Source organism: Microtus oregoni, unplaced genomic scaffold, assembly GCF_018167655.1.
Source record: "Microtus oregoni isolate MIOR12 unplaced genomic scaffold, Mior012 000019F_ref0000042, whole genome shotgun sequence".
In the NCBI taxonomy this organism is placed as follows: domain Eukaryota; kingdom Metazoa; phylum Chordata; class Mammalia; order Rodentia; family Cricetidae; genus Microtus; species Microtus oregoni.
This window is the reverse complement of record NW_024543078.1, coordinates 11,372,519-11,436,441: the sequence shown is the minus strand read 5'-3', so window position 1 is coordinate 11,436,441 and position 63,923 is coordinate 11,372,519. Positions and strand designations below refer to the sequence as shown.

Sequence of the window (63,923 nt, the reverse complement as noted above, 5' to 3'; positions counted from 1 at the left end):
AGGCTGAAGACTCAGGGACAAAGTCATGGGATCTGAAATCTACCCCCAGCCCCGTCCCTGAGAGGGACACACACGGGCACACTCATGATGCTGAGGTACATATACGCACGTACTGATGGAAGATTGTCAGAAACCAGCCTCGACAAAAACACTTCTTGCCAGGGCAGGGGTGTGGGGATTCAGAAATATTAGTAAAGAATGCGAAGACACATGTGAAATAATAAAAAAGAAAAACATAGAATAGTATCAGGAGGGAGTTCCAGTGAATACTGAAATTGTTGCTTTTAACTTCCAATTGTTTAAAATACCCTGACCCCAAGAGGTAGGAGTAAGATCAAAAAAAAAAAAAAACCCTGCATTAACACGATACCAGGAAATGAACAGACCGGTTGAAGGTCGCAGGATACCTCCACAGTTAAACATTCTGTTGCTAGGACAAAACAAGTCACGCTCATACCCTAGACCAAAGCATTCTGTAGGCAAACCACTCCTGGGTGGAATCCAATCTTATCTCCTTAAGGGAACTGGACCCTTAGTAGGATCCTTAGACTTCTGTTTGAAGTAGAAGCACGTCTGCTTCTCTATTCCTGAAATACAAGGTCTGGCTATTAGCCACTCCGGTTATTGTCTGCCGATCACCTTGAGAGAGCAGAGCTCTCAGCTTTGCATCTAGGTGGGACCTTCATTTGAGGTAGAAGCACAATAACCTTGAAGGAATAGCTTAAGGTGGAAATAGGCTCACGTTTTTAGGCCTACAGAGATGATGCACACTGTAGCCCGTGTGTCTACATATGGGCCTGCAGACACATCAGGAAATGCATGTGTTCAATGACCTGCATGCATACAGGCATAGATCAGAACATCTACACCCACATGCACACATGCACAAACCTGCGCCTTGCATGCCCACAGCCATGCATCTGCACATGCATTTGCACCCACATGCATGGGCTGAAGCATAGACACAAAGGTGTGTGATTGCATGTGTGTCTACATATGCACGTGTTGGAAGCTTGCATGGAACCCACAGAAGCGCGTCTGAGGGGAACAGAGCTACCACACTGGGCGAGCGGGGGCTGTCCCGTCCATCTCCACCTGAGTCACTTTCTGGAAAGTGTGAGCTATGGCGTGAGTGAGAGTGAGCTGGGGGCCGGGCCTTCTGGGGGCACAGGAAGAAGAGGAGGGTGCGTGGGGAAAGCGGAGGCACCAAACCTCAGCTTTAAAGTGAGCCGCAGGGCGGCAGGAGCCTTTTGCAGCTTGCAAAGCCCCAGCGTTGGGCAATCGTGGTTTCCTCCGGAGGGGAGGAACTCAGACTCGCCTGCCCCATCCCTGGGCTTCTGGGCCTCAGCTGCTCTGGCATGGAGAGTGTGGTACAGCCTTCAGTGTTTGTGGTGGATGGACAAACGGACATCCCGTTCAGGCGTCTGGGACAGAACCACAGGAGACAGCGCTGCGGCATTGCCCAAGTCAACCTGGCCCTGATACTGCTGCTGGGCGCCGGGCTGGCTACTCAGGGCTGGTTTCTGCTGAGACTGCATCAGCAACTTGGGGACACAGTGACTCACTTACCGGTACGTGGGGCTCGGGGGTCCAGGGTAGCCTCTCCAGCGTCTATCTCTTTACTGCTGTGTATGCGTGCCAAGCAGAGATTAGACCCTAGGGCTTCTGACCCTGTCTTCTCATCTGTATGTGGGGATATGAGTGTGTGAGGCCCGGCAACTTCCCTGGGACTTACGTACATGACTGTTTTTACTAGCTGGACCCTTGTGCCCATCCCTGGCTTCATGGCCATCCTGGTTCACTCTCTGTCCCTTTCAAATAAGCCACGGGTGTATCTGTCTGTGTACCACACCTGGTCACTTGTGTAAACAATACACTTCTGCAATCTTCGCCTTTGTTTTCTTGTTAAGTTTTTTTTTATTACCTTTACTTATTAGTGTGTGGATATGAGCAGGCGTGCACTTGCTGGAGCATGTATGTGGGACACCTTTGTGGAGTCAGCCCTTTGTCCCCCTTTATGTAGGTTCTGGGGCTTGAACTCGGATAGCCAGGCTCGGCCGTAAGCACTTTTACCCCCTGAGCCCTCTACTGGCCCTCAAATGATTTTTTTAAGACATGTGAATATTCCAAAAACCTTAAAAACAGTTCTGAAACATTTCTAGTCTCAAGCATTTCAGACACTGAGCTTTCCTCAGATCTTGACTGAATTCCATGGCACACTCCTATCATCCTGGTTCTTGGGCTGGAGAGGCAGAAGGCCCAAGGATTTCAAGGTCATCAGAGGCTAGTTAGGAAGTCTATGGCCAGCCTGGGCTACATGAGAGTCAATCTCAGAAAACACCCTGAGTGTGTGTGTGTGTATGTGTGTGTGTGCGTGTGTGTGTGTGTGTGTGCGTGTGTGTACGTGTGTGTGTGTGTATGTGTGTGTGTGTGCGTGTGTGTGTGTGTGCGTGTGTGTACGTGTGTGTGTGTGTGTATGTGTGTGTCTCTCTGTGTGTGGGTGTGCACACACGCATGTTGGGACTGTTGTGTGCACATGTGGCCCCGTGCATGTGTCCGTGGGTGGTGTCTACGGCCATAGCCAAACAGTCTCATGGCCATGTGCCTGGGTGTGGTCTGTCCTCACCAAGAGCCCTGTTTGCATTTCAGGACGGAGACACGGGCTCCTGGGAGAAGCTGACAGAAGGTAAGTTGGGCCCCAGCTCCTAAGAAGGAGATGGAATGGTTCCCACTCTGACCCTCCCACACCCTAGGATCACCCAATGTGATTTTGAGGAGCCCCACAAGTACCCCTCCCCCAGAAGCAGAAGTCTGGGTCACTTCGGAAGGGGCAGAACTTGACACTGACAGGTGGCCCCAACAAACCCCCACCCCTGCTTCTTTCTGTGTCTCTAACCTCGGACTCTCTTCCCCAGAGCGGCGGCGGTCTCAACAGGCCCACCCAGCAGCACACCTCACAGGTAAGGGGACCCTGGGTCTTCACATGGGCTGGAGCTTGGGGTGTCCTGGGAGAGCCAGGTCTTGAGAAGTTTAAGCAACCATTTAGGTATTCATTCAGTGTGTTTTGAATTTTTGTTTATATTTACTTCTTTTTGTTTCTTATTGTTGATACACGTGTACATCCCACAGCGTGGAGGCCAGAGGACAGCTCTTGGAACGATTGTTTCTTTCCACCTTGTGGCCTCCAGGGATTGAACTCAGGTTGTCAGTCTTGGCTCCGAGTTCCTTTACTCTCAGAGCAATCTTGCCGGCCTCGTTCGTACAATGCTTATTGGCAGGTGACCCAGAAAGCACAGCCCCTGAGGACTAAATAAAGTCCCCCCTTTGCCCTGCTAGTCATATGGACACCTCCCAAGGTCCTCAGAGGCCTCAGAGGATGCTGGGACACAGGCCTATCACACCCTGTATTTTGTTAGTAGACAGGGTCTGTCTACGTAGCCTGGGCTGTACTGGAACTAGCTCTGTAGACCAGGCTGGCTTCAGACTCACAGAGGTCCTCCTGCCTCTGCCTCCCGGGTGCTGGGAGTAAAGGTGTGCACCACCACCATCCAGCTGCCACCGGGCCCAGTCATGTGTACCGTATTTTTTCTTGTGCTTCCATACCACAGTCAGTTTGATTTCTAGTCTAACACAGTATAAAGTGAATCAGAACAGGGATAAAATATACTATAATCAAAAACTATTTACAACATAAAAGGTGGAGCTGGAGGTGGGGGATGGCTCCATGCATAAAGCGCTGGCCACACAGGCATGAGTCTAAATCCCAGCATCCCAGTCAAAAGCCAGGCACACACCTCTGTGACCCCGGCGGAGGCAGAGACAGGAAGATCCCTGGGATGCGTTGGCCAGCAGCCTCAACAAACAGGGGACTTCCAGATTCAGTGAGAGATAAGGTGGCTGGAAGCTGAAATTGAGAAAGTTGCCTGGTGTTAACCTCTGGCCACACACACACAGACACACACACTCTCTCTTTTTGAGCCAGGATCTCAAGTAACCTGAACTGGCCTTGAACTGCCTGTTCAGAGGATGACCTTGAACGCCTGGTCCTTCTGTCTACCAGGGAAGACAGGCGTGTGCCACTACGTCTAGTTTATTCTGTGCAATGTTTGGAGCACAGGGCCTCCTGGGCAGGTGTCCTGCCTCTTCAGCCCCAACCTCATTTCTAAGTATTGACACTTCACTAGGAAACTTAGGCACCCCTTCAGTTTCCTCTTTGGTATCCAAGTGGCTTTGCTTCTCTCTGCCTCAGTTTCTCCCCCTGCAGAAGGAGATGGGGATGAAATGAGTCAGGATACATCATAAGCAGATCACTTTGCTCCCCTGCTCCTCAGAGTCCCCCACCTACAGGATGGGAGAGGACTGAGTCAACCCAAACAGCCTAATACAACAGTGGAGCAACAGACAGGGCTAACAACTAGCATAGGTCACACAGAAGGATGGGCAGGCACTACCTGTGCTGACCGGTTCTCTCTCTCTCTCCTTCCCAGGGGCCAACGCCAGTTTGATAGGCAAGGGTGGACCTCTGCTATGGGAGACTCGCCTTGGCCTGGCCTTCTTGAGGGGCCTGAGATATCACAACGGGGCCCTAGTGACCACGGAAGCCGGCTACTACTATGTGTACTCGAAAGTACAGTTGAGCGGCGTGGGCTGCCCCCAGGGCCTGGCCAAAGTCCCTATCACACACGGCCTGTATAAACGTACATCCCGCTACCCCAAGGAGCTAGAACTGCTGGTCAGTCGGCGGTCACCCTGTGGCCGGACCAACACCTCCCGCGTCTGGTGGGACAGCAGCTTCCTGGGCGGCGTGGTGCACCTGGAAGCGGGGGAGGAGGTTGTGGTTCGTGTACCTGGGGACCGCTTGGTCAGACCACGGGATGGCACCAGGTCCTATTTCGGAGCATTCATGATCTGAAGGCCGTGGTGACGACGGATTGATGGCAAGGGGGCACCTCTCCAAGACAGACCTCAAACCCAGCAAGCAGAGATCTTGGAGGTTCCCCGTAAGGATCCCCAAATTCTGCAGGTGGAGCTCAGGGACCATGTAGAATGCTAACCTGCCTTGGTAAATCTTCAAATTGAAGACTTGGGGTGTGGACCCCAGGAATGTAGGGTCAGCCCATTTGCCTGATATTCAGGAAGAAAGAATAAAGCTGGGGTATTTATGTGTCTGATGACCACTGTGGACTTGAAGTTTCTGGGCTTATAAATTGGAGACAAGAAACCTCCTCAGGGTGTCAGGGGAGTTATATCACTGGGACCCTGGCCACTCCCACAGATCGTCTGCATTTGGTTTCCAGCCACCAGGGCAGCATTGGCTAGCTGGCTGTGACTGGCCTGGGACCAGCTCTTGAGCACACGAATCCTTCAGGGATACTCTGATGGGACCTCAGCACTCAGCCCAATGCATGGCTACGACAGACTCTCCAGAAATGGTGGGGAAAGGAAGGGAGAGAAGGAGGGAATGCCGAAGAGAAGGAAAGACGAAAGGTAGAAAGAGAGGAGAGAGGTGACCCCCTCCAGAGCACTTTATTGAACGCACTTAGAACAGTGTGTGTGTCAGACCTGCAGGATGCCTGGAGCTGATGGGAGTGGGAGATGGCTCAGAGGATAGAGAGCTCGCGACTCTGCCATGAGGATCCAAGTTCAAGTCCCCAGAATCAGTACAGAGACAGATGTGGTGGTGGGCACTGCAACCCCATCAGTGGGGAAGGGAGGATGAGCTTGCTGGCCAAGCAGTCTAGCTGAATCCGTGAGCTCCAGGTTCAGTGAGAGACCTCCTCAAAGAAAGCAGACATCTGAGGCTGTCCTCTGGACCCCACGTGCAGGATACACACAGAATAAATAAAATAAAATAAAATAAAAAAGATTTTAAATAATAGTATTTGAGAAGCTCTTTATTGTGAATGAAATTTCTGTCCCACCAGGTCCCACAGCTGTTCAGTCCCAAATGAACACACAGAGGCTTATATTAATTATCTTAAACTGCTTGGCCTGCTGCTTGGGCTTATTGCTAACTAGCTCTTACAATTTAAATTAACCCATAATTCTTGTCTGTGTTTAGCCACAAGGCTTGGTACCTTTTCTCAGTAAGGCATTCTCATCTCCTCTGCATCTGGGTGGTGACTGTGTCTCTGCCTTTCCTCTTCCCAGAATTCTCTTAGCCTGGTCACCCAGCCTATACTTCCTGCCTGGCTACTGGCCAATCAGCATTCTATTAAGCCAATACGAGTGACAAATCTTTACGGTGTACAAGAGCATTATCCCACAGTACTTTGTATCTTTAATCATTTGTCTTCTTCTGTTTGTTCATTTTGTTTCAAAACCAGGTCTCAAGTAGCCCAGGCTGGCCTTGAGCTCTTGACCCTCCTGCCTCCATCTCCTGAGTGCTGGGCTGACAGCTGTGTTCCACCACGCCTGGATAAGCACCTTGCATAGATTATATCTTCTTTAGTTTTTTTTTTTATATTCTTGAGGCAGAGTCTTGAGCAACCCTTCTGCCTCAGTTTCCCCAGCATCTAGAACTGCAGCTGTGTGTTACCCTCGCTGAATATCTGTACAGAGAAACCTAAGGCCCGAGCAGAATATGTTGCCCCACACCTTCTAGATGGAGAGGCCACACCCAAGAGGGACAGGACAGCCTCCCTCTGCCCAGGAACCACAGCCAGTCTGAGCTTACTTTCCGCCCCCTGTCCTTGCAACGCCACCAGTGGGAGGAGGAAACACCTCCAATACCCAGCCTCACCCCACACTGGAGTTTCCTGTATGCTCATCATGGTCTGTTTCCGTGGCTTTGATGAGACCAAGGTGTGGGGACAGTGTATTTATAAAAAGCTGCCCGCAGCCAGCAGTTTCCGTCTAAAGAAGAAGAAGAAAAAAATCATTCTTGAAGATTTTTCTCAGTTTGAGGAGAATAGAGGGAGAGGTTGTGGGTGAGGGTGGAAGGTGGGAAGAAACAAGGAGAGAAGGTAAAGGTGAGGAGAAGGATGAGAAAAGAGACGGGGGACCCCCTAGGAGGCATTGGTGACTTCAGGTAAGGCCTAGAGGCAGGAAGTCCTTAGCCCAGTCATTGACCTATTTCTGATTATCTTCCACCCCTGGGGCTCTACTACCCTGCTTCCTGGAACTCCATCCTCCCCCTAGGCAGTCACCCACCCCTCTTCCCTTCACCTTTTACCCAGACCCAAAAATAATGACGGTATAGCAATGTCTTAGGATGGCCAACTGACACCACTGTGTTCAAATGGGAGACATGACATCATTGTAGAGAAATCAGATGGTTCTTACGCTCTGGAGTTGATGCTCCAAGTTCAAATCCCTGCTCTGCCACTTCCCAGCTGGATGTCTTTGAGATCCATCCTTGGCATCTTTGGGCATCAGTTTAGCTTGGGCTGCAGTGAGCTCTCTTATCTTTGGTAGCACTATTCTTCCTCTAAGTGTGGTTGTCACTGTGCTCGACATGTGTCTCCCCAAAGGTGGTACTTTGGTGCCAGGTATAGGGTACCTCCTGACAAATTGTTGGTCTCCAAGAGACCACCAAAACAATGCAAACTATTGCTGTTGCTCTTTGTTGCCCACCAGAACGTGATAAGACCTTATCAATTTGTCTTGTGCAGCAAGCCCCAGTTAAATGCTTCCTTCATAAGAGTTGCCTTGGTCATGGTGTCTCCTCACAGCGGCAGAACAGTGGCTGAGACTCTCAAACAGGCCGTTCTCTCTGGACTCAGGGGTTATAGAGGACAAGGGCATGAAAGTTGGAGTATGGGGGTCCTGGAGGAGTTGGAGGGGGAGTGGCATGAATATGATAAAAATGAACCATATACTGGAATCCTCAAACACTAAAAACCATGTGGGGCTTGTCGGGAGCCCACCGGACAGTTGGGAGCAGGCCCTCTAAGAAGAGAATGAAATGTGCTCCCTTCTTTCTTCCTCTCCCACTTCCCCACCACGAAGCAATTGCTCCCTCTTAAGGTATTCCCACCATGCCATGAACCAGGAAACCTTTCCCTCTTTATACTTTGTCTCTGCCGTTTGTTGTCGAAACAGAAAACTGGCCTGGCTGTGATTGTACACACTTTTAAATTTCTGATTGTCTCAACTATTATGTCAGAGGTGCCAACATTTGTGTGTGTGTGTGTGTGTGTGTCTGTGTGTGTGTGTGTCTGTGTGTCTGTGTGCATGTGGCCCATGTGCACTTATGGAGATGCAGAAGCCAGCAGCCAACCTTGGAGTCATTCTTCAGGCACTATCCTCCCTTGCGGACTGAGTAGGTGTCTGTTCATATATCCTCAGTAACTCAACAACCAGGATGCTGGGAGTGGACATCAGCTGGGAACCATCCCTTTAATCAAATGCTCCTTTCCCTGGACTATTGAAGTTCCAGACAGCTTAGGAAGCCCTGAGCTATAAAGAGTGGAAGAAAAAACTGACTGGTTCACAGATGCAGGTGTCCAGGTGCAGGTGTCTAAACACAGGTGTCCAGGTGCAGGTGTTTAAACACAGGTGTCCAAGTGCAGGTGTCTAAGCACAGGTGTCCAGCTGTAGATATCTAGGCACAGGTGTCCAAGTGCAGGTATCTAAGCATGGGTGTCCAGGTGCAAGTGTTCAAGCACAGGTGTCCAGGTACGGGTGTCCAAGCACAGGTGTCCAGGTGCAGGTGTCTCATCAGATGTCCAGGTGTATGTATTCAGGCATGTGTGTCCAGGTTCAGGTGTGCAGGCATGTGAATTCAGGTGCAGGAGTCCAGGCACAGGCATCCAGATACATGTGTCCAGATACACTGTCCACACATGTTCCAGCTGTCAATCATCTCCACTCTGGCACCTGTCACCTATTGCCAGCTGAGCAATCCCATCAATACTGAGCAGAATCTTGCTGGGTAGATTCTCTTTTGTTGTTGTCATTGAGCTGGGAAGTTCTTTGAGGCTGCCCAGAGACGCCCCTGAGTCACTTCCTGTGGGGAAGCTCCACAGATGCCTTATGGGGAGCAAGAGTCAAGACACTTCCATCTTCGAGTTCCCCCAAACCCTTCTGAGAGGATTTTAATGTTTCCACGGCTCTTTCCAAAAAACAAAATGTGAATTATTTGCCCTGTTACAGACTAAATTGTGTGTGGCACCCCCAAAAACACGTGATGAAGGCCTGACAAGCACTCCCACACCTGTTTTTGCTCTGATTTGCTGTCTGTTGCTATATCAAATGCTGTCCATGAGTAGCATGGGGAGGAAAGGGCTGATTTGGCTTACACTCCCAGGTCACAGTTCATCGCTGAGGTATGAACCATGGAGGAAGGTTGCTGCCCCACTCCTGCTCATGGCCAGTGAGCTTCATTACACATCCCAGGCCCAGATGCCTAGGGGTGGTGCTGCCCACAGCGGGCAGGTCCTCCTACATCTACCATCAAGCTGCTAAATGTGGGACGACTTCCCAGTGTGCCTCTGTGAAGACTCCGCTAGACGGAGGTCGATAGACATCAGTAACCCAGTATGAGTGGAGACTGGAGGGCGGCTCAGTGGGACATGGCCCAGGTCAGTCAGAAGCCAGACTGGAGAAGGAGTCTACCGTCTGCTGCTGTAACAAAATACCCGAGCCTGAATACTTTACAAAGAGAAGAGGGTTGGTTGATCTCACAGCTCAGGAAGTTCGGAGCCTGTGCCAACACCGTGACTTGATGTTAGACACCATGGTGAGGTCCCTAAGGTTTTTAAAGACCTTGACTCTGAAGCCGGGCGATGGTGGCGCACGCCTTTAATCCCAGCACTCGGGAGGCAGAGGCAGGTGGATCTCTGTGAGTTCAAGACCAGCCTGGTCTACAGAGCTAGTTCCAGGGTAGGCTCCAAAGCCACAGAGAAACCCTGTCTCGAAAAAGCAAAAAAAAAAAAAAAAAAAAAAAAAAAAAAAAAAAAAAAAAAAAGACCTTGACTCTGCTAAACCTAAGATGAGTGGTTTCAACTGCAGAAAAAATTCAGTACAAGTAGGGTTGGGGTTTTAGTCAACAGAAGGGCAATCAAAGACAGACTAGGGTGAGACACAGCAGACACAGCCCTTGTCCGGCCCCTCCTGCTCGCTCCCTCCCCACCCTTCCATTTCCTTTTCATTGAGATTTCTCCTTGAGACAGATTCTCACTCTGTAACCCAGATTGGCCTGGAAATTAAAGAAATTCTCCTGCCTCAGCTTCCCGAGTGCTGGAAGAACCGACGTGAGCCACTCTGCCCAGCCTGCTTGGTTGGCACAATCCGTTTGTACGAAACCTTTAAGTTGAGATATCCATCTCACAGATAAGTGGCAAAAATCCAGACCAGCTACGGTGGTGCCTAGCCTCCACCTAAGCCTGCAGGAGGCTGTCACAAGAGGACTGAGAACTTGTGACCAGCCTGGGCTAACTGGTGAGGCCATGTCTGAAACATCAGCTAATGGATAAAATGTAGGTTCCTGTGGAGTCAGAGGTTCTCTCGGCACTGGGCTGATCTCACTCTCTGGTGGGCGGGTTGTGCATCACAGGGTATGGAGAAACCTCTCTGGTCTCCACCCACTCCCCAGCCAACCACAAACACCCCAGATGTCACCAAGAGTCTCCTGGAGGAACCACCGAGGGACATGATCACATCTGGAAGTTTCCTTTTCTGTGACCAGCCTCTGGTGGCTTCCGCAAACACTTAGCTTCCTTTCTTGGTCTCCCATGAGCAGCAAAGGGAACACATCGTCACCCGCTCGGCAGTGTGATTTATTACCCGGCATGCCAGGCTTTTAAATGTGTGTGGGTGCTTTATATTATATTATATTATATTATATTATATTATATTATATTATATTTATTATACTCTACCCCCATAGACATCCGTTTCCCATTGCAAATGCTGCGTGTGTAGTTTGTGTGCACATGTGTGCACGAGTGTGACGGAGAAAGAGACCTCCTGTGCCAGAATCACTCCAGAATCTTCCATTGTGACTGACTTATTTCAGTCAGCAGAATTGTCTCCCCCTCTGTCTCCTCCCTCCATCTTTTCCTCCATCTCTTCCCCTTCCATCCCTTCTCCATCTCCTCCTCCATCCTCTCCTCCATCTCCTCTTCCTCTATCTCCTCCTCCTCCATCCCCTCTTCCTCCATCTCCACCTCTATCTTCTGCTCCATCTCCTTCTCCATCCTCTCCTCTTCTATCTCCTCCTCCATCTCCTCCTCCTCCTCCATCTCCTCCTCCTCCTCCATCTCCTCCTCCTCTTCCATCTCCTCCTCCTCCATCTCCTCCTCCTCCTCCATCTCCTCCTCCTCCTCCATCTCCTCCTCCTCCATCTCCTCCTCCTCCATCTCTTCCTCCATTTCCACCTCCTCCACCTTCTCCATCTCCTCCCCATCCCCTCCTCCTCCATCTCTTCTTCCTCCTCCATCTCTTCCTCCATTTCCACCTCCTCCACCTTCTCCACCTCCTCCCCATCCCCTCCTCCTCCTCCATCTCTTCCTCCATTTCCACCTCCTCCACCTTCTCCACCTCCTCCCCATCCCCTCCTCCTCCTCCATCTCTTCCTCCATTTCTACCTCCTCCACCTTCTCCATCTCCTCCTCCATCTCCTCTTCCATCTTCTCTGTCTCCTCTACTACATTCAGCTTCACATGGTTCTGGCGATTCAAACTCAGCCCCTCCAGTCTACCCACTGAGCTTCTCATCAGCCCATATTACCTTTTACTACGCAGTCTAGCAGTGTTTGTCTTGGGACTACGGTCAACTGCTCAAGATCAACCAGCCCGGGTGAGGGAGGAGCTCACCAGCCCCATCTCCACACCGGTGAAGGCTGCTGATCCGACCACCAGATTCCCTCGGGGATTTCCATAGCCACACACCAGTGAGCAGCACTGACTGAACCCAGCACGCTATCAAAAGAAGGAAAGGACGCGAAGTTGAGCGGGGGGCTTCGTTGGGGATTCCAGGGGAGAAACAGAGATAAAATGTGATAAAATGCATCATACATGTACATAACTTCCTGTGTATTTTAAATCCTCTGGCAATTACTTAGTATATGCATGCGATGTAAATAGTAGTGGTAGAATATTGGGGACAATCATGACAAAAAGAAGCATATTTAATGTGGATGAGAAGAATTTTTAATAATTCTGGTTAGAGTTTACTGAATGATCATAGAGGCATGTAGAGCTGATTGTAACCTGTAAGTTTGCCTTTAAAAATTAGTAATAATATTTCCCTCAGTTACAAATTCTTAACAAACTTTATTTTTAGTGGGAAAATAAATATCACATCACCAAAAAAATGCATCATACATTGTGTAAAATTTTCAAGTAAAAGTATTATAGTTTTTAAGATGAATAAATACAGTGGAAGTTATAATAATGAAAAAAAATGTTTTTATGTTTTACTTTAACATGTTAAAACCACTTTTTTTTTTTTGAGACAGGTTTCTCTGCATAGCACAGGCTGTCCTGGAGCTCACTCTATAGACCTCCAGCTCACAGAGGTTGGTCTGCCTCTGTCTCCCAAGTGTTGGGTTTAAAGGCATGTACCCCACAGCCATAATTTTTTTTTTATTCAAAGTGGTAAAACAGCTGGGTAGTCGTAACACACGCCTTTTAATCACTCGGGAGGAAGAGACGGGAATCGCAGTGAGTTTGAGGTGAACCTGGTCTTATTGAGAGAGTTCCAGGACAGCCAGGGAACTGTGTGGCCCAGACTCAAAAAATAAAATAAAATGGCAAAACAAATTTCAGTGCTTTTAAAGTTATTATATTTTATCTTTGGACTGGGAAAACAGATTTTACGCTGGGGTTTTGTGCACATGCGCACACGCGTGATCATGGAGGTCAAGTATATCGGTGTTGCCTCATGTGGGGCCTTGAGTAGCCCAGGCTAGCCTGAAATCTCTCTGCAGACAAAAATGATCTTGAACCCCTCACCGTCCTGCCCTGAATTCGCGACGCAGTGTGAGCTGAAGATGGAACTGAGAACTCTGCGCATGCGTGGCCAGCTTTGCCCGTCCCTGTGCCTTTCTAGATCTTTCTCTCTTTGCTGTTTTGTTTGAATTCCTGCTCTGTCCCTTTTTCTACATAGTTCAGAAATGGTGCAGTCTTCTCCTATTTTTTAATTCCTTTATTAATTGTAATTTATGTGTTTAATCTCCCAGAATCGCCGCCATCCGGTGTGAGCCCCAGATCTCCTCACTAGGCTGCGAGCGCCCTCTCCCGCTCCCTGCAGGCCGTCCTGCACACGGCGGTCACAGGCTCCCTCCACTTCCCCTGTGTGGACTCAGCCAAGCACCTCGCTCTCCACACCCTCCTGGTACTTCCTTCTCCGAGGGATGCGAGGCTTTGAATTCTGACACCAGAGATGGGTTCGCTTGGGCTTTTTGCTCTCTCGCTTCCTTTCCTTCCTTCCCCTTCCTTCTTTCCTTCCTTCCTTCCTTCCTTCCTTCCCACCTCCTCTTTTTTTTGATTTTGTTGTTGCTGCTGTTGTTTTAATTAAAAAAAACATTAAACTCATTTATGGGTGCTGTATTTACATTAGTCCCTCCTCCCTCCCACTCTTCCCTCATCCCCACGCCCTCTCAGGTTCATGACCTCAGACACACATAGACATATATTCACACATACATATATTTATACACACATACATATTTACACAATACACATATACATATATTCACATATATACACACATGTATTCACACATGCAAACATCCATAGTCTCACATTTACATATATTCACAATACATATATTCTCACACATCTATACTCACCCGTACATATATTTACACATACATATATTTATACACGCATGTACATATATTCACACATATACACTCGTGTACATATATTCATACATATATTTGCACACATATACACCCATACATATATTCACACATGTATACTCACACATACATACATTCACACACATATATTCACACATATATTTACACGCATGTATATCACACATTATACATATATTCACATGCATATACACCATATATTCACATACACACCAGCTGAGCCCATCTGGTGTTGCTCATGTGTTTAGGACGGAATACTCGGGACTGGATGACCAATCCTGGGGCTCATCCCTGGAGAAAACCAGTTTGCCTTCCCTCAGCACCCATGAATTGCCTGTAGCTCTGCATTGAAGTGGAGACCCACGTAATGCTCCCCGTCCACACCAGCATGTCAACCAGTGTTGCTGCTGTTCTGGTACTGGGTGGAGGTGTCATGGATGCAGCTTCCCTGCCCATCTAAGACACTCTTAGCAGGAGGCCTTCCTGCCCCTTCTGCAATGTTCCCTGAGCCAAGCTCGGGTGTCGGGGTTGCACTGTAGACCTATCAGCTGGGCCAGCACGTGCATGCTCACTTCATTCGCTGTATTTTGACCAGCTGTGGTTTTCTGTGATGGTCTCTGCTGGAGGACGGGTGAGAGTGACGTTTATCTGTAGCTCTCATACATAAGGATAGATATTTAGAACACACAGGCACTGCCCTGCAGAACAGGGGTGGGACAGGGCTTCCTGAAGAGGACTCCATTCACTCTGGAACCGAGGCCGCCAACTGTCAGGTGGGACCTCGCAGAACTGAAAGTTTCTTCACGGCACAGAGGGAGCCACCAAGTGGGACAGGCTCTGCCAGCTGTCTGTCTCGTAAAAGATTGGTGCCCCGATATACAAAGAACTCAGAAAACAGAGTCAAGAAAACAAATGACCAAATTTGCAAATGGACTATGGACCCGAACAGAGAGTTCGCAAAAGAAGAAATAAAAGTAGGTAAGAAACAGCTCAAAAACTGTTCATTGTCCCTAATCTTAGGAGATGAGCATGAGAACAACTGTGGGATTCCATCTTACCTGGTCAGAATGGGAATGACAGAACAATGGACAGACAGCAAATGCTGGAGAGGGTGCGGGGAGAGGGCCCCTCATCTGTTGTTGGTGAATGGCCAGCTGGAGCAGCTCCTCTGGAAATCAGTGTGGGAAGTTCTCCGAAAGCTAAAAATGAATCTACCATAAGACCCAGCTATACAGCCCCTTGGTATTTGCCCAAAGGACTCGACATGCTAGCCCACAAACACTTGCTCAGCTATGTGAATTCTGCTCTATTCACCATAGCTAAGAAATAAAAGCAGCAGGGGCTGTAGATATGGCTCAGTGGTTAAGAGCACTGACTGCTCTTCCAGAGGACCTGAGTTCAATTCCCAGTACCCACATGGTGGCTCACAACCATCTGTAATGAGATCTGATGCCCTCTTCTGGCCTCCAGGCATATGTGCAGACAGAACACTGTGTACAAAAATAAATAAATCTTTTTTTCAAAAAAGGCTTTACGAAAGAAAGAAAGAAAGAAAGAAAGAAAGAAAGAAAAGCAGCCTAAGTGTCCCTCCACGGATGAAAGGATAAGGAAATTGTGGTGCATGTTCACTATGGAATAACTGTTTAGCAATGAAGTACAATGAAATCATGAACTTCGCAGGTAGACGGGTGGAAATAGAAAACAGCATATTAACTGAAGCAGCCTAGGCCTAGAAACAAAAAAGGTACTTTGTATGTGTAGGGAGGAGTCCTAGCTCTAAATTTTCAGACTGAGGATAAAACCTGAGTCTACACAAGACCCAGGAAAGTGTAACAATCTTTCTCTGTCTCCCCAGTCAGCTCCCACATAATGATATGGAGACTTACTATTAATTATGAAAGCTCAGACTATAGCTTAGGCTTGTTCCTAACTAGCTCTTATAACTTAAACTACCCATTTCTATTCATCTGTGCTCTATCATGAGACTTTTTACTTTTCTTTCATTCCGTGGGCCCAACTTCCTCCATGCCTCGTGGGTGTCTCCTCTGAGCCTTGATTCTCTCCTCCTACTTCCTCTCTCTGCCCAGACGCTCCATGTATACCTCCTGCCTGGCTCTTTATTAAACCAGTCATAGCCATATATTTTCACACAGTGTACAAATATCCCACAACACAGAGGGACCATGGCGGAAGTGGGGGGGGGGGGGAGAAGGAGCTGCAGACGTGTAACTGGGGAGTGGGGAGGAAGTGCAATGCAGAGGGAGAGAGGAGAAGGGACAAATAACTCCAATAATAATAACTCTAACAATGCTTGACAAGGCCATAAAGAAGCATTTTTTTTAATTTTTTTAATATTTATTTATTATGTATACAATATTCTGTTTGTGTGTCTGCCTGCAGGTCAGAAGAGGGCATCAGATCTCATTTCAGATGGTTGTGAGCCACCATGTGGTTGCTGGGAATAAGAAGCATTTTCTTTATGTTTACCTAAAATACATGAATACTATATAAATGCGTGTGAGTGTCGTTTAAATGAAGGCATGAGACTTGGAGTCCTCATGCCCACCCCACAACAGTCATAGACAATTTAATAAAATCTCCAGTCCCAGACATGAGAAACATCTCTTCAAGTTGTTCTTCAGGGAAGCCCAAGAGTCTCTCCAAACATTACATGTCAGGGCCAATGCATTAATCCCACAGGCACGGGAAAAAAGACCACTGATCACAAATTAGAGCCAAATCAAAGAAAGCTCAATTCTGTGTACACCAGAGCTGAATTGGTGGCTGTGTCCCCTTAGGTGGGGTTCCAGAGAGTAGCCCTGAACTCATTTCTCAAGCTCCCTCCATAGGGCAAGACTGCAGGGTAGGGGATTTTGCAAGCAAGCCTGGTCACAGAAACAAGATCAGCAGCTGAGGATGGCCACCCCAAACGTTCCTTCGAGGACACTGGATAGTTACAGGGACGGGCACAGCTCTGTTCTGAGAAACAGAAGCTTAAGTTTCATGGTGAGCAGAAACCTAACTGAGCTAGAATCTCAAAGCAGCTCTGCTGGCTGCACAGACACTCTTGGTTTCACCACAGAACTTGAAGGGAAGGTCTTACTGCTGAAGATACCATGAGTTCAGACACAGGGTCAGACCCGGAAGCCTCCTCTCTGAGGACAGGCTCTCATAGTAGCTCAGGGTACGAAGCAAAGCCAGAGGCTGGCTAGTTTCTTGTCGACTTAACACAAGCTGGAGTCACCTGAGAGGAGGGCGCCTCAACTGAGACAATGCCTCACTAAGACCGGGCTGTAGGCAACCCTGAGGGCATTTTCTTAATTAGCATCTGATGGGGAGGGCCCAGCTCACTGTGGTGGTGCCTTCCCTGGGCTGGTGGTCCTGAGTTCTCTAAGAAAGCAGGCTGAACAAGCCATGAGGGGCAAGCCAAAAGCAGCACCCTCCACGGCCTCTGCACCAGCTCCTGCCTCTGGGTTTTGGCCTGCTTGTGTCCCGGCTTCCTTCACTGATGAACTACAACGTGGAAATGTAAGTTAAACAAACCCCTCCTCCTCACGTTGCTTTGGCCATGGCATTTCATCACAAGAATAGTAACCCGGAGTAGGACACCTACCAGGCTGTGAACAACAGCAAAGGGAAGGATAGCAAGATAAACCCGAGGATGCAATAATGGAACTTACTTGTTGGAGGCGACCAGCGGCTAACTGCACTTAAGCCCCACTCGGCAGGAGAGAATGCGCGCCAGGCACGCTAGCCTAAGTACCAGCTACTGGAGAGGTTGAGGGCCCTAGAGGAGAGTCTACTATGGCCGTTTTCTCAAACAATATCCTGTAACTGCCTGGGGATTTTTTTAGGATTAATTTTTATTATTTTTAACTCCGTGTATGTCTGGGATTGTGGACATGACTGCAATTGTCTGCAGAGCCAGAAGAAGGTGCCAGATCCCCAGAACCTGAGCTCCCCCTCTACCGGACTCTCCCTCCTCTCCTCCCTCCACTCCGCCACACTCCTGTTCCCTTCTGTCACAAGCAAGGAGGAACTCAGCGTAGTTGGTGTAACAAGTTCTATTTCATTACTCCAAGCTCCTGACTACGGTCCTAAACCTGACTCCCCAAGGTCACTCATTTGTGCCACATCTCTTAGCTGAAGGTTGGGTCCAGTCTCTCACGGTAGTCTCCCGTGAAGGGTCAGGATTCCGTGGGAGACTCTCCAGCCACAGGATAACTCACGGTGCCATCCCTCCAGCCGTCCTGAAGATGTGCAGAACACCGCACTGTCCAGCAGGCACTGTGGAGTTCCGGTCCTGTGTCTGGTTCTCTGGAGTGAGTGCTATCACTGGGTTCTGGTTATCAGGTATGGCCTGGGGACACTTTGACATGTCTAAAGGGCATTTTGTATTATGCCTGTCACACTCCATCCCCAGGTCCTGGGGGCATACACAGTGCTGATGAGGACCACAAATGAGAAGTTTTTTAACTTAACATTTTCACTGATTCTTTGGAAATTTTACATAATGCACTTTGATTCCATCCACTTCTCAGTCCTTCCAGGTCCACCTGCTCACTATTATGAGCCACCCCCCAACCCCCCCACCCCCCGCCAAACAAAAGAAGAAGAAGAAATACCAAGTCCAATTTATGTTGCGTGGGCAAACTCCCAGTGGCCAGACTCTTAGAGAAAACTGAGTCTTTCCCTACCCACACCCCTCCCAGAAGCCATCAGTTGTGGAGAGCTACACTTCAGCATCCTTATTCAATTTTAAAGAAGTCTGTTCAATGGCTTCCAGTACAGACTGTTTGCTTGGGGTGGGGGTAGGGTTTGTCACAGAACTCTTCTTTGTCCCTGTTTCTCAACTGCGAGTCCCACACTGCTGCTGAAGAAGCTTCCTCGCCCTTTATAGTCAGCGGCTGCACCATCAAGGTCTTCCACATGGATCCTGGCTACAGCGTGGACCACAGCATCACCGTCTGTAGCTTCGTCGTCTGTAGCTTCACCGTTCTTCCTCGTGCATCCAAATCTGTGCTGACAGCTTTCCTTCCAATTTCCTGAGTCCACTTTTTAAAAGTACCTTCTCATAGACCTGCTATTCTCTCACTTTTCCCGGGACAGTGTGGGATCTGCAGACTCCTCTGCCTCCTCATCACCCCTGGGAGCCTCCGTGAGTCTGCTGGGCTCCCCAGAACTGCCCAATGGTGGTGCGTGCCGGCTTTGACCATAGCCATGCTTCAGGTTTCATTCTCCATAGTGATGACCTATTCCTGGAACTGGTTCTGCAGTACTGCACCAACAACTTGTAGAGGGAGTAAACGTTGGGGCGTATGACTCGGGGTGCATGGCCCGGGGTGCATGGCTTGGGGTGCATGAATCGGAGCACAGGATCTGGGCTTGGATGGCAGGCCAGCACGAGGTGGGTCTTCCAAGCGGCCGCCCACATGCACAAGTCAGAATCCTTAGCATTATGGTTTCACTGCAAGCTGCAAATCCTGGCCACAAAAGGAAAGGGAGAAAGCATACCGTGAACATTCAGTCACTGATAGACAAATGGAAGAAGATAAAGCTCAAGCAACAGGGCTGGAGAGATGGCTCAGAGGTTAAGAGCATTGCCTGCTCTGCAAAAGGTCCTGAGTTCAATTCCCAGCAACCACATGGTGGCTCACAACCATCTGTAATGAGGTCTGGTGCCCTCTTCTGGCCTGCAGGCATAGAACACAGACAGAATATTGTATACATAATAAATAAATAACAAAAGAAGTCCTGGCGAATCTGAGAGACCCGTGGAGGCTCCCAGGGGTGATGGGGAGACAGAGGAGTCTGCAGAACAAGATGGAACCAGTGTCTGTTGGTGCAGCAAAGGAGACTGGTAGTTATGGATACTGTCCTGGCTAGTTTTATGTCAACTTGACACAAACTAGAATCATCAGAGAGGAAGGAGCCTCAACTGAGAAAATGCCTCCGTAAGACAGGGCCTGGGACAGCCTATAGGTATTTTCTTAATTAGTGATCAATGCAGGAGGGCCCAGCCCGTGGTAGAAGGCCCATTGTATGCCCATAGTCCCAGACCACCTCTGGACTTTAAAACCTTCCAGTGCGTTCCTTGATCTGACTTGATAATTACTGGGCAGCCGGATCTGGATCTCAAACACCAGAGTGTGTGCATTGTTACCAACTGGTCTGGTCTATGCCTTCCTTCAGCAAATCCAATCCCTGCACTTCCATCTACAAGGGTGCAGGCATGTAGGCCCCTGTGCGCATTCTAGGGTCCAGTGAAATCTACTTGTAGTTCATAATTAAATTGTTTAAGAGGCCATGTTGCAGCTCGTACTTGAAGTGCTGGACAAAGGTGGCAGTCTCTATGGCCTGTTTGCCGGCCTGCCAGGATACCTTGAGGCCCCTTTTATTAATCCATTGGAGCAAAGGACATGCCCCTGTATGTCCTCGCGTTTTACATAGTCCGAGGATTTCTTCCAACGCTCTTGGGCTTTTTAATTTTCCAGTCTGTGTTCCTGATTTGTTCTGTGTAGCTACTCTTTCTCATTGAACTTCCTTTAGATCCCCCACTCCCCAGTAATAACACAGAGACTTATTATTCATTATGACAGCTTGGTCTTTAGCTTAAGTTTATTCCCAACTAGCTCTTAAAACTTAGATGAACCTGGTTCCACTCATCTGCGTTCTGCCACTTGACTTCTGACCTCTCCTCCATTCAGGGCCTCCGAATTCCTCCGTGTCTCACTGGCGTCTCCTTTCGCACTAGATTCCAACCTCTGGCTCCTCTCTCTCGCCCTGGAAGTCCCATCTGTTCTCTCCTGCCTAGCTATTGACCATTCGGCTCTTTATTAGACCAATCGAATGCCTTAGGCAGGCACATTGAAATGGCAACCCATCTTCACACCGGGTGATAGAGTATCCTACAACAGCTCTGAGTTTGTTCCCTAGTAAATTTTAGTATTTTAATCTTGGTTAAACACAGTGCCAATTTGCCCATTATTTCATATTTTTAGATGTCTCGTCTGTCTTGCCTGTGTGAGTCTCTACTTGGGCCGTATAAATTTTGATTTTTTTTCTTCAGTTTTATCATTTCCATCCATGCTTCTCTTGACCATTTATCTCCCAGTTAGTGGTTTTCCATCTTGATTACCATATGGCTATACCATAGCACACAGACCATGTTCTGGAGAATATATAGATTTCCCCTTTGCCTTCCTTGTCTTATAGCCCGTGCTGCTATTACTTCAGCGTGTTGCACTGGCTTTGTAGTTCCTTCCTCAGTAAGTGTCCGTTCCATCCCTTGGTCTATAGGCCATTGCTTTCCATTTAGTTTTGGTCCCAACAGGGGTTGATGAGCCATCAGTGGACCATGTGTTAGCCAACTGCCGTGACCATTGATCCCTGCAGTCCAACAGGTGCCTCTTTGGGGGAAGGGGTGGGTGGTTTAGGGATGGGTGTTATGGGCAACTGAGTTATTTCCTCAGTGCATGAAGGCACAGACCCCTTTGCTGCCACATCCTGGTTATGAAGAAAGTCAGATAGGTACCATTTCCACTGTAATACCTTTCCTTCCGTAGTTAAGCCTGTGAAAGACTCTGCCTGTGAGTGGATCCAATCCATCATTGCAAAGGGTACATTTATGACCACAGGTGGTTGGTGTGAGTCATGGCTGAGTGTAGGGTTCTGCATGCTTCAAAAAATGTCCAGATTTGTTTCTCAAAGAGAGAGTATCTGTTCTCCACATACGGGAAGTGTTTGCAATAGAAGTCAACGGGAAAATGTTGGTGGACTCCCTTTTGCTTTATAAAGAGTCCCCAGTTGCCATATTCACCAATAAATATGATATCATCTTGTTCAATATTGGTCAAATTGCATTCACAGAGATGAGCTAGCAGGCTGTCTCAAGAGCTTCTCTTTGCTCCTGTCTCCAGTGGAAATCAGCTGCCTTTTTAGTAACCCTATAGAGGGATTTCATAATAATCTGTAAATATGATATGTGGTTCCTCAAGTATATAAACATACATTAGATGTTGCATCTGGGTTTCGTACCAGGTGGAGGACATTTAAAATCCTTGCAATAAGTCATATAGGATCATGGCTCCTTCAGATGTCCATAACATGCCTAGAAACTCTGTTGAGGTATCCGGTCCTTCCACATTGTCTCTATTAATGGTTCAGCCATCATGTACCAGGGTATCAATTACTGTCTCCATATAGTTTTAAACAGTGTCCTTATTGTATCCTGCAATCAACATATCATCTGCATACCTTAAGTAGGCAATTTGGCTTGGGTAGCTTTTCCAGTGACCATCTTATCGTCACATGGGTAATGGACTAGGCTAGTCTTACAGCTTTGAGGCACTTTTTAAAATCTGTATTGTTTATTACTTCAGGAAAAAAATAGTAATATCTCCAGAGCCCGCATGAAATGGTATGCTAAAGAACACGTGTGGTGAGTCTGTAGTGCCAAAGAACACTGGGTTGTAATTCCTAGGCTTTAACACTATACCCTCTGCGTCATGTAAACTTCCTGGCATTTGTGAAGAATGCTGGTTGCTGTTCCCATAGTCTACAGCCAATTTCCATTGGCTCTTTGGCTTCTTTACTCGTCAGATGGGACTACTGAAGTTGAAGGAGTTTGTCTCTGGCTGTGGATGTCTTACTGGAAGCCCAGACCTTGAGGACCCAGGCTGAATTGCACATGGCCTCTACCCACCCGACGGGAATCTCCTTTTGATTTCCTTGGCAGTGGAGGATACCAACTCATAACGGAAGTCAAATAGCTTCTAGTCTGGCCAATGATTTTGAATGTCCTTCTCCCCAGTGGTGAGAAGCCCCTTGGCTCTGTAAACTATACTGTGGACATGCTGGACAGTATAAGCGTAGTGACTGTCTGTGTATATGGGAGAGGACTTTGCTTTTCCCCACCTGAGAGCCTGGGTCAGATCGATCAGTGCTGCTCTCTGGGCTGAGGTACCTGGCATGGGGCCTTATTGTTTCAGTTATTGGAACTGTGGCAGCTCCAAGGGACCTGGTTTCATCTTTCATCTCCGGAGCATCATGGATGAACACCTGTGCCCATGACACAAGAGGGTAGCTGGATTGGTGGTGATGAGCTCCTTAAGACTCAAGGGTGTGCCAGGAGTAGGGACTGGTACTGGGGTCACAAAGGCAGTAGACACTCAGTGTTTCGGTGTCGTCAGAGGAGGGCCTCAGCTGTGTCATGGTGTTCTGTGAACAGAAGTTAACTTGTTTTCTCTCATTAAACTAGCTATTAGGAGGCAGGCATTATGCTGGCCTGCCCCTGTCACCTGGAAACATGCACTCAGGCAGTACCCTGGCCAGCCCAGGGTACTATGGCTGAAACATCACTACATAGTCTGAGCGTGTGTGTCATGCCCCCTTTAAGGGACAAGTGCTGTCTATTCCCACTCCCTTTCCTGCTACACCTCTGAAGAGGTAGGCCTCTCTCTCTCTCTCTCTCTCTCTCTCTCTCTCTCTCTCTCTCTCTGTGTGTGTGTGTGTGTGTGTGTGTCCCTTCTCTCCATGAGGCTACTCTATGTCCCCTTTCTCTTCCCTCCCCCCACTTCCATCCCTTCCCCCAGGAAAACTCCCACCCACTGCCTGTCCCCCACCCACTGCGGGACTCCGTGGACTCACCAAGGTCCCTCCTGCGATGTATCCTAACACTAGCGGTAGCTACCATTTCCCTTAGACGGATGGGCCGGCCTGTGGCTACAGGGTCCAGACATTTGGACAGGTATGTTAAAGGAGAATTCCAGGGTCCCAAAGTTTGGGTTGAAACTCCTTTTGTCGTTTGTTTTATAGACAAGGAGATGGAAAGGCTTAAAGACATCTGGAAATTCTATGGCTGGAGCAGAAACCACAGCTGTTTTTGAAACCGTAAATGCCTTTTGTTCCGTCTCAGTCCAGATTAGGGGCTCAGTGCCTCCTTTTGTGCTGGTGTATAGAGGCCTCTCCATTTCCAGAAAGTCTGGTATCCAGAGGCAGCAACCCAGCTGCACCTCAGAACTCCTGCACCTGTCTCTTAGTCCTGAAGGATGGCAGCAGTTTTTCTCTGAGACAGGCTCCTTTTGCCTCCCCTCAGCTGGTAGCCAACATAGGCAGCTTCTGTAACATTGGGCTTTCTTAGCAAACATTTTGTAGTCCAAGTTCTGTAACCTCTGACAGATAGGCAGAAACTCTACATTTATGTCTTTAACTCCGGGGGCAACCTAGTGTGGAAATGTCACCCAGCGTTGATGGAGGAGGGTCATCTGTCTATGTGTTACTTTCATTGGTTAATAAAGAAACTGCCTTGGCCTTTGATAGGACAGAAAATTAGGTAGGTGGAGTAAACAGAACAGGATGCTGGGAAGAAGGGAAGTGAGGCAGACGATATAGCTCTCCTCTCCAAGATGGATGCAGGGTAAGATCTTTCCCGGTAAGCCACCACCTCATGGTGCTACACTCATTAATAGAAATGGGTTAATCAAGATGTGAGAGGCTAGAGCTAATGGGCCAAGCAGTGTTTAAAAGAATACACAGCATAACTTCCCTCTGGGTTTGTCTGTTTAAAACCAACGATGGTTGATGCCAGGGGGAGACCAAAGGATGTATCTGTCAGGTCCAAGACTCATTTATTCAGCAATGGGGAGAGCCTTATACACCCTCTGCCCGGCACCCAGGCTGTGTTCTGATCCGTTGACGCTGGGTGACCCTCTGACAATGCCTGTTGGGAGGCCTTCAGGCAGACTCCAGGTTGGCTCATCTCTTGACCTCGTAGACCTTATCATCTTACACACCCATCGTTTTTTTTTATTTATTACTTGGGTGCTCAGTGAAAGGCAGAGTTCTTTGCTAGGGTCTTATTGGCCCCGCCCCAGGAGCACTCAGCAACTGAACTACAGCTGTCTGAGGCAGGCCTGCCAAACAAGCGACTATCAGCCCTCGAAGAGCCTTTACTCCCAGAGAGCTGCCAGGGTGGGGGAGCTAGGTGGTAGTCTTTCAGATAACCAGGCATGCATAGCCTCCTGCAGAGGACTGTGGGAAGGATGCAAGAGAGCCACTAACATTTGAAGAGTCACCTCAGTTGCTGCCCTCTGGTGTCAAATATGCTGCAGGAGACATTAAAAAAAAACAAGGATTAACAATACCACCCCGACAATTAAGGCATATGTAAGCATCCAGGAGGGATCAAATAGTCTTTATATTTTGCCAAACTTTTTCAAAACATGAAGAGTCAATGGCCATAATCTCTGCCCTTATCTGATCTAACTGAAAAAATTTCATGTGTTAGCTGTAATGAACAATATAGAAACTTAGTTGGCCATGGGCCCTTAATATATTTAGCCATCTCCCGGCACGCTGAACTAACATTCCTCATCTCAAAAGACGGAAAAGCGTGGGTCACAACTGAGTCTCATCAAGGTATTTAAAGTGCTAATCTCTTCCTCTAATAGTAAATCAATTTGTTTGGGGGGCCATGAAAGCAAAAGGGGGTGTATATACATCACCCATCCTGGGCTATTCCCTCCTTGATGGAAACCAGCCGATCCATGGTCAGGCGCACATCTCTCTCCAGGACCCATATTGGTGACATGACCATCTGAGGAAAAACACAAGCGTACCCTTACCCAGGGGTTAGAGGGCAGGGGGTGTCTGGTGGCTGCCACTGGAAGGAGATAGGATCTCTCCGTCTCACCACGGGCAGGAGTGGAAAACTGTATCCAACCTTTATGTTTTATGTTTAGTGGATGACTTCTGTGGGAGTTTTATTGGCCATGGCCATATGCCCACATGGTATCTCTGGACAAGGGATGGCATTCGGGAGCTGAGTCTTGGTTCCACCTACTGGAGGGTCAGCCCTTATGTGGAGGCACCAGGCAAATTGAAACAGAAAAAAAATGCACCTTCCTAATTGGACAGGCTGACAAACATAACAGACTACACAAAAGGAAGGAAGGAAGGAAGGAAGGAAGGAAGGAAGGAAGGAAGGAAGGGGGTCACGATGCTTTCCTGCCAAAGGTACCGAAAACACACATCAAGAGGCCTTCTCACTGTCCAGCACCGTGAGTGAGGAGAGGAAGATGACTAGAACCTCTTCAGGCACCAGATGTAGCTCCCTCGGGGGAGGGGGTAAGAAAGCCGTGGTGTTAACAGCATAGACACCAGGAGTCGGGTAAAAGGCCAACAGCAGACTCAGTTATTCAGCAACGAAGAGAGCCTTATACACCCTCCTCCCAGCATGCAGGCTGCATTCCGATCCACTGACATTGCGTGTTTGCCCCTCATTGGCTAGGCATGATCAGGACCTCTGACAGCGCCTGTTGCTAGGCGCTCAGGCAGCATTGCAAGGTCACCCCTCATTGGCTAGGCCTGATTAGGACCTCTGACAGTGCCTGTTGCTAGGCCCTCATACAGACTCCAGGTTGGCTCATCTCTTGGCCTTGTAGGCCTTATCTTCCTACACCAGACTCGTGAGAATCAGGGGTCCCAGGTTTCTTCCTAGGCAGGAGAGCATATTTCAGGATGACCAGCAGAATGCCAGCATTCTTGTCTCTTCAAGCCAGACAATATGGAGTTCATTTTCCCCGTTTGTTTCCAGGGTGACTGTGTATTGTTTAATACAGACAGGGGTAACTGAATTGATTAGTTGAACAATTGTAGGGGCCTAGTGTTGGGCCAGTCCTGGGGTGGGGGGCAGGGGGTTTCTGCCCAATACCCCCAGGAATCTTTGTTGTCAGTCTGAGAGATAGTCCAATTGCATCTTTTGGTGGGAAGTAGCTAGGAGATATTCTTGACAGACACCAAATTCTTCTGGTTCTCTGTAAGTCTAACTGCATCTCATCAGTAACAAAGTTTTAGTCTAGGAGAAAGGTCTTGTCCCGGTCAGTCCTGTTGTTAAATACCTCCTGAGCTACCCCCAGCAACTGGGACCTACTTATATCTTTGAATTTTTCATATTTTTATAACTGTTTTCTAATATTTGGGACTGTCTGGGTCCAAAGAAAATCTTTTTAGAAGCAATCTTTAATCCTTAAAAAAAAAAAAAAAAAAGACCTATCAAAAACTGTTTAAAGCCGGAAAGCCTGAGACTTGCGAAGACCAGAACGCAGTGATGGAACCAGGCTCCAGCCCTCGTGGGGGGCAGCTTTGGTGGTGACCGAGTGGTAGAGGAGGAGGACAAGGAGGCCTTTGGTGGGGGATGAGGAGGTTTTGGTGAAGGAAGAGACGGAGATAGAGGCTTCAGGGGTCGAGGAGATGGAGAAGATGGTGGACGAGGTGGAGGCTTCTAGTCCGGGGGCAGCCGGGGTCAAGGTGGCGGCTGGGGAGGCAAGAGAAAACCAGTCAGGGAAGAATGTGATGGTGGAACCACAGGGGCATGAAGGCGGGTGCGGTGGGGATGGGGGGAGCAGCTGAAGCTAGAAGTGGACCAACCGTGGCCGTGCACTCTGAGGCCTCAGTCCCTCTCTGCTCCCCTCACCAGGCGTCTTTATCTGTCACAGAAAGGAGGAGGCCGTGCTACAAAGCTGGTCCCTGGAGAATCTGTGCTGGGGGAGAAGAGAGTCTCTAGTTCAGAGGGAGATGGAAAAACTGAGTACCGAGCCTGGAACCCCTTCCATTCCAAGCTGGCGGCAGCAATCCTGGGCTGCGTAGACCACATCCACATCAGGCGGTGGGGGGGGCGGGGGGGGGGGGCAAAGTGCTCTACCTTGAGGCAGCCTCAGGCGCCGCTGTCTCTCACGTCTCTGATGTGGTCTGATCTACGCAGTTGAATTCTCCCACCATTCTGGCCGTGATCTCATCAACTTGGCCAAGAAGAGGACCAACACTGTTCCTGTGGTTTAAAATGCTCGGCCACCCACACAAATCGTGTGCGCTTGCCAGGATCGTGGATGTGATCTTTGCTGACATGGTGCAGCCAGACCAAACCCAGAGAGTGGCCCGAAATGCCCACACCCTTCTGCAGAATGGAGGACATTTTGTGATTTCCATTAAGGCCAATTAACTGCATTGACTCCACAGTCTGGTAGCTGCTGTGTTTACATCTGAAGCGAAGAAAATGTAGCAGGTGGCAGGTGAACAGGAAGCCCCAGGAGCAGTTCCTACGCTAGAGCCATAGGAACGAACGGGAGCATGCTGTGGTTGTAGGTGTGTACAGACCACCTCCCAAGGCGAAGAACTGTGTACATGAATAAAAAAGCTCGCTTTCATTGATTGCTTGCTTTAATTCGCAATGATTTGGACCAGTCCTCTGAATCTTTGGGATTAATGCCACCAAGGTCCAGCTATTAAAATGCCTTATTTGGCTACAGTGCCCGAGATGTCCAATCAGGACTGACCAGCATACCCTATCAGAGAAGCCCCCCTTGTCTGTGATGTCTGCCTGCTCAGATTCATCTACCCAGTCTCTCTCCTTTTTTGTTTAATAAAGGATCTCTTTGGGGCTTAAAATTGGTGTTTGGGGCGGTCTGAGCCTGATCCGGGATCCAGAAGGAAACAAACAGAAAGAGAGGTAGAAAGCCGGAGTGGGGGTGGGGGGATCTGAGAGTTTTTGCTCTTGAAGAAACTCACTCAGTGTTTTCTTTCTGAGCTGTGGAGTCTAGGGCCATGAGTGACAGGGTGACATACACACATGCACACACACAAACGCACGCACAGGATTTAAAATAAAAGCAAAACTGTGAGGAGCAATGAAGGAGGACACCCAAGATTGACCTGTGGCTGTGCATGTACATACATAACCACGTACCCCTAACACGTGACCACATGCAAAGATGCGCGTGCGCACATGCACACACAAACACACACACGAACACGTGCCTGCAAACACAGGCGCACACAAACACCCTAAGACATTTTTCAAGAAAGCCTGCCAGGGAAAGAGGGACGGGATAGTGCGGGGTGTGGTCGGCAGGTGGCGCTGCTGGGAGGCGGTTTTGTAGACGCCTGGCTGGGATGGAGCTCGCCAGGCTCTCAGCCTGCTTCCTGCCCCGCGCTCGCCTCTGGTCCGCGGGACAGACCAAGGCACTGCAGCCTCAGGACCTTCCTGCAGGGACACGGTGTCACCTTGTTAACAGGAGGGCAACTTTCAGGGCTGGGGAAGGTGGGGAAACCCCCACCCTCCCTTGAGCGGGACAAACGGTTGCTTTCATCGCTACCATAACCTCACTCCTGCCTCCCCGTGTTCCTCACCGTGCCGCACCCTGGAGCTGTGAACCTCAGTAAACCTTCCTAAAATTGCCATTCTCGGGGATTTTGTCACAGCAATGAGAACTGAAAGCCAGAGACAGACCTCTAAACGGGCAGTGCTCAACCTGTGGGGCGCGACCCCTTTGGGAACAAATGACCCTTTCATAGGGTCACATATCCTGCGTATTTACATTACGATTAATAACAGTAGCAAAAATACAGTTAAGAGGTAACAACAAAATTAATTTACAGTTTGAAGTCACCATAACATGAGGACCTGTAATAAGAAGGTTGAGAAGCACCGCTCTAAAACAACCCCTAAGCTCCTCCTCTCTTTCTTACACAATCTTCCTTAAAGACCAGGCTTCAAATGTTCTCCCAAAAGCTTATGTGTTAAAATTGGCTGGGCCAGCGAGAGGGCTCCGCGGGTAAAGGCGCCTGCCTCCCAGGACCCACTCGGTGGGACGGGAGGATCATGCCATGATATGTGTGCCTTCACAAGCCACCCCGCACGCACACATATGTAAATAAGATGTTTCTAGCTGGGCTAGCCGAATGTGGTGACACAAATCTCATCTCAGCCCTCAGGACACCGAGGCCGGTGGACAGTGAGCTCCAGGCCAGGCTGCGCTGTTGAAAGCTTGGTACTGATACAGCAGTTTCCCATAGGAGGTGACTGGGTCCCGGAGACTCTGACCTCCTCTGATCCAATCATTGTCCTCAAGGCTTAATGGACCTGGGAAGGCAGAAAACTAGGAAGGGGGAACCAGTTGGAAGAAGTAGGTTACTAAGGGGGACGCCCTTGAGGGAAACAGTCTGTCCCTAGTGTCCACATGCATCCCCCACCTTCCTCTCTCCCCTCTCCCATCTCTCTGTCTCTCTTCCCAGGTTAATATCTCTCTCTCTCTCTCCCTCTCCCTCTCCCTCTCCCTCTCCCTCTCCCTCTCCCTCTCTCTCTCCCTCTCCCTCTCTCTCTCTTTCTCTCTCTCTCTCCTTCCTCCTCCTCCATCCCCCCCCACCTCTTTATTCTACAGGAGCAGTTCTAACCAGCACAGGCTTCAACCCTGAGGTTCCATCTTCCTATGAGCCTAAAAGCAACCAAGACCAAAAGCCAGCAACAAGGACCATTTGCAGCTCTTATCTTATAGCTCTTATATAGGCCCCACCCCTCCTACAGTGATTGCACCCCCCCAGCCATCGGGGTAGTATAAATAGCACCTGGTTTAGGGCAGGGCATTTACCCATCTTCTATTCTCAGCATCTTGTGCAGCCGCGAGTCTCTGCATTCCCCCTCTCTAGCCCCTGTAAAGATGGGATTCTTGCCTTTGCTGTGGATAGAAACAGATGTCTAGAAGGTGGTTTGACAGTGGGTCGGCTCCATCAAATGGCAGTCTTCAGCACCCTGAGGGCATAAGGCCTCTTCAGCCCAGGTTTGGGACCCGGTGTTTATAGAGTAGGTGTGGGGTCCCTCCTACAGAGCAAGCACAAATGAAGTCAAGGAGCAACTGGTCACCCCCATAACAGCCATCCCAGCAGCCACGTCTTTCCATTTCTGGGAGTTTCCATATTCAATGTCAATCTTGTATACTTTTCCTTTATGAAACAGGAAATATTTGAGACCAAAAAATGTACTTACATAATGTTACTATATTAGGACTGGTGGTTATGGCTTTGCATTTATGATCCTAATTTTTTTAGAGATTTATTTTATTATTTATTTATGTGTATGTGTCTGTAGATGGGGGGCGCTGATAGATGCATGCAGCCACCAAAGAGGCCAAGAGAGGGCACTGGATCCCCTGGAGCTGGAGTTACAAATGGCGGTGAGCCTGAAATGGGTGCTGGGAATTGAACTCTGGTCCTCTGCAAGAGTGGCCCTGGGTTTAACCACGGAGCCATCTCCCCAGCTCCCAATTTAATTTTCCTAACTTAATTTTTAATTGAACATCCTTCTTGGCAATCCCATATCCAATGCGTTATGATTGTATCTCCCTCTTCCCCCTTTTCTCTCCCTCCCATGCCTGCCCATCCCGTTTCCCCCAGCTGGTCTTCCTCTTATTTTCATGGCTATTGTTAGTATTATTTATTATTATTACTATTATTATTGCCCAATTTCTAACACAGGGCAAATGTACAGAGCCCTGACTGTGAAGCCCTGGTGACAGGTTCCATGGTGCTGCCTTCCTCGCAGCATACAGCATACCTACCATAGAAACACCTGTCATGTGAGTGACAGGTTCCATGGTGCTGCCTTCCTCGCAGCATACAGCATATCTACCATAGAAACACCTGTCATGTGAGTGGCAAGTGTCTGTCCCCAGTGATGTGCTGATACTTTACCATTGGACAAAAGTCACAACGTCCTGACATCTGCAGATTAGGACTCAACATTATCAACACTCAGGCCCTTTTCTCTGATAGGATCTTTGTTTTTTACTAACAGCGCTTATCAAACATTGACCGTGACACAATCACAAAGTCCTCTTAAGGAAACAGGTTCTGAGAGCCCACACCCAGTAGCTCTGAAGGCGGCCTCCACACGGGCCTGGGGATGGGGGCCTCCACGTGGGCTTGGGGATGGGGGTTTCCACGTGGGGCTGGAGATGGTGGCCTCCACTTGGGCCTGGGGATGGGGGCTTCCATATGGGGCCTGGGGATGGGGGCTTCCACGTGGGGCCTGGGGATGGGGGCTTCCACATGGGGCCTGGGGATGGGGGCTTCCACGCGGGCCTGAGGATGGGGATGTGAAGAGGAATCTGAATAAATTAATCCTACACTAACTCAGAAATGAGTATAATAAGGGGTTCTCTATTTAGGGGGACTCACAGACCACAGTCCTCTGCATGAATGGGGAACAGGAATCAAATCCAGCATCCAGGCAAGAGAAGAGGGGAGAGGGCAGGCACTCACCTTTTTGGTTCCCAAGGCCACGCCCAACCTGGTCCAGCCTCTTTTTTTTTTTTGGTTTTTCGAGACAGGGTTTCTCTGTGGTTTTGGAGCCTGTCCTGGAACTAGCTCTTGTAGACCAGGCTGGTTTCGAACTCACAGGGATCCGCCTGCCTCTGCCTCCCAAGTGCTGGGATTAAAGGCGTGCGCCACCACCGCCCGGCTCTGGTCCAGCCTCTTAAAGGCCATTGGCTGAAAGAGATTCCCCATCACCTCTTTTGTCTAAATAAGAGAGTTCCAAACCCAATACAAAACTATATACAATAAGAACAGATATCAAGTATAAGAATTAGAATTACAACCAGTATAAATAATATTAAGCAAGAAACATATGTTAAATGTTTCAATATTTATCCTATCTAAGTCTTATATTAGAAGTGGCTTGGCTAAGTCATGAGAAGAAAGTAACTATGACTATCTAGTCTTCAACCCCATTGAAGGCCTGAGAAGGGAGACAATATTACTTGAGTAGGCAGGAAGAGCAATCAAGCTGCTTCCAAAATGTGCAGTAGAGGACAGAGACAACTGGATACCTGGGCAATCACCCAAAGTCTCATTTGCAACGTTGGAGCAACCAACTTTGGCTAAGGCCTAGAGTAACTGGCAGACCGTTTTCAGAGGCAGGAAAGTTTTAGAATGGCCTTACCCTGTCTTGGCAAGGTTTGGCAGTCTTTTTTTTCTTCTTGTATCCTGCTTGTCCAGTCCAGGCACTGTGCATTTTGTCAGTGGTTGATGCATGGGCCGTTTCCTGCCCGAAAGGCCAGGTTTGTTAAGAAGAAAACAACGTCCAAATGGAGTGTCTTTGGGACTCATCATTCTTTTGGGAATAGATCGGTGCTCTCAGGAGCAACTGTGTCTCACATCAACAGAACCCTAAATTATTTAAATGCCATATTTTATGGCTTTTTGAAGTGGTTGAAGATTATCAGTCTATGCAGAATGCAATCTCCATTTATCTAAAGAACCTGATTAGTCGAACTATAAGTATGACAAACATGGATGACTATTGACCTATGAATCTTAATACCTACTCTATATAGCTTAAAGACTAAGACTTTCTATTAGAATGTTAGACAATCTTTAAACAATTGTGCAGCAAATAAGTACAATGGCCTCAATGTAAACAATGTATAAGTATCTTGATCAGAAGTACAAACATGCATGCATACAATATGACAAAATAACTTTGCATGGGTGTACAAATATTGTAGTTAGGAAAAAAAATCCTAAGACAAGTCGCTCTGCCAGTGCACAAAAATCCGATTAAAACAGATTAAACCAAATAAAATGCCCATATTTTATTAAGTGCAGCACTCTCTGGTGGCAGAGAGCATGGTGGGGAGACAGAAAAGCAGGGAGCATATGCAAACCCGGGACCACGTGTTCCTCCTCTGGGAGCCCACTTAAATACCCTGTCGCAGTGGTCCTGTCCCTCCTCCAGGGAGGAGTCAGGACCTGGCATTCTGGGATTTGGAGTTCCCAGGCCAGGGAGCTGGCGAGGATGCCAGGGGATGGGGTTATGCTCCCAACTTAACAACTGTAAACAAAAATAGGAGCGTATTCAATATAACAAATATAATTTGAATTTGTATCAGTATACAAGAATCTATACTGTGGTAAATTATATATAATAGTTTACAAGTATTCGCTCTATCACTCACAATTATTATTAGTGTAAGCCCATGACACATCTAGGCAGCAAGCAAATATCTGAACTATTGAGTCAAGTTTCCTCTTGCTCAAACTTAACCTCTTCCTCACCTCTCCCTTCTCGGGGTGACTCCAAGTTGCTCTTCCTTGCCAGTGAACAAGGTATTTTGGTTACATCAGGTTTCCAGCCGTCCTAGGGAGCAAGCAGAAGGCAGCTGAAGCTGGCTGGCGGCCCTAGGCTTCCAGAAGGAAATAGACACTTCCTGTTCCTGTGGTACCCTGAACCAATCCTCTCAGCCCTACCCCACCCCCTCACCTTCCCCACCCACACCCCACCCTGGCTCTTCAGAATTCACAGGGGAACCCGGCAGTGTCTCAGAGGCCTGCAGGTGGGGGAAGCCCTGTTCTTGGCACATATCCCATAAAGGTTACCAAGCAATCTTGTGACTTCCCTGCTGCTTACTGTCATGGAATTCCTGAGGTGATTTTTTTCCTTTCCCTTCAGTTTGGAAAGGCTCAGCCCAAGCTGTGGCAGACTAACCACCGAGGGCCTCTAAAAGGGACAGTAAGCTCAACTCCCAGTTTGGAAGCAAGACTGAAGATTCCCCAAGAACCAGAAAGCCAGCAGGGCTGGGAATGAAAGCCATGGCCTTGTATGACATGTTAGGTAAGTGCTTAGACCAACCCTTCTATCCTGTAAAGACCCTGTCCCTCACTGGGGATTCTAGCCCTGGCTGGGGGAGCCGCCATCCCTGACCATGACCCCAACCCCTCCTGGGGGGATTCTAGGTAGGGGTTTTACCCCTGACCATGCCCCCAGCCCCTTACTGGGGCATTCTAGGCAGGGTTCCACCTCTGACATCCCAGCCCCTCATTGGGGGATTCTAGGTGAGAGGAGCCTCCATCCCTGCCCATGCCTCCAGCCCCTCACTGGGGAATTTTAGGCGGTGTTCCACCCCTGTCCATGCCTCCAGCTCCTCACTGGGGGACTCTAGGTGGGGATGGAGGGATGAGGTGGGGTAAGGGTGTCCTTACTCCTGAGCCATGCCCCAAGCCCAGTGAGGAGCATGAGGTGTGGATGAATCGTGACTAGGCAACACTTGTCAATAATACACTAACCTAGCTTCCATCCTTAAAACTGCAAATAATAATAATAATAATAAACTAAAAATAAATAAATCATGATTAGTACATGGACTGTTTATAAAGTTAAAGTCCTCCAGCTGTAGTTACTTGTGAATTTATTTTCCCAGTGACCTGGCTAGTTTCATATAAACTTAACCTAAGTAGAGTGATTTTAGAAGGGGAACCTCAGTTGAGAAAATGCCCCCACGGGTTTGGTCTGTAAACCTGAGCTTTTCTTCACTGATGTCCCATGTTGGAGGCGTAGTGAGAGATACTACACTTACACATGGCTTCAGTTCTGGGGGTGACAGCACCTAGGCTTTGATCAAAATCAGTGATTGTTGCCTTCTGTTTAAAGGTCAGTTATTGTTCCCTTCTGTTTAAAGTAGGTGATTGTTACCTTCTGTTACAAGTCAATGTTTCTTATCTGAGTTCTTCCTGAAGGATTCCAGAGTTTTGCAAAACTTAGTGAGGAGACAACCTGGCAAACGGGGAGGTCTCCAGCTGAGGACTGCTTAGGCACATGGCTCCTTCAACCAGCTCCAGATGAGAGGTGCAGGAATAGCTTGTTAGGTTTAAGTTGTATAACAACCACCACCACAACAACAAAATGACTTTTGGGGAAGCAAGTGATGGAGGAGGGTCATCTTTCTATCTGTTGTTTCATTGGTTAAATAAAGAAACTGCCTTGGCCCTTTAATAGGACAGAAAATTAGATAGGCGGAGTAAACAGAACAGAAAGATGGGAGAAAGAAGCTGAGTCAGGCATTCGCCATGATTCTCCCACTCCAGACAGACGCAGGTTAAGATCTTCTCTGGTAAGCCACCTCATGGGCTACACAGATTATTAGAAATGGGTTAGATCAATATGTAAGAGCTAGCCAATAAGAGGCTGGAACTAATGGGCCAGGCAGTGTTTAAAAGAATACAGTTTCCGTTAATTATTTCAGGTATAAAGCTAGCCGTGTGGGCGGCCGTGAGCTGGGGCGGCAGGAACGCAGCCCGCCGCTCCGCTCCTCTCAACAAGCAAGGGGAATTGAGTCCCTCAGAGACTGGACTCCCCTACTGCAGAAAACTAAAATTCATCTCAGAGTGACCCTTGGACCCACACAGAACAGAACAGCTGCACTTGGTGTCCAGTGTGGTGGTGCTTGGAGAAAGGAGGGATCCAACACTCCAGAACTGAAGGTAAGAAGTGCGCTTACGTATGTGAGGATTCCAGGATTTGGCAGGGACATGGGGAATTTAAACTCCCCATCTCAGGATCAACAAAATACACAATTGCTAAAATGCTTGTTGGAAAAGCATTGACTGTGCAATTATTGCAAATATTAAAGATACAAATAAAATGGCTCTTGAGATGAAGAATAAATCAAGGAAAAAGGGATCTTCCTAATGAAAAAGAGGGAAGTGTTTATGTTCGGAGGTTTATGTTCAGAAACCTACAGAAATGATGAAGCGGTGGTATATGGGCTGCTTTTACTCTGTGTAAGACAGATATGATCACTGAGCTACACAGAATAAAATTCCTCCAAATGGTTGGAAGAAATGACTGATAGCTGGAACTCCCAGCGCTCTGGCTGCATGCTGCCTGTCAGCTTTTTCAGAGACAGGCTGACCAGCGCAGAGCAGCAACACCCCAAAGAATGACAGGCAGGCAGGGGTCCACCGTTGCAGTATGCACTAGCACAGCCAGCCCATGACCTAGAATTTTCATGTTTGCTTGTTTGTTTGATTTTGGTTTGAATGTTTTTCATTTTTTCTTTAGAATGGGAATAACTCAATATTGAAGATCCCTGTGTGGGAAATATTTTTTCCCTAATAGTGGAATATTATTATATCAATATTAATATATATCAATATCAGCGGTCCCTTCATGGGAGAAAGAATGAAAACAAGCTCACCTTCTACTACAAGACAATCACACCAGGACATCAATTACTGAGCCGATGCTGTTTAGTTTCCATAGATGCCAGGCGGTAGTGGCGCACGCCTTTAATCCCAGCACTTGGGAGGCTGGCAAGCAGATCTCTATGAATTCGAGGCCAGCCTGGTCTACAGGGCAAGTTCCAAGATAGCCAGAGCTACACAGAGAAACCCTGTCTTTAAAAAAAAAAAAATTGCCATAGATATTAGCCATTCATCTGGTGGCGGGTGTTCTCTTCCCCTATCCTCCCAATCATCTGATTAGATATTAGCCATTCATCTGGTGGCAGGTGTTCTCTTCCCCTGTCCTCCCAATCATCTGATTAGATATTATCCATTCATTTGGTGGCGGGTGTTCTCTTCCCCTGTCCTCCCAATAATCTGATTAATGCTTGAATGAAGGGTCAATTTTCATAGTAAATGAACTAAAAGAACAAAAATCACGATTTTAAACTAACATCGGGTGTGCCCTTGCCTATTTATCACTATGGAGTATTTGGCTGTGCTCTTTAAGTTGCTTTTTGGAGACTCTTGGCTAAATTCTATTAAAATGTAACAACTGTAACAACAGGTTATTAGATTATTAAATAATATGTCTGCTAAGGCAAAAACTCATAGAAATAATCTTCTATTGATAAAGAGCCTAAATTTTTTTCTTTTTTTAATTGATTTTTATTGAGCTCTATATTTTTCTCTACTCCCCTTCCTGCCTCTCCCCTTCAACCATCTCCCATGGTCCCCATGCTCCCAATTTACTCAAGAGATCTTGTCTTTTTCTACTTCCTATATAGATTAGATCCATGTAAGTCCCTCTTAGTATCTTCACTGTTGTCTAGATGCTCTAGGTTCTCTGGGATTGTGGTTTGTAGGCTGGTTTTCTTTGCTTTATGTTTAAAAACCACCTATGAGTGGGTACATGTGATAATTGTCTTCCTGAGTCTGGATTACCTCACTCAATATGATGTTTTCTAGCTCCATCCAATTGCCTGCAAATTTCAAGATGTCATTTTTTTCTGCTGTGTAGTACTCCATTGTATAAATGTACCATTTTTTTTTTTTTGGTTTTTCGAGACAGGGTTTCTCTGTGGTTTTGGAGCCTGTCCTGGAACTAGCTCTTGTAGACCAGGCTGGTCTCAAACTCACAGAGATCTGCCTGTCTCTGCCTCCCAAGTGCTGGGATTAAAGGCGTGCTCTCCTTATCCATTCTTTGGACACGGGGCATTTAGGTTAATACAGGTACCTTAGTGTCGGAAGCTATTGGGGGCTGTGGACCCTGTGAGTGGCTTGTTTTTCCTGTGCCTGCAGCTGCTCTGAGAAAACAACTTGTTTTCCTCTTCTCTGAGCAGCCTGCAGCTACTCTGAGCACAAGACCTTGATGGCAGGCTGGTGGGTCTGCAGCTGAAAGATCCTGAGAGCTGGGACATGGCCAGAGCATTATATAAGGTTCCCCGAGAACAATAAACTTAGCATTCTTTTATCAAGGATGATCAATGTGTTTTTATCTCTTGTCTATCTGTGATTTTAATTCTCCAGGCCAGTTTCTGGTCAGTTTTTACACGTTAGAAAGAATGTTTAATGTAGTACAAAGAATTTTACCTTGTTGGGGATTATTGATTGCTCCTGAAAAAATGCAAAGAGGAGATTCTCATAATTATTTTAAATTTAAATTAAACAGAAAATCCAATCACAAAAGGTACAGATTTAAAAAGATCAGTTACACACTCTTAATGGTTTTCAAACATTATTGGGTGGGTGATATTAACTGGTTGTACCCCACTGTTGGACTGATTACTCAAGAATTAAGTAATTTTTTCAAATTTTGCAAGGTGAATGATTTACACATTCCAAAAGTAATACTCTGCAGGCATTTGCTTTCATTAAGTTCTGAAAAGCCTGATTCTGTAACTACACATTTATTAGAAACAATAGCTATAATGGACACACTGACACAAATTAAAACTGCTAATGCCCCAGACTGTATGTCTAGGAAAATGAAACAATGTTCTGCACATTGTAACAGAAAGCTTGTTACAGGATGTTGTGATCCAGCTGCCCTCACTCCCCCTGACTGACAGCGGAACTTCCTTGTGGTCTGTCATTGACAAGGGTGTTTGTGTTCTTTCTGGCAGGTGGTTTTCCACAGAAGCAGTAGAGGTATAAAAGGCTTTAGCTCTGGGAAAAATAAAGGTTGCTGTTCTTCTACCTGAAAAGAAGCCTCCGGGTCTCAATCCTGGCACCCCCCATCCCCCTACCCTCCCACCCCCATCTCAGCATCTAAGCTGCGCTGGTGGCATAGCAAGAGGGCTACTGTGTGATTGTATAGGACAAGCAATTGTGGAAAGAGCTAATCACGCTCTAAAAGAGATGCTTACAAACTGGAAAGGGTATATAAGGACTTCCAGGGATGGATTTCAAAATGCTTTACTAACTTTAATTTTTTGATTGTTTTGTTTTGTTTTTCCAGACAAGGTTTCTTTTTAGCTCTGGAGCCTGTCCTGGAACTAGCTCTTGTAGACCAGGCTGGCCTCGAACTCACAGTGATCCCCCTGCCTCTGCCTCCCGAGTGCTGGGATTAAAGGTGTGTGCCTTTTTTAGTGCTAATGAAGCAGGGACAACAGTTGCTGAAAGTCACTGAACCATAAGAAAAAAACTGCTGAATTGAATTGGCCTGTGTATTATAAAGATGTTTTAACATCAGAATGGAAACCAGGGAAAGTGTTAATAATAGGACTGAGGGTATGCTTATGTTCCTACAGGACACACAAATTTGTGGATACCATCAGAACTGACATGAGCAAGAGAAGTCCCTTGGATGCTTTGGCTGCTGACATCGGTGACTTGACTTGGGGAAAGAAGAGATACAGAAAGCCATTGAAGTAGACAGTTGATCCTTTCACCTTGGGGACAGCTTAAGAATTTGTGTGGCAAAGAGGGAACATTAGTCTGACGGACCAGAAAAACCTCTGGATGCTACAGCTTTGTTCTTTGTTATGCTGTTTGTGGTAACTGCAAAGGTAACAGGGACCAAATATACATCTTGGGCCTATGTTCCTAATCCTCCAATTAACAGGAGTAAGCTGGGGAGATATGGATATTCTTGTGGTGGTTATTGAATAGCCTCAGCTACTTGGTCCTTATAACAACTGAGGACCTGCTCAGCCATGAAGGAGGGTAAGGAAATCATAAACTATATGGTGGGGGTGCAAGGAATTGCCATTTGTATGGGTAATGGAATTCAGTGTCTAAATATATTTCAAGTGTGGTTATCTGTAGTTAATACTAGCCGGGATCATCATAAATTTTATATGCTTCATGCATGCGGTTTTAGAGGACAGGAGATTAATACTAGTAGTTCCATAAATCTACTGCCTGTGAGATTTGAGTCACCAACAAGAGATCTGACTGGGTATATTGGCAACAATGTAAGAATGAGAACCTGGTGTGGGAAGTCCTTCTGTGTGTGTGTTGCTTGTATTGGCTAATGGATAAAGAAGCTGCTTTTGGCCAGTGGCTTAACAGAGTACAGCCAGGCCAGAAAAGAGAGAGAGTAGGCAGAGTCAGGGAGACGCCATGGAGCCTTGCCAGAGACAGACATGCCAGAACTTTATCCAGTAACCCACAGCCATGTGGTGATACACAGATTAATGGAGATGGGTTAGTTTAGGAAAGCCAATAAGAAACTAGAGCTAATAGGCCAAGCACTGATTTAAATAATATAGTTTCTGTGTGATTATTTCGTGGCCTGGGCAGCTGGGAACAAACAAGCAGCCTTCTGCAACAAATGGGCACCTGGTCTCTGCCTACAGGAACCCTCAAGGGCTATCAGTAACTATCTCCCGTGGAGGCAGCATTGACTGGAGCCCTATGGCTCCCCTCAAGGAAAATATCCTCACTCAGAATTAAGATGCTCAAATGTAGTTCACGTGACACTGTGGGGGTTAGCTCTACTGTTAATGAATCTATTCGATGACATGGAGTTGGATGTCAGGTCTTCTCCTGCAATTTGGCAATTCAGGATTAATTTAGGAAAATTAGCAAATGCCTTACACCTTCTCGAAGCACGGGAAGGAAAGCTAAATGTTAAGGGTGATGAGTCTCCTTTGTCTTTTAGACTAAATCAGCATCACCCCTTGGTTGCTGTGCTCCATGACCTTATTTGTTACTGAATGAACCTGTACAGTGGCACCCTAATAATTACAGCATCCCTAGTGAATGCTGTAGTCTTCATACCTGTATTAATTCTTGGGTGCCTTCTAATGTAACCTCTGAACGTCTGTACATCCTTAGAGCAAGGCCAGCCATCTGAATACCAGTGAAGCTGTCGAGACCATGGCAACGCTCACCTGTGATGAGTGAGTGCAGAAAGAATATTAAGATGAACTCGTCAACCTCTTGGACTGGTTGTTGTCGTTTGGAGCATCGTTGCATTGGCTGCTGCTGCTACAACAGCTGGACCGGCACGTCATACGGAAACTCAAATGCTGAGATCTTTAGAGACTGGCATACGCATCCTAGAGAACTGAGGGCTCAACAAAATAGTGAGGTAGTTAATGAAGCAGCTGATTTGAGACAAAGCTGTTATCCTGATGGGAGGTTGATGTGGGAAGTCATTTGTCAATCTGTTGTTTCATTGGTTAATCAATAAAGAAAACTGCTTGGCTTGATAGGTCAGAACGTAGGTAGGTGGGGAAGACAGAACAGAATGCTGGGAGGAAGAGGAAGTGAGCCAGACGCCATGCCTCTTCTCTCCAGGGCAGACGCGATGAAGCTCCAGCCCAAGATGGACATACACTAGAATACTTTCGTGGTGCTACACAGATATATAGATATGGGTTAAGCAACATATGAGAGTTAGCCAAGAAGAGGATAGATATAATGGGCCTGGCAGTGTTTAAAAGAATACCGTTTCCGTGTTGTTATTTCGGGGCATAAGCTAGCCAGGCAGCTGGGAGCTGGCGGCAGGAATGCTGCCCACAGCTCCTTCTACAGGAGGTCAGTTAGAAATATTGGAGGAAGAGATACAATTAAAATGGGTTGGAGTGCTGCATCCGATCGTATTACACCTTTAAGGTTCAGCAATAGCAAGCATGGCTGGAAGAGTTTAAGATGCGTCTGACAGGTCAACCTAATTCTCCCTAAATAATTTATGACTTATAGCAAGAAACGAAGGAAACTTTTCCAAAAGGGTTACCTCATGTGACAGGAGTGGATGTATGGAAAGCCTTGTAGATGCATCAGTCTCGTTCAGCCCTGCATATCGCTTTAACAGATTTCTTGTTCTAGCAATTACTACCCTTGTTCTAGCAGTAAAAACTTTACTGGCTTTAAAATATATTTTGGCTTATTTGCCTAAAATCATGAAACAAAACAATGGGGGGGAAGGCTGTATTTACTGTAAGGCCAAATAATCTCCAACATTATATCTTAGTTATAACTTATAATTATACACTTATTAATTATAACTTATAATTATATTACAATTATATCTTAAACAGAAGGGGGGAGCTGTAATGAGATTCCACAAAGTCTTTGGCTGAACTTCCAGTGTGATAGTGCCTAGGCTTTTGTTTAAAGTCAGTGATTGTTGCCTTCTGTTTACAATGTTTCTTATCTGAGTTCTCCCTGAAGGATTCCAGAGTCTTTGCAAAACTTAGCGAGGAGAGAACCTGGCAAACAGGGAGGTCTCCAGCTGAGGACTGCTTAGGCAAATGGCTCCTTCAACCAGCTCCAGATAAGTGGTTATGGTATGCAGAAATCGCTTGTTAAGGTGTAAATTGTGTAAAAGGGAAGAAGCTTTCCAGAAAGCAACGCCCAGTTCACCAGGAGCTGGTTCGCCGCCCAGTTCACCAGGAGCTGGTTCGCCGGATGCTTTCGCTGAACCTGAAATTCATCTTGAAAGAATCGTTTTTTCCTCAACAGACCCTGTCAACCAGAACACCTGCAGGAGGGGCTCAGCATGTTATCCTGGCTGTGCGGTTGCTCCTGTGTGTGCAAGAAGGAAGGCTGAGCTAGTTTTTAAGCTGTGCTCCTCCTGGGCTATGCCACAGCCCCACCTGAGTCCCTACCCTGCCTTCCGTGGTGAGCAACTGTAAGGTGGGATAAACTTAGCCCTGTCCAAGTTGCTTTGGTGCTCATCACAGCAATAGAAACACTAGCATGAAAACGCCCACACATTTGATGACTTAAAGCCCCCCAAATGACTTAGCAGTTACAAGCACTTGCTATGCTTGCAGAGGGTCCAAGTCTGGGTCTAAGATCCTACATCACGCAGAAGTTCACAACCACCTATGACTCCAGCTCCAACACCATTTTTGTTTGGCTTTCATGGGCATGGCGCTCGCGTGTGCATGCGCACCCCTCCCCCCCCACACACACACAAACGTTTTTTTTTTTTTTTTTTTTACAAAGTGTGTGAAGGTTAAGGCTCTGAAACAAGATGTCAGTGAGGTCACACACCCTCTGAAGGCTGGAGGGGAGTCTGTCACTGTCCTCTTGGGTGGTGATTTTGCACAAGCTCCAAGCCCCTATTTCCCATGTGTCTCTTCACTGTGTGCATGTATGGGGGGCAGGGTAACTTGTTCTTGCAGTTGTCTGTGGAGACAGGAGGTTGACACCAACGGTTTTCCTCTACCACCTCCTGGGTCTCCCACTGAGCCTGGAGCTCTCTCCGTTTCAGCTAGGCTGGGCAGTGAGCTGCTGAGGTCCTCCTGTCTCTACCTCTCAGCAGGCTGTGATTACCTGCAGGCACTGCTGTACCCCACTTTCAGGGATCAAACTTGGGGGTTCTCATGTTTGCTTAACAAGGCCTTTACCTGCTGAGCCATCTTCCCGGTTTACACCATATTTTTTAAAAGGTTTGCTTTTAAATGGGGAGCAGGTATGTGCTTGTGAGTGCAGGCGCCCAAGGAAACCAGAGATACCGAAACCTCCTGGAACTGGACTTCCAGACATTACCAGACCACTTGATGTGAGTACTAGGAACTGAGTTCTCTGGAAGGGTCTCGATCTTAACCACCAAGACCTGCACCATCCTCATCTGACAACATCTGAAATTCAGGGGCCACTGGCCAACAAGTTCCTCCCAAAACAGGATATGAAGGTGGTGGCGACCTCTAAGCTGCGCCGGCTCAAACCTGTTTCAGAGGCAACCTCTCCATGTGGCCCTCTCCTCTAAAGGACGCCTCAACTTCAGGGGACCGTGCACTGGTAGATGTGTCCAACATATTATAGAACAGTCTGGATTCTGGGTAAAATGGATTTCCATGAAGAACACACTGCTCTCTTGGAGTGTCCACCCCAGGGAGGTCCAGAGGAAGGGACACCCGGGACGGGAAAGATAGATTCCCCAGGCCTGCCAGGCTCGGGTGACTGTCCCCAGCTCAGTTCCCTCTCTACGGAATGGTTTCTTGCCTCTTTGCTGGCTCTAAGTGAACACTCAACTGCTCCCTGTGTGCTGCACTGAGTGTCGGGTGGGACCCTGTCTTCAGGAGCAATGGCAACTTACTGGAAAGCCACAGGAAGGAGAGGGTCTCAAGGCCCCGCCCCCACCCGTGACGAACCTTGCGTGGGGGGCGGGGCATCTTGTGCTAATAACTAGCTGCCCTGTGCTCTTGAGTAGCAACAACTCAGTCTCCTTTCAGACAGGGCCATGTTCTCAGCTTCCAGCAGGCACGGGAAGGGGGCAGTAGCTATTGTATATGCTAGCCCTCAGGACAACTTCAGCTGTGGTGACTCACACCCGCGGTCAGAGGCCAGCCTGGGTTGCATGTTCCACACCTGCCTGGGTTACTTGAGGAGATGCAGGCCACTCCGGGCAACATGACAAGTTCTAGGCTAGCCTGGGCTATACATAGTGAGTTCCAGTGTGGGATGTTTATAACGTACTCTTATGGAAGTGCCTACAGTCGTGTCCAAATATTTGGGGGAGCACGAGGGATCTCACTGGATGCGGACGCTTGCTGATTGTCTAGCAACCCAACCCAGTGCTGAACCACTAATAGATGCTCAATAAATGGTTTGTTGAATGAATGAATGAACCCCCGGCAGAAGCAGCAAGGGTTGGGTACAGAATGTTCTGTGCCTGAGAGACAGGCTGGGATGGGCCTGTCTACAAGATGGCAGGGGTGCCACAAGCTTCAGGGGATTTCCCTGCCCCCCTGTGAAGAGGCCCAGTTCTTCCCCTGCGTCGGACATCCCCGGGGGTTCTAAGGGCAGGTCAAGGCAGGCAGAAGCCACAAAAGCTCAGCCGAGGAGGCTGCAGCTTCCTGCTGTCTTCTGGCGGTCGCCATCAAAGGATGCAGCACCCTCCGGCAAGGATGGCCGAGGAAGGTCTCCCTCGCCCGTGGGTGCTGCCACGCCTGAGTTGGGCCACCGTCCTGCGCCTTAGCCTCCTGCTGGTACTGCTTAGTTTCGCGATCTTCTGTTTTATCTGCTGTGTCCAGTTCCAGAGACCACAGCAGACGCAGTTGGAGCCACTTGAGGTGAGAGGAGGAAAGAAGGGGAAGGAGGGGAGGGAAGCACTCGGGTGCTCTGGAGGGGACCCTACAGGCGCAGGGAGGATGCACTTAAAGGATGCGCCAGAGCGCAAGGACGCGTAAAAGAGGCAAAATCGGAACGAAATAGGTGGGAAAGAGGAAGATGGGACAGATAGAAGACAGGAAAGGCTGAGCAGGGAGGCCAGGCCGGCCCCAGTTGCCTGGGAGCACACGGGGGATCCCGGGCTGGGCATGATGCAGCCTTAAACTGCTGGGATGCTTCAGCCCGGTCCGGGCGTTTCCGACCACGCCCGCCCGCGACTGAGAGTCAGACTGCTGGGGTCTTCACGAATCTAGGGCTGGAGGGGGTGGGGGTGGGGGGGATAGCTAGTGAGGATTGGAGCTTCCCAGGACTGAGAGGCCCCACAAGTGGTAGGAAGGAGGGCCTGAGCCTCCCCCCCCCCCCCCAACTCCGTTCTGTTCTAGGAAAACAAAGCGATCTTGTTACTGAAACTTTCACAGGCCTGGGTAAGACTTTACAGCAGAAAAAAAAAAATGTAGACTAGGCCGGTGGGAATGCAGGATGGACGGCAGCAAGCAGGCACATGGGACCGATAGTCTCTCAAGCCCTCTGCACTCATGAGCTTTCTCTGCTTTCTGGTATTTTTTTCCAGGTGCATGTAGCCGAGGTACAGCTGAATCTCACAGGTAAGGCTGGAATTCCAGAGGGGTGAGAGGTGGGGACAGGAAAGAGGGAGGCAGGAACATAGGAAAGGAGTGGCCCCTGGCTCGACCTGAGCTAGGAGTGCAGAGCCAGCAACCCAACACCCAGCACCCAGCACCCAGGAGGCCCTAGGTTTCATCCTCGGCACCACCTGAGGCAGGCTGCTGGTCTACACTTGTCATCCCAGCATTTGGGCAACAGAGGGAGGAAGGTCATCCTCTGACACATCGGGAGTTTGAAGCCAGCCTGAGTTACTTGGGATCATCTCAATAAAGCAAATAGGAAAGACAGCAGTATGGGATGTTGCTCAGTGTTAGAGCGTTACCCGGCTCACAAGCCCTGGGCTTCAGCCCACGTAAACCAGGTGTGGCCATGCACACCTGGCTCCCAGCACAGGGGCGGGACAAGCAGAGACCCAAGAATTCAAGGTCATTGAGTTCAAGGCTAGCCTGGGCAACAAGAGCTAGCCTGGGCAACAAGAGCCCTTGTCGCCAAAGAAATTAAGAAAGGGAGAGAGAGGGCTGGAGAGATGGCTCAGAGGTTAAGAGCACTGGCTGCTCTTCCAGAGGTCCTGAGTTCAATTCCCAGCAACCACATGGTGGCTCACAACCATCTGTACTGAAATCTGGTGCCCTCCTCTGGCGTGCAGGCAAACATCGAGGCAGAATGTTGTATACATGATAAATAAATCTTTAAAAAAAAAAAAAGGGAGCGAGAAAAAGGAAAGGTTGTAAAAGGGGGTAGAGAGGGGCTAGAGTATGCTGGGGACACGTGATTCCAGGAACACGCTGCCTCCCTTATCCTCTCCCTTCCTCACGAACGCAGACACAACACCAGCCACTGCCGTGATCCAGCTGCTCACAACCCTGCTCTCTCCATCCGTGGGGTAGATCTATGAGCAGGCTGGATCTTAGCGAAAAGAGTAATGGGGGGGGGGGGCAGGGCTCAGGCATGGAGCCCTACCTCTCCCAGTGAGGGGCTGCCAATGTCACCTAGTGGCTGAGTTCTTTCGAGACACTGCAGGAGATGCTGGGTTTCATGACACACCTACAAACAAGCCAAGAAAGACAGTGCTGGAAAATAGGCAAAGAGAATTAAGCCAAAACGGTACTTGTGGCATGCTAGGACTGGCTCTGTCCTTCTGAGTGAGGCGCTGCGGGGTCCAGAGATGCACACTGTTGTCCAGGCACTCGGGAGGCTGAGGCAGAGGCATTGTAAGTTCCAGGCCAGCTCAAGCTACAAGCAAGATTTTGTCTCAAACTTTCAAAACTTCTAGTAGTAGTAGCATTAGTACTTAGATAAGTACCTTGGACCTTGGGACTAATAACCAACTACCCTAACTTTAATAAATCCATCCTGTCTGGCCACCCTCGTCATTCTAGTGCCCAGCAACCCATGGTAGGACATTGGGAATTTGGGGGTTCCCTGTATAGCAAGATCCAGTCCCAAAATCAATAACTAATTAAAGGAATCACTCTCTCTCCCTCTCTCCCTCTCTCCCTCTCTCCCTCTCTTCCTCTCCCCTCCCTTCCCCTTTCCTCCCCTCCCCCAGTTAGCTGCTCTGATTGGCAGCCAAGACCTTTGGGTCAACAGTCATGACTTTTTTTCATTACTGGAACAAAATGACAAAACCAAATAACAAACAAAAGCAGCTTAAAAGAGAAAGGGCTTCAGCCACCCTGGCCGGGAGTTGGAGGGGAAAGCTGAGACCAAAGCCACTTCCCATCCTGCCGGGAAGTGGAGCACATTCTCCTTTCGTGCCCCGCCCCCACCTGTGACTGGGGGGGCCTCCACCTTCAGGGCCTGTCTTCCCACTTCAGTTAGCATCATCCATAGAACGGGTGGCAGATTTGTTTCCACTGTGACTCTAGACCTCCACTGGGGTGGTTAAGTGTGTCCAACCCATGACCAATTTCCCCTTGCCCAGGAACCATGGCCATGCTGCCCCAAACCCTTGTAGCCCTCTGAACAGGGCGAAGGGTATTGCTGGAGATGGAGCCAGAGGGACTGGGATTTGGTGGGACAGAGAGGCAGCTCCCAGGCACCAGAGGGAGGCACAACTGAGCACTAGGCGTTCCCTGCACCATGTCTCTGTGACTATCTCCCTCCCTTCTGTCCATCTGTCTTTCCATACCATACATGTGTAGTTGCATACACATGTGTGCCCACCTCTCCCTCTCTATCATTTTTTGCATATCTCTCTCTGCATCTCTCAATCTCTCTCCATCTCTATCCTCCTTTCTCCATCTCTCTGCCTCCCCCAGCATCCTGTGTGCCTGTCCACCTCCCTCTCCTTTTTCTTCTCCTCCCTTCCTTTAAGTCCCCTGTTCTAAGTGCCACAGCCTGTCTAACCTCCTTTCTCCTTCATCTTCTGCCCCCAGTTCCTCGGAAAGACCCCACACTGCGCTGGGCAGCCGGGCCAACCTTGGGAAGATCCTTCACTCATGGACCAGGGCTGGAGAAGGGGCAGCTTTATATCCACCGTGCCGGCATCTACAGGCTGCATATCCAAGTGACACTGGCTAACTGCTCTTCCACATACGGCACCGTGCAGCACAGGGCCACCGTGACGGTGGGCATCTGCTCCCCTGCGGCCCACAGCATCACCCTGCTGCGCCTGCCCTTCGGACAGAGCTGCACTGTGGCGTCCCAGCGCCTGACTCACCTAGCCGTTGGGGACATCCTCTGCACCAACCTTACCCTGCCTCTGCTGCCGTCCCGCAACGCTGAAGAGACTTTCTTCGGTGTCCACTGGGTATACCCCTGACCACAACTCCTGGATGGCTTGTGAGGCCTTTTAGTTTGTTAATAGTACTGCTTATTCATGCAAGTTTGACTTATTTATAAATGTATAGTACACGTATCCGTTCGCTGATGCTTCCTTTCGTCTCCCCCTCGCACCGCTACCCCATCTCCCTCCCAGCTTCATGTCCTTTTTTGAATTTTATTTTTTGTTGTTATTGTGGTTCTTACTAACTTCCTCAGCACCGTGGAGGATCCTTGTGCAGACACTATGTGCCTTAGGCTGGAAAGGGAGCAGAGTCCCATGCTAGGTCACAGCTAGGCCCCGCCTCCAAAGAGTCCACAGTATCCCAAGATAGCGCCACCAGCTGGGAGCCTAGAGCCTTTTCCAGGACAGTGGTAGAGAATAAATAGGGAGGGCCGTGAAGGTGAAGCAAGGCTAGCACAGCAGCAGCAACTTCCGCTTCCTGTGCTTCCCGCCTGGCCTGGGGAGGCGGGGGGATTGTAAATGTCCCAGAGCTAAAGAGACCCGGAAGACATCCCTGCCCCGGCGCATCTATGATCAACACTTTCCATTTGCTTGCAAGATGGCCTGGTTATTGTTTTGAGACAGGTTCTCTCCGGGAACCGGAAGCTCACCCATTTGGCTAGACTAGATTAGCTGGCGAACTTCCTGGGTTCCTCCCGTCTCTCCTGGACAGGGTTACAGACAGGCACCATCACACTCGAGTTTACAAGGCTGCTGGACCTCTGAACACAGGTCTGCTCAGCCCCTCTACTTCTCGGTCCTCCTATTTAACGGGCTGTCCGGTTCCCATGTTTGGATTCCGGGAACATGTTCGTTTAGATCATGGCAAATACTCACACCCAGAAACGGCACATGGGTTACAGGGAAACCGCATTCTCTGCCGTGTTCCAGGTAGTCTAAACCGTAAAATGACGTCTTCTTACGTGAAATAAAAATGACCTCAGTGGAAACAAACTGGTGGGAAAAGGACTCTGGGTTTCAAGGTTTGAGCACTGGGGGTTAATAAGGCCAGAGTTTCTAGTGGGGAATCTCCAGAGTCCACACAAGATGATGTCAACAGGTACAGCCTTGAAACTTCCCCTTCGGTGACACCCAACTGTGGAGGAGCTTGATTTACTCAAAAGTAAGAGCCTGCAGACAAACAATGCAGTCTGGGAGTTCACTCAACCTTAAAGAGGAAAGGCATTCAGAGGAGCCCAGCTCCAAGCCTAACTTAGTAGACCGCAGGCTGCGGCTTTCTCGCAGGTGCCCCAGGGGTCCAGACTCAACACAGATAAGAAGCTGGTCAGGGTGCTGGGGCTGGGGGGCGCTCTGTGAGGGCAGACAGGGGGTGTCAGTGACTCTGTGTCTACAGAAACGTGGCTACTGGATAGTATCCTTTGGTTAGTGGTATATTTTACGTGACTTGGATTTCATCAAAATAAAAATAGATAAAATCAAAAAAGGAGTTTAAATTTGCCAATCCCCACGCCCACTAGACAGGGATCCTGAGGAGGGGCTGAGTCCAGGGCAGCAGCAGCCGTGCAAACATCCAGGCCTGGGGCCTCGTGCCTGCAGCCACAGCTCTGGATGAGATGAGGTCCCGGCCTGGGCCAGTCCTACTGAGGCGGCCATTTCTTTCTTTCTTTTTCCTCCTTATTGTTTTTTACTCTTTTGACTCTGTACTCTTTTAGGGATCCCAACCCAGTTTTGGGAACCCAGTTCCCAATAGATACACGGAGGCTTATTCTTATAAAAGCCCAGCTTCCACTTGTGCTGTTTCTTGCCAGCTTTGCTAAATTAGCCTGCTTACCACGTGTCTCTGCGCTTTTCCCTTTTCTTCTGTGTGTCTTACTTTCACTCCTAGTCCGTAGCTGGCAGGGTGACTGACCCCTGACATCCTCCTCTTGTCATTTCTCCACCCGCCAGCCCCATCTATCCTTTCTCCTGCTTTGCTGTTGGCCGTTTATGGCCTTATTAGACCATCAGGTGTTTTAGACAGGCAAAGAATCGCAGCTTCGCAGAGTTAAACAAATGCAGCGTAAACAAAAGCAGCACAGCTTAAAAGAATATTCTACGCCACCGCCTCCTTTTTAATTTTATTTTTATTTCGGGAGGGGGGTTGGACACAAGGTGTTTACGCCTAGCCCTGGCTGTCCTGCTGGTTGGTTATGCCCACAAAGCATGAGGTGAGGGTGCTCCCACAACCTTTGGGGCCTGTTGCCTAGGAGAAATTCTCAGTAGTGGGTTTCTGGATCTGGGAGTTTTCGGGTGACTGGCAGGTGCTTACATTTAGCATTGCTGGTCTGTCTACAGCAGTCTCCCTCCTGTGAGAGAGTGTGGAGCGCAGTGTGAAACAGAACTCAGCAGGCCAATAGGATGGCACCTCGGGTAAAGTGCTTGCTGCCAAGGCCCAAGAGAGCTGATTCCAGAAGTCGTCCTCTGACCGCCATACACTGGCTGTGGCACGCCCACATATACACACATGCGCACAAAATAGGTTAATGAAAATGTGCTAACAGGTGACGGCCAGAGCGGTGGCTAAACTGCGAAGAACACTAGCTCCAGCCAGACAGTGGTGGCGCACGCCTTTAATCCCAGCACTTAGGAGGTGGAAGCAGGTGGATCTCTGTGTGTTAGAGGCCAGCCTGGTCTACAGAGAGAGTTCCAGGACAGTCAGAGCCACACAGAGAAACCCTATCTCAAACACCAACAAAAAGTAAATTAAACAAGAAACAGCACCCATATGGCCCCTCAGCTGTCTGTAACTCCAGTTCCAGGGGATCTGGCGCCCTCTGCTGGCCTCCTCTAGTACCAGTAACACACGTGGTAGACGTCCGTGCCGGCAAAACACCCATACACATAAAAAAATAATAATAATCTTTTAAAAAGTAACAATTTTAAATTGTTAGATGTGCAGTCTTGTGTGTGCACATTTTGTGGGTGCGGAGGGTAATCTTGGGTGTTACTCCTCAGACGCTGCCATTTGTTTCCTTGAGGCAGGGTCTCACTGGCCTAGAGCCCTCCAAGAAAACAAGGTGGTCTGGCCAGGTTGCCCCAGGACCCTTCAGTCATCTCCTGCCAGCGCTGGGGTCCTAACACCCAGCTTGCTTGCTTGCTTGCTTGCTTGCTGTTTTTGAGGTAGTGCTTCTCTGTGTAACAGCCCTAACTGTCTCGGAACTAACTCTGTAGCCCAGGTTGGCCTTGAACCCACAGAGATTCATCTGCCTCTGCCTCCCAAGTGCTGGGATTAAAGGCATGCGCCACCACCACCCAGTTCAGACACCAGCCTTTTATATGGGTGCTGAGAATGAACCTTGGATCCTTGTGTCTGGACTTTCTGGACCACTCTCGGGCCAGGAAAACGATGCATCTCCCCTCAGGATGCCAGCTCTCTCTACCCTGTCTCTGAAAACCTGTGAGTAGAAAGCTGGACTTCATGGAACACACCCGCCATCCCACCATTCCCAGGAAGCTGAGGCAGGAGGTTTACAAAGTTGAGGCCAGTCTTGGCTACGTAGTCTTATCTCAAAAAACAAAACCAAAAACAAGTGTGGGTGGGAAGGAGGAAAGGAGGGGAAAGGGGTCTGGGGAAGAAGAGAGGGAAAGAGCAGAAGAGTGGAGGGAAGGAGAGAGGGAAAGAGAGTGGGGTCAGGGAGCAGCGCATCTCCCTTAGTCTCAGCCGCTTGACTGAGTGTCATTTATACAACGGAACTGTTAAACACGTGTGCTGTTAGAACGTGGGGTCTGGGACACAAGCCCTGCAGAACCATCACTTCCTTTCACTCCGTCACCTCAGCTGACTGTTTCGCCCCCTGCATGTTTCTCTTTTTGTGGAAATTATTCTATTGTTATTGATGAAAGTTGCTATGGCCTCCCTCGGCCAGGGCCTCAGACTGAGTCATAGATACAGAACTGAAACTTGGGGCTCCAGGGAATTCAGCCCTCTCAGTTTCCACATCTAGGGAGCGGTGTGCAGTCTGCATCTTTCGGTGCCAAACACTACTTTATCACGTCTGTGTTGATTCGGCCAAGCTGAAAATGCAGGGTTTTATTTTACAACACATTTCTTCGTGGGGCTCACTGAACTTGGTCCATATTCACCCCCACAATACTCTGTTGTTCCTTCCTCTCCCTTCCTCAAGATCCCTGCCCTCCTCCACAAAATGTCCTTCCGCCCGATGGCATGTATGCATTTATTTCTCCATCCAAGCGCCTCACACTGGAGTGAAGGAGGCATTTGCCCATCCATCTTTGGCTGACTTGTTTTAACATAATGACCTCCATTTCCATCTGTTTTCATGAAAATGACATCATTTGAGTCTTAAAAAGTTTTTAAAGCATGCAATCCTTTTGTTGTTGGTGTGTATATGATTGTAACAGCACATGAGGGTCAAAGGGCACATGGGAAGATCAGCTGCCTCCTTCCACCACGCAAGTCCCAGGCTAGAACTCAGGTCTGCGTTCACCCACAGCCAGCCCAATGCCCACCCCACACCTCTTCTTAAACAGGCTCTCATGTAGCCCAGGCTGGCCCCAGTTCATTCTTTACAATATGTACCTAGAGCAAATTCTCTCTTTTGAAGACTTATTTCTGTATGTGTCCCTGTGGTGCTCTGTACCTAGGGCTGTGTCCTGGAGCTGGAGTTACTAAAGACAGCTGAGAATTCTATGTGGGAGCGGGGATGGAATCCAAGTTCTCAGCGAGAGCAGCCCATGCTCGAACCGCTGAGCCACCGTTCCAGCCTCTTTTGATCTTTTCTAGGGTCACCCTCACTTAGGAGGTGACAGTCCTCTGTGGTTTTGGTTAGCACTTTCTGCCGCTGCTACCGCTGGACTCCTTCTGTATGTTCACTGCCCATATCTGGTGCTTGAGAAGCGGATTGAAGCTGGGCAGTGGTGGTGCACACCTTTAATTCCAGCACACAGGAGGCAGAGGAGGCAGATCTCTGAGTCTGAGGCTAGCCTGGTCTACAAAGTGAGTTCCAGGACAACCAGGGCTACCCAGAGAAAAAACTGTCTTCAAAAACCTAAAACTAAAAGCCAAAAAAAAGAGAGAAAGAAAAAAAAAGAAACAAAAGAAAGGAAAGAAGGAAGGAGGAAAAAAGAAGGGAGGAAGGAAGAAGGAAAAGAAAGAAAAAGAAAGAAAGAAAGAAAGAAAGAAAGAAAGAAAGAAAGAATTGATCCGCTCACCGAGGAAAGGAGTGGGGCCTCCAGTGAACTACAAGCCAGGACAGCATCTCTGGGGATCATGTTCCTCAGAACCCAAAATTAGGACCGTAGTGTGACTTCAACACGCAAGAAAGGCAGACACCTTCATAGGGTGCTCACTGTCGCTCCATACAGTAGCCAGGGTGTGGGCCAGCCTAAGTGCTAGGCAACAAATCGGCCGTGAAGAATGTGCAGGCCGGGCTGGGGAGGCAACGCAGTGGTAAGTTCCCTTGCCTTGCAAGCACGGGGCCTGAGATGGGATCCGCAACACACACATAAACAGCAGGCATGACTAAGGGAAGTCAGATACAGGGAGATCGCTTGTGCCGCTCCAGGCTCAGGGGACTACGATGGAGAGTAATAGGCATGACACCAGACAGCCTCCTCTGGCACACACCGCACACTCACACAGATACGCAAAAGAGAGACAGCATCCATCAACCATCCATCAAGAAAATGATGCACAGGCTTGCCTATGGGCCATCCTGATTAGGACAAGTTCTCAGTTAAGGCGCCCTCTTCACGGGTGACTCTGCTTGTGCCGAGTGGACACAAAGCTAGCCAGCACAGTTAAATAAAGAATGAAATTATGCCATCTGCGCGGAAATGAGTAGACCTGGAAGCCCTCATGTGACATGACATGAGCCCCACTCAGAAAAGCGCTACATCCGTGGGCCCTGATTCCGTGCAGCATGCACACAATATACTCGTGAGACACCCACCGCAGACGGGGTGCCCAGGAGTGGCAGGAACTGACAGGGACAGAGAGACAAACGAAGGGGATGACCCACTGAACAAACGCCATGATGATACGCTAATGAAGGTCTTTAGCTACATTAAAAGGTAAAAATACAAAACGAATATGTGATAAAAAGTTAAATAACAAGTGAATAAATACATTCATAAATAAAAGACCAAAGGAAACATCTAGCCAGGTTCCTTTGCCTGTTTTGAAGTGGTTCCTTTTCCATTCGGGGTTTGCTGTTGAGTTGGACGGGTTCCTTGTGTGTTTCGGACATTAGGGTCTCCCTGCTCCCTGCGTTGTTCCCTCTGACAGGCAGAAGCCTTTCTGTTTACGTATCAACCCCAGTTCCCTCTCCCTCCTCTCCTCCTGCTCCCCCATTTCTCCCACCTGCTCCCCACCCCACCCCCATCCACTCCTCAGAGATAAGTCTACTAAGTTTGTCCCATCACCTCACTGGGGCAGGACCAAGCGCCCCCCATGCCTAGGCTGAGCAAGGTATCTCTCCACAGAGACTCGGCTCCAAAAGTCAGTTCACGCATTAGGGTTAGATCTCGGTCCCCCTGCCAGTGGCTCCACTACTGCCCAAGCACACCACTGTCACCTGCATTCAGGGGGACTAGTTTGATCCCACGTAGGTTCCCCCGTTGTCAGGCCAGAGTCAGTGAGCTCCCACTGGTTCGGGTCAGTTGATTCTGTGGGTTTCCCATCATGGCCTTCACCCCTTTGTTCGTATTATCGCTCCTCCCTCTCCTCGATTGGACTCAGGGAGCTCAGTCCAGTGGTTACTTGTGGATGTCTGTTCTGCTTCCATCTGTTTCTGGATCAGGGGAGAACTCACATTCCTATTTATGCCTCTGTAGTCTCCGTTTTGGTATCAACTTTAAAAAATCATTGACAAGACTGATATTGAAAAACCTTTGTCAGAGAGATATCTCAGCAGATAAGGCACTTCCACCAAACCTGACCTGAGTGTGAACTCCAGGACCTTGTGACAGAAGGAGGGGACAGACAGTCCTCACGATTTGTTCTCTGACCTCCACGTAGGCCCTATTACCTGCACGTGAACGCATGGCCACGTGTGAGCATGAATGCGCATGTGCGCGCGTGCACACACACACACACACACCCAATAAGTAAATCATAATTTTTAAAAATCTCAGGTGTGGGGCCAGGCGGTGTTGGCACACATCTTTAATTCCAGCACTTGGGAGGCAGAGGCATCCGGATCTCTGTGAGTTCTAGGCCAGTACGGTCTATAAGAGCAAGTTCCAGGATAGGCAGGCCCAAAGCTACAGAGAGACCCTGTCTCAAAAAACCAAAAAACAAAACAAAACCTCAAGTGTGGTGGGTACACCTTTGACTCCAGGACTTGGGAGGCAGAAGCAGGTGGATCTCTGTGAACTACATAGCCTGTCCAAGAAAAAAAAAGATTCTTCTAATAGCTACACAGATTCGTGTCTCACATTTAAGTCTGTATCCATTTTGAGTTTGGTCTGTACAGACGTGAGATGGGGGTCTGTCTTGTTCTTCAGCAGGCGGGGATAAAGTGTCTTAGCATTTACTGATGAAACCATTGCTCACTGTTGAAAGTCAGTTTCCTCCGGGGTCTCAATCCCATTCCATTGATGTGTCTATACATATGCCCAGACTGCACTGTCTACTGTCTTTGAGATAGACAGATGAGAGACAGAGAGAATAGATTATGGGTGGGTGATTGGCCGGATGGAGACAGATGTCGTCCTGTAAGCCAGCCTGGGCTCACACCTAGAACCCTGATTTCTTTCAGCTTCCACCTTTGTATTCTGATTGATTAGTTTATCTTGGTTTTGTTTGTTTATTTGGTTGATTTTTGAGACAAGGTCTCTTAGAGTCCAGGCTGGCCTCAGACTCGCTGTGTGGCCCAGCATGACCCCAGAGCTGGGGTGCAGGTGCAATCCCCAGGGCCCAGGTTGTGTGATTACTTTCATTTTTGCTTGTTTCCACTCTTGAATTTCTCTCTCCTTGTTGGCTCTGGAGTTTCTGCAGAAATCCCTGCTACTCAGAATTGTTCCCAATTCCACCTGTCTTAACCCTCACAGCCCAAGGTCTTCCCAAGATGCCAGTATCTCCAGTGACCTCACAGGGTCCCCGGCTCCACCCTCTAAAACCCCCTCAGAGCTCCAGACCCTCAAACTTCCCCGAGCTCCCCACACCTGCTTCTATCCACCGTGGGTTTGTTTTTCCCTTCCTCTCTCCTTCCCACCCTTTCATCCATTTCTCCTGTTTATGATCGACAACCATCCCTGACACTGTCTGCTCATGCGCACAGCCCTCCAGGATTTTCCGGTAACCTCTGGGGAGCTCCTGCAGCTAGAGGGAGACTGTGGGATTGTGGGATTGAAGAGAGATGATCGTATCCACTAGGGATCGCCTTCTTTCCTCCTGCACATCCTTCTATTTTTCCATCCCTCCTCCTTCTCCACTAATCTTTCATTCCCTCCTCAGATACCTCATCCCCTTCATTTCCTCTATCTTCTCCTCCATCTCCTTCTCCCCAATTTCCTCTCTCTTCCTTCATCTCTTCTTCCATCTCTCCTTCCACCTCCTCTTCCCCCACTCCTTCCTCCATCTCCTCCACCTCCATCTCCTCATTCACCCATGGGCACCATTACATGGGTTGTGGTTCCAGACTGAACCAAAAAGGGAAGTGAGGCAAACGTTCAGCACCGCTCCCTGATTGTGGTGCCTCACGAGCAGATCCCACATGCCTTCCCCGCCATGCTATCCTGACCCCCCACACCATGGTCCGACATCGGTCCTTCCTTGACTTGCTTCAGTCAGGCATCTTGTCACACTAGTGAGAAAAGTGACACATGCCACCCCTTCATCCGGTACCGTCTTCCATGGTTAACCAGTAAATGCTGGTGTTTCTGAGTCCTGTGTGCCACTTCTCCAGAGAAAGCCAACCAGGAACGTGGGGTGGCATGGGAAGTATGGAGGCCAGTCTTGAGGGACGGAGCCTAAGGGCTCTGACACTGACTAGTGGAGGCCACCCCATCTACTCCTGAAGCTCTCCTTTGGGGGTGGGGAGAAAGCCCAAAGCTTCCACCCTTGTGAATGTCCCCATGCAGGACATGCACACATGCACCTACAACAGTGGTAGAGAGGCACCTATAACACCTCCCCATGCCATGGAAAATCCCAGGCACTCACATCTGCTCACTGTCATCCTGACTACAACTTGCCCGAGGGTCTTAGAGTTTCTATTGCTCTAAATGAGCATCACACCGTGACCAAAAGCAGCTCACAGCTCACAGCCTACCATCCAGGGATGTCAGAACAGGAACTCACACAGGGCAGGAGCCTGGAGGCAGGAGCTGGTGCAGATGCCATGGAAGGTGCTGCTTACTGTCTTGTTCACCCATTGGCTTGCTCAACCTGCTTTCTTCTAGACCCCAGGAACAGCAGCCCAGGGATGGCACCACCCAGCATGGGCTGGGCCCTCCCCCATTGATCGCTAATTACGAAACTGCCCTACAGGCCAATCTGGTGGGGGCATTGTCCCAATCAAGTCTCTTAAGTATCCCGCTGATATTAAGACCCAGACAGCACACCTAGGAAGCACTCTGAAACCCACTGAGGGCTTTGTCTCTTTGGCTTCTCCTGGGCCTCAACTGAGTCCAGCTTGATCTTAGGCAATCTCAACTAGGCACAGGTCACAGGGGAGCGTAGACATAAGCCAGTGTGCCCAGGTGTTCTAAGGGAGGGTACCTGCTCATGAATGGATACTTTGGTATGGTTCCCCTGCTAGACTAGAGCATCAGAGGGCCAGATATGGTGGCTCATGCCTTTTTTTTTTTTTCAACAATAGGAAAATTTATTACTGTGCTTCCACTGTCAAAATTTAGGATCTTGGTCTTTCCTTCTTGCCTTTGTACAGGGCCAAAAGGGACACGTTGGCTACTTTAACAACCTTAAAGCGGACTCCAGGAATATCACCTACAGCATGACCCTTTCGACCAAATCCAGCAACCAGAACTTCATCGTTTTCCTCAATGAAGTTCAAGCAACCATCATTGGGGACGAAAGCTGTGATTTTCTTGCCGTTCTTGATGAGCTGCACCCTGACACACTACCTGATAGCAAAATTTGGCTGCTTGGCTTCAAATCCTACTTTTTCCAGCACGATTCCTTTGGCATGAGAGGCACCTCCAAAAGGATTGGCCTTCAGGGCTGTGCCCAAGTGGGCTTTCTTGTATTGTTTGTCATGCCACTTCTGGTCCCGTCGGTGGCTGCGGAGCTTCCTGGCAGTACAGAGACCACGACACTTGCCCATCTTGCCGACGCCACGGGCCCCTGGCTCATGCCTTTAATTCCAGCACTTGGGAGACAGAGGCAACTCTCTCTGAGTTTGAGGTCAGCCTGGTCTACACAGTTCCAGGACACCCTTGGCTACACAGAGAAAACTCAAAAAACTAAAAATATTAAATTAAAAAAAAAATCAGGGCAGGAGAGATGGCTCAGCAGTTAAGCGCACTGGCTGCTCTTCCAGAGGACCTGGGTTCCATTCCCAGCACCCACATGTCTGTAACTACGGTTCCAGGGAACCCGACACCCTCACACAGACATACATGCAGGCCAAACAACAATGTACCTAAAATAACAATAAGTTAATTTAAAAAATAAAAAGCAGGATGATACTGCAAGGTCATCTGTTTTGTTTTGTTTTTTTAAAAAGTATCTGATCGGCATACCACCATTATCAGCTGGGTATAAAACCACCACAGAAAGGCATCTTTGAGTTTTTTCTTTTCTTTCTTTTTTTGGGAGGAGGGGATTTTTGAGACAGGGTTTCTCTGTGTCACCCTGGCTATCCTGGAACTCGCTCTGTAGACCAAGCTGGCCTTAAACTCAGAGATCCACCTGCCTCTGCCTCCCAAGTGCTGGAATTAGAGGTGTGCACCACTACCACTCAGCTAACTTTTTTAAAAAATTTTTTCTCTTATACAATACATCCTGACTACAGTTTCCCCTCTGCCCAGTCCTCCACTGTTTCCCTTCATAATCTGACTTTTTTCTAGAACATTATTTTAGTTTCTATTCAGGTGTCTGTGTGTGTCTAGGAGGCAAGACCCTTCCTAGGTCTTGCTTGCGGGTGGCACCATTTCCCGGGCTGGGGTCCTGAACCAAGCACCAGACTACTGTCTCCACTTCCCAAGCACAGATGTGATGTGACCAGTCACCTCCAGCGCCTGCTCCCATGCCTTCCCCGCCATGTGGACAAGCCATCTTCTGTCTTCTTCCCCCACTTTGTATTGGGATATAAAAGTCCATGGAAAATTAAATAGGGGTGAACTCCAAGTCAGAACTCAGCACTCAAGACAAGAATTCTGCGTCCAGTATTCGCTGAGTTGCCCTCCAGATACTATCCTGTGTCTCTGTGTTTATTCGCTGAGTTGCCCTCTGGATACTATCCTGTGTCTCTTGTGTTTCTCTCTGCTCCCCTTCCTAACATTTCTAATTCTCACGCTAATACCTTGGAATGTGCGAACCCCCCCTCCGTGGCTAGGACCGCCGCAAAAGTCACCCCAAAAAGGTGGCTCCCAGCACAGACTGTAGCCTGCAGGCGTGAATCTGAATAACCCTTCCACTGTTAAGTTGTTTTGTCAGCAAGGAGAAAGTCAACTACAAGATGGAGCTAGACTTTCCATCCACTCCTGAGGCCTCAGAGCAATTAGAAATAAATACTAATTACTTTCCGAGCATGCTCGATAAGGGAACTCGTTCCCTGCACAAATGCACACTGACGTTTGCCAGTCCCATTCAGAGCTCTACCAAACTCCACTGCAACTCCGCAGGGTCCAGCCTGAGAAACCATGGACGTTTTGGGGGTCTTACTCACAGATCCGGGGTGCGGGGTGACGACGGGAGAGAGTGACCGACCGCTGTAACCGCTGTAAAGGATCGTCCAGCATGGATGACAACTTCTACCTGCTGCACAGACGAGGCCTGTGTCCTCCATGTCGTCCCACCTGAGGCCCCAGGCCACATGCAATGAGGGCAGAATCACACAGAGCTGGAGATGGGGAATGACGGGCGGGAATGAGGGCCTCCAGGAAGTTGGCAGTCACTGTACTCTCCTTTCTGGCTTTGGTACGTGAGCTTGAAGACCCCAGGGAAGCCAAACGCTTCTGTCAGCATCGGGAGGGCTAGGACAGCCCACAGCTCGCCCTCCTCACCAGCGAGCGACACAAGCCCTACTCTGAGGCTGTAGGTGAAGTGTTTGGGCTGCCCCTCCCGGGCCGGGGTGCGAATGTGGGTGCGGTGCCCACAGAAGACAGAAAGGGGCATCAGAGGCCCTGGAACATGAGTTACTAAGGGCTGCTGTGAGCGCCCTGTGGGTGCTGGGGCTAAGCCCCTCCTCTGCAAGGGCATTCGGAGTTCTTAAGCACTGAGCCACCCCCGTCCTGACCCCAATCTTTTTTCTTTAGGAATTTGAAGCCCTAATTTGGATGTACAGAGACAGCCCTGCTAACAGCCTAGAACTATGCCTGGGGTACTGGATTTGAGGCACAAAAGAGGGAGGGGCTTTTTCTTTCACTTTCTAATGCACACATGCCTCCTGCTTCCTAAATGAAACTTCTGAAAAATTGAATTTTCTTTTTTTTTTTTTACCACCAGTTTTGTTTGCTTCTGTGTGTGAATGTTCACCTTCGTGTCTGTCTGTATACCTGGTGTCCATGGAAGTCAGAAGAGGGCATTGGATCCGCTGGAACTGGAGTACTAGAACCTCCATGTGGGTGCTGGGAATCGAACCCAGGTCCTCTGCAAGAACAGCTGGTGCTGTTAGCTGCTGAGCCATCTCTCCAGGCCTATCAGCAGCTTTCTGTCGAGGATTTGACAATACAGGCCAGTCTTGAATTCATGATCCCCCTGCCTCAACCTCCTAAGTGCTGTAATTAGAGGCCTAAGCCACCATACTTGACTGCTACGTTTTCTTTTTAAGTGGCAGGGTGGAGGTGGGGGTGGGGATTGAGTGGGGTGGGGGGAGATACCCCAGAGTTGAAGAGTGTGAGGGTCATCCATGTCATGTGACTCACAATCATGGTTAACTCCAGCTAACAGCCACTGCACTCCCGTGTACATACTCATATAATACACATAAATAAATATAAAATAAACCTTAAAAGATATGGCCTCAGCAGGTGGGGATGGCGCTCTCTGCAGCACCATCACCCTCGTCCTGTCTCTGAACATTGTTACTACACTGATGTATGTGGTTCTGTGTGCACGCGCATGTGTGTGCACACGCATGTGTGTGTGCGCGCGTGTGTGTGCACGTGTGTGTGCACGTGTGCGTGTGTGTGTGTATGTGTAGTGGTCAGAGGACAATTTGTGGGCATCCATTCTATCCTTCCGCCATGCGGGTCCTGAGGCTGGAACTCGGGTCGTTGGGGACTTGGTTGCAAGCCCCTTTACCCACTGAACCATTTTGCCATCCAAAACTCTAGACTTTTTCATCACCATGGCAACCTGTTTTGAGGGCTAAATGACTATGCCGATCATTCAAATTTTACAGTTCCATTGTAGTTTGTCTTTGGGGCTTGTTTTTCAAGGTTTTACATGCTGTGGGAACAACTTACCATAAATTAGGAATGACATTGGGTCGGTAATTCTAATGACAGGGAAGGGATTCAGTACCTGCACAGACTCCTTTGCTCATTCATTCCTTTTATATCAGCCCAAATTCCTCTCAGTTTATAAGACTTGGACAATATTTTTTGGGATAGGGTCACATGTAGCCTAACCTGACTTAAGCTCTCTACTTGGCTGAGGATGACCTTGAACTCCTGATCCTCCCACCTTCACTTCCTAAGTGCTGGGGTGACAGGCATTTATCACCGTGCCTGGCTACAGAGCTCTTTCCTTACTCGGGGTCAGTTGTGTCTCTTTTGCCCAGGGGTGGCTGGCCGCCGAGCTGTACTGAAGCCACCCATTCTCAGTAAGACAGGCTTTAAGAAAGTTTGCTGAGTCTGAGAAAATTGAGTCCAAGGAGAAAAGGAGGACAGGGAACGGTGTAGCCGGGGAGACCTGGAGGAACCAGCAGGAGCTCCGCCTGAGGGAGGATTCCAAGAGTGTGGAGCCACCAGGGCGTAGAGAAGCTGGGGGACTTTGGAGCACGTAGGCAGCTCTTGGGGGGGAGGTGAGTTCCGGAAGGCGCTGAGAGGAGGAGCCACGAGGGGGCAGAGGGGTTAAGTAGCGCGGTGACAAAAATCTCAATCGGGGCATCCCCAAGAGGAGACTTGTAAGAGAGTAATGTCCCAAATCACAAAGAGGTGTCCCTTTCCACATGATGGGGACCCAGCAGGGAGCTCTGTGGCGACACCCAGTAGAAGGGGACAGGCAAGTGGTTAGGAGCAGGAAGCGGGAGACGGCTGCAGAGGTGCAAGCATCTTAGCAAGTAGAATCGTCCACGTGGTGGGGCCCAAAAGGAATTGAAAGGAGTATGTCCACCACGGGAAGGGGGCCCAAAGGCAGGCCTTAAGTGCACAGCAGGAAGAGGGGACACTTGCTGAATAGATGAGGAGAGACAAACGCTTAGCTACAGAAAGAGGAAGCGCCTGAAGGCAGACCCTAGAATCAAATTTGGTGGGTGGCAAAAGCCAGTAGAATCGAATGAGCCAGACAAACCTTCCGAGAGTCAGATCAGCAGTTCCGTTCAGAACGGGCATCCACACTCACCATCCCTCCCAGCCCCAGGGAGAGTCCGGGGGTCCGGCTCTGCCCCCGCCCCCGCTCTTTCTGCGGGAGAACCTGGCAAAATAACACATGGGTAAATTAATAAAAAATAGAAACGCCAGGTTCTCCCCTTAATCCATAAAGCCTGTTGACTACCTCACCTCTCTCCTTCCTTAGTGCATCTGTCCCTTGTCCCCAAGGGGAAAACCCAGCACATAAAGGATGTGATTCTGCCTCTACGAGTCCACTGCCCACTGATCTATGTCCTCTGGGAAACCCTCTTAAGCCACAGGAAGAAACTTGTTTTAAATGCCACACTCTGGCCGGGGAGCAGTAGCTGCATTTGCAGAGGACTGGACTTGATTCCCAACACCTGCACAGTGACTCACACAGTAGCCGAAACTTCCAAGGGATCCGGAACCCCCTTCTGACCTGGGCAGTTCCCAGAGTGCACACAGCGAGCAGACCTGAGGGCAAAACACACATCTGTGTAAAGTTACAATACATTTTTAATTTTATAAACAGGGTGCTTGCCCAGTGTGTACAAAGTCCTGTGTCCCATCCTTGGCACTAAGAAACAAAATAATGGCCGGGTGGTGGTGGCGCATGCCCCTAATCCCAGCACTGGAGGCAAAGGCAGGAGGATCTCTGTGAGTTCAACAGCCTGGTCTACAGAGTGAGTTCCAGGGTAGGCTCCAAAGCTA

The 63,923-nt window shown here is 48.8% G+C and overlaps 2 protein-coding genes, 1 long non-coding RNA gene and 2 pseudogenes across 3 annotated transcripts; 4 read left to right on the top strand and 1 right to left on the bottom strand.

The window, feature by feature from the left end:
• Positions 1-1,358: 1,358 nt before the first annotated feature.
• Positions 1,359-5,053, top strand: Tnfsf14 (TNF superfamily member 14). Its single transcript, XM_041670004.1, has 4 exons — positions 1,359-1,571; positions 2,650-2,686; positions 2,916-2,960; positions 4,488-5,053. Exons 1-4 carry the CDS (start codon positions 1,359-1,361, stop codon positions 4,910-4,912), a joined length of 720 nt encoding a protein of 239 aa, XP_041525938.1. The 3' UTR covers positions 4,913-5,053.
• A 20,713-nt stretch (positions 5,054-25,766) lies between these two features.
• Positions 25,767-27,957, top strand: LOC121459602 (annotated as a pseudogene).
• Positions 27,958-35,638: 7,681 nt separating this feature from the next.
• Positions 35,639-41,078, top strand: LOC121459201. Its single transcript, XR_005975943.1, has 3 exons — positions 35,639-35,860; positions 39,355-39,612; positions 40,886-41,078. It is a non-coding gene; the product is annotated as an uncharacterized LOC121459201 (long non-coding RNA).
• A 3,768-nt stretch (positions 41,079-44,846) lies between these two features.
• On the top strand, positions 44,847-48,563 carry Cd70 (CD70 molecule). The gene is made up of 3 exons (XM_041668751.1): positions 44,847-45,078; positions 45,747-45,780; positions 48,178-48,563. Exons 1-3 carry the CDS (start codon positions 44,893-44,895, stop codon positions 48,561-48,563), a joined length of 606 nt encoding a protein of 201 aa, XP_041524685.1. The 5' UTR covers positions 44,847-44,892.
• Positions 48,564-58,359: 9,796 nt separating this feature from the next.
• Positions 58,360-58,816, bottom strand: LOC121459823 (annotated as a pseudogene).
• Positions 58,817-63,923: the final 5,107 nt, after the last annotated feature.

Excerpts from the sequence above, each read along its gene's own strand:
- Cd70 (XM_041668751.1), top strand. The coding sequence starts at position 44,893 with ATGCAGCACCCTCCGGCAAGGATGGCCGAGGAAGGTCTCCCTCGCCCG. Across the intron at positions 45,079-45,746 it reads CGCAGTTGGAGCCACTTGAG|GTGCATGTAGCCGAGGTACA; the intron begins GTGAGAGGAGGA and ends ATTTTTTTCCAG. Across the intron at positions 45,781-48,177 it reads GGTACAGCTGAATCTCACAG|TTCCTCGGAAAGACCCCACA; the intron begins GTAAGGCTGGAA and ends TTCTGCCCCCAG.
- Tnfsf14 (XM_041670004.1), top strand. The coding sequence starts at position 1,359 with ATGGAGAGTGTGGTACAGCCTTCAGTGTTTGTGGTGGATGGACAAACG. Across the intron at positions 2,687-2,915 it reads CTGGGAGAAGCTGACAGAAG|AGCGGCGGCGGTCTCAACAG; the intron begins GTAAGTTGGGCC and ends TCTCTTCCCCAG. Across the intron at positions 2,961-4,487 it reads CCCAGCAGCACACCTCACAG|GGGCCAACGCCAGTTTGATA; the intron begins GTAAGGGGACCC and ends TCTCCTTCCCAG.